Here is a 69,694-nt window from a genome sequence, read left to right as displayed (position 1 = left end):
TGACAGAGAGTGTTCAATCTGCTGGTTCATATTTCAAACGTGTGCAATGGCCAGGGCTGAACCAGCTCCTGTGTGGTATGCTGGCATCACAGGTGACAACTTTAGCCACTACACCACAACGCCAGCCCCTCGGAACCTTAAATATTTCAGGCTGTCAAAATTCCTAAGCTCTCGGGGGATCTTAGTAGCCTGAAACTTAACATCAGGCGCACAGTACAGGACTAGACACATCAGATATGAATTTGAATGAGAGCTCGTGAGTTTTGTCCTTTTCCCCCTAGTTTCCTCAAGAGGAAGCACTGGAAGGAACAGTTTCAGTGAGTTTGATGCTGTGGTTTCCACCTGGGATAAAAGCTGGGCACACCCGTTGTGCTGCTCCCTCTTCCCTAGACACACCCCTCGCTGGGCCAGTCATGGCCCCAGGCAGGGAACCCAGGACCTTTCAGGCCCCCAGGCTTGCTGGGATCTGGGGTCTACACTGTTTAATCCTCATGGCAGCCCATTTCACAGATGACATTGCTCAGGCACACTGTGACCTACTGAGGTCACTTCGTGGATTAGCACCAGAAGGCGACCACGGGATCAAAGCAAACCCAGCAGGGGCCGAGGTGCGAAGGACTGATGTGCAGTCCACTGGGATCGCAGCTGTGCTTCCAGTCCCAACCCAGGCACTCCAGTGGGCAGACAGACATGCCCGAAGCTCATGTCCACGGGGTTCGAGTTTGTCCCATTTGGAAGCTCTGCAAGTGAGCACGAGATTGCCACAAGGCTGGGGGAGACAGCTTCCTAACTCTGCAGGCAAGGCCAGAACTGCAGCCAAGCCAGCAGGGCCTCTCCCAGGGCCGCACAAAGATGGGAGCAATGGGGAAGAGTGCCTCTCCTGATCCTCTCTGCCCTTACCCCAACTACAGAGGGTCAAGGCACAAGCTCAAGTCATGACAAGGGCCACGTGGGTTTCTGCACTGCGTCAGGGTGAAGCACAGCCCTCTAGAGTGCTGGACTCAGTTGCTGGGAGAGGTCCAGCCAGAGAGATGGGGCCTCTGGAGGACCAGCCCTTAAACACCGTGGCCAAGCAGAGACACACGTGATGGGACAACCGGCTCCCGTGACGGTCACACTCTCCAGGGACAGGGGGAAGGTGAATTTGCAGTTCAAGGAGCAAGGCTCTTGAAGCAGGAGCCCAAGGCTGCCTGACCCCAGGAGAGTGACCCCAGCAGCCCCAAGTCCCTCCAGGCACAGACAGGGCTAAGGATCCCCCTGTAGGAGCCTTCCTACATGGTCTGATAGGAAAAATGTGGCAGAGGCCAGAGGTCACCTGGCACCCTGGGCATTCCCCATTCTGAACTCATCTTGAATTTCCCACGATTTAGGACTAACTCTTTCTTGCAAATTCCTGCTGCACAAGCCGGCTGCCCAGCCCCTGTGTTGGACACGCAGACCAACTGCTCTCTCTCCTCCATCTGGTGTCCTCTCACCGAATGGGCATCACTCATTGGCTAGCACCCAGAAACCTGACCCCAGCTTGCTTCACCGTGAACTTCAAAATGTCTATCAAATAGCTATTTATAAACTCTATGTCTGCCCCGGGGTCAAATCAGGGGAAGTCTCTTTTCTTTATTTTGAGTTGCTTTGAATTTCAAAATATCTTCTCTTATATGAAGATAGTTCAAGAGGTTTAGCAAAGCTCTCTTCTTGTCAGCTCAAAATGTTTTTATGTATTAAATCACTTTCCACGTGCCACCCCCACCGACACGCACACACCCCAGTGTGCCCCATCCTGGCTCTCACACCCCCGGAGAGCATTTCTGAGCCAGGATGCCAGGGCCCCAGTGACGGGCCCCAATGACAGCCCTCAGATGACCCCTGCATGTTATTCGGGAAGGAGCTGCACCTGTGCCTAAAGAGGCTACCAGGGTTTCCGGGCTATACTGAGAGGGGCCTGGGGCTTCCGGTGGAAAGGGGGGTGGCTGGGAGAGGCCAAGGTAGCAGCGGAAGATGCAGAGGACCAATGGGGCTGGAGGAGGGGGCTCCTGGCTCTCCCGCCCCATTTCTGCACCATCTCTAGAGAGGGCCTGCAGACTCGTCAACAAGCAGCCTCGTGCTGGGGTGTACAGGAAAGGCCCCACTGCCTGGCCACTTGCTGCTGGCCAGAGGACACACAAACCCAACAGGGAGCCCTGTGCTGCCTGGCTAGCCTCTGTCTTCGGTCGGCAGGCCGGATGAGCCCAGCACAGGTCCAGGTTCAGCCCCCAACCACACTCACTCTGAGAACCTTAGTCCGCATGGCCCTGCTTTATCCAGGTGCCCACCTGACACAGCTGGCATCCAGTACTACCTCCCTCGCTAAGCAGTCACCTGGCTCATGCCATCCCCTGTGCACAGGCTTGTGGGGAAGGTGCCATGAGTCATGGCTGCTGCTCAGATCTGCCCACTTCACCTGCTCAGCCTTCTCCGCCGCCTCCCCTGGTCTGAACAGTCTCCCTGTCTTCATCCTGACAACTGGAATCTCTCCCAAAGTTCAGCGAGCAAGCCAGGGCTGCACCTGCCACGGGGGAGTCCCGCCCTGCCCCTCTCCCTGAGCCCTGGCCACGGCTTTGACCCTGAGCGGGTCTCAGCCAGCAGGGCGGCACCTGTCATTGGAGGAGTTACATCTTCCACCTCCCGGAGCTCTGGCCACAGCCCAGCCACTGAGGGGTCCCAGCAGGTACACCCCAAAAGCATGCCCTGCTTCCTCCACAGAACTGAATTGACAAAGATGCCAGGTGCTTTTATTCACCCTTGACTTGTAACACCTCATCAATCCAGAAAAAGATTGCAAGCAGCTCCGAAGACCAAAACAAACAAGTGCTTGCTTTTCAGAGATCCGGGTGCTCCCAGGCAGAGTCCTTCTGAATCAGCACCCTGTGACCCTCCCAGCAGCCTGCCGTAGACCCACCCACCCATCTTCCGCTCCAGCCTCCCATGGAGGGCCAGTCTGGACCCATGGAGGGTCCAACTCTCCAGCAAAGACCGAGGTTGGATAGTGCCAACCGCAGCAGGTGCCTCTGAGGGGTGGCAGTGCAGCCAGCTGCCCTGTCCCAGCCCTGTGGCAGCTTTAACCCCTCATCCCCACCCCTCAGAAGCCCACCATGGGCTGCGCCTGGGCTCCCTGCCAAGGCAGCCGTGGCTCTTGCCCCTCTCGGCCTACAGTCGGCCCGTCTGGGCTTCTGCCTTGGTTTCTGGGCTTGCCTCCTGAATCATCAGCCTTGCTGGAGCCTGCGGCCCTGCTCTCCAGCGGAGTCAAGAAGACGTCTTCTCTCACTTAGATGACAACCAGGCTCCAGAGTGCCCTGCTCTGCTCCTCGCTCCGGGTGATGCTCAGCACCTGTTTTGTCCTGGAGGCCCAGCTGCCTGGGGGGCAAAGGGTTGCAGGCCCCACCCGGAGGTGGCCAGCAGGCACCCTACATACCACAGGGGAGGGTCTTCACCCAGGCTCTCAGAATCTCCCCAGGACCATGAGGAGTATGTCTGAGAGGCGACAGGAAGAGTTGGGGGCACAGAGGGCAAACGGTGCAACTGAAATGCTTCTGTGGCCCAGTCCTCTGTGGCCTCTATTGACCACGTTCACAGGCCTCCTGAGCAAGGGGGCCACAGTTTACTGTCTGAGCCCACTTCCCACAGTGTTTTGCAAACAACAAATATGCTTTGTAATGAGGAAGAGAACCAAAGCAGCTCCTTGGAGCTGAGGGGGTCACGGGGAGGCCATGGAGGGCAGGCAGGACTGTCCTGGACACCCCCATCCCCTGCCTCCCCAGCCACCCCAAGTGCACAGCTTCTGCCTCTTCAACTGTCAGCAGGAATCGCAGGGCTGGCATCACCCACCAGCCACGCTGTGTAGGGAGACCCCGAGCTGCGGAGCGCATCCGTCACTGTAACTGTGAGGCTGTGGGTGGTCTACCAGAGCCCCAGCCAGGCCAAAGCAGTGGAAACAGACAAAGCCTGCTGAATCCCCAGCTGACCTCCAAAGTCTTCTGGCTCACTCCTCAAATTAACCAAGTGTGACCAGCATTCCTCTGCAGGACACCTGTCCTTCCTGTCCCAGTGCAGTGAAGGGCCAGGGGTCAGCTACGGTGGGGCAGCCGAGTCTGCAGTCTGTCCGTCCTCTTCCTGTATCTCCCTAGAACTTGCCAGCTGGAGCACCCACAGCTACCCCTGCAGGGCCTCTGGCCTGAGGCCTGAACCGAGTGAAGTGACAGCGACAGGTGCACTGGGGCTGGCAGCCACATTCTGTTTCACCCAGGTAGACACAGCTCCCCCCAGGCTCTCTGCTCCCCGGTTGGCTGTGGCTCATTGCCAGGTGCCAGCCTCCTGCAGGGGCGCCCGGAGCACAGCATCATGGGACCCCCCCGCCACAGCCTGCACACACTGCCCTCCCACAGTAGGGCCCCCCACTCAGACTTGCCACTGAGGGTTCTCAGGCTGTGAGGTTTCCATTGAAAATAACTACTTCTGAACAACTTCACCCACTCCACCTTCCAGGGCGAGACAACAGCAGGCCACAGGAGTGCCCAGGAAGCCCATGTCACACCCAGCATGGCTCTGGCTAAAGAGCTGAGCAAGCCAAGCCTCTGCAGCTCTCTGTGCCACTCCTAAACGCTCAAGGCACCGCGGATGCCAGCACAGCCCGCCGGGAGCAAGGCAGCCACCACATGCTTTTCCCAGGAGGTGCAGCAAGGGGCTTCAGCTAGCACCCTGAAAGCTGCCACCAGCATGCAGAGCCCATCACTCAACCAGGGAACCAGAGTGAGGCACCCCTTAAACAGGCACACTTGACCCCACAATCCCATCAAAGCTGGGCATCTGCAGGTGAAAGCGAGCGGCCACCTGGCTGGCCCTTACCCATGACCACGCCGAATCCTGGGGGTTCTTGCCCCGCAGAGACTCCCAGCTGGAGCTGCAGACTTGGTCTTGCTTCGCCATGGCTGGGCCTGAGGCTACTGCCTGCCCCAGAGGAATGTTGGTCCCTAGGGTGGCCCAGCTCAGAAGCTGAGAGGCTGGCCTGCCACTCGGACACCGGAGCCCCCGGCAGGCTGCACTGGCCCCTGGACCCGCCCGGAGCACAGCCAAGTCACAGGGCTCAGAGTGTTGAATTGCAAATCCTTTCCCACCTGCGAACTAGCTGACACACAACCCCAACAGGCAGAGGTTCCAGAAAATGCCCTTTGCAGGCTTACCTAGGGGAGCGGTGCCACCCCTGCTGGCAGGCAGTGGGCATGATGTGTCCATGCCCTGGGAGGAACCGCAGTGTCCACAGGGCATGTGGCTCTAGAGCAAAACGGGGCTGGATATGTGTCATTTCCAAAGGCGGTTTGGTGGAGGGAGGTGCGGAACGCAGGCAGCTGAGCAGTTCTTTCTAGACCACAGTCCTTACGCTTTGTACTCCACCTGCCTCCCACAAAAGCCTCAGGAACTTTCCCTCGGGCCCCCTGTGTGGTCTCAGGAGGCCTGGGCTGCATTCTCCCTAAGCTGTTCCCCATAGAGCCACACCCTGCCCCAGGCTCTCCCTGCCCCCCAGCAGGGCTCACTTGGCCTACTCTGCCCGTCGACCACGGCAAAACCTGTTTCCTGTGTGAGTGGAGCTGCACTCCAACAGTGCCTGGCCGCATGTCATTCTCACGGCACGCCCTCCAGGGGACAGGGCCTGCGCAGCTAGTCCTGGCACTACCACATTGCTGCGCCAACGTGGCTTCCCATCTTATTCTAATCCTTCCAGGAGTCTGTCCAGAGTGGTGAAGACAAGGAGCCGGGCTCGGGCGATCTGCAAGGGGATGCTGGGGGAGTACCCAAGCAGGCTGGTTTTCGAGGAGCCTGGTGCAAGGCCTGGAGCATGGACACAGGACTGCAGCGGCAGCAGCGTGGCAGGCACCCCACAGCACAGCAGGGCTGGGGGAGGGACTTAGTGCTGGCCACCCAGTGTGTTCCCACTCTGCCTGGTGAGGAGGAGGCTGGGGGAGGAAGAGAGGCCAAAGAGAGAAGCTGTGGCCATACTACATCCAGGGCCCGCTTCACCCCAGGGTCTCCACCTCACCCAGGGTCTCTGTCTCATCCCAGCGACTCCCTCACCCAAGGATACGTGCCTCACCCTGGGCCCCAAACTTCAGCTCCCCTGGCTGGCCTGCAAGTTCCTATAGCTCATGAGATGGCCACTGGTGTCTTTAAAACATAAGGTTTATTTTGTTCATTTGAAAGATAGAGTTACAAAGTGAAAGAGGGAAGAAGAGACAGACAGAACTTTCATCTGCTGGTTCACTCCCCAGATAGCTGCAAGGGCTGGAGTTGAGCTGAAGCCAGGAGTCTGGAGCTTCTTGCAGGTTGCCCAAGTGGGCGCAGGGGCTCAGGCATTCTGTCAGTCCTCCACTGTTTCCCCAAGCACATGAGCAGGGAGCTGGATGGGAGGCAGAGCAGCTGGATAGAAAACTGGTACTCATAGGATGCTGACACTTCACGCCATGGCTTTTCCCGCTAAGCCACTGGTCCTACTGACATCTTTACGCTACAAGCGCCATGCATCCCCATATCTGGCTCTACCCAGCCCCAGTGGGACCTTACCTGTTTTGGAGGTCCTACCCTCACACGCCCCCAGAGGGGTCCTGCTAAGATCTGCCTGGAATAGTTTCAAGGATGAAATGAGAACATTGAAGAAAGGAGGCAGGCTCCATGCCAGGCAGGAGCTGTGGCACAGTGGGCTGAGCTGCCCCTGCAATTCAGCATCCCATTGCAAAGGACCGGTTCGAGTCCGGGTTGCTCCACTCCTGATCCAGCTTCCTGCTAATGTACCTGGGAAGGCAGTAGAGGATGGCCCACATGCTTCCAACCACATGTAGACCCGGGTGGAGTTCTAGGCTGCACCTGCAGCCTGGTCCAGCCCTGGTTGTTGCAACCTTTTGAGGAAATGCGCAGCAGATGAGGGCTCTTCCTCTCCTTTCACATACACAGATCTTGCAAAGAACACAGAAAGGAGTCATCTCATGCCACGGGGTGTAATTGCTCTCCCACCACAGGCTTCTCTCCAAGCTGTACTGGGGCCTCACGACACTGCACCACATTCCCAGCACTCTAATACTGATGTCTCTGGCCCTGGCTACTATGGGCAGGACCACCTCACACAGCCTCAGAGCGTCCCGAGATGAAGTGTAGGTGATAACGCCGGCACAGTGAGACACGCCTGAGCTGGCTCCCCAGGATATTTTTTACTTCTAAGAGCCCTGTGAGCACCTCACCAAGTGATAAGATGGTGAGGGAGTGTACCTGACCAGTCAGCACTGGGCCAGAAAGCTGCCAGAGGCACCACATGAGCAGGCATGAACCCAGCTGCTGCAAGGGTCAGTGGGGCACCAGCCGGGAGGCACAGGGGAGGTGCCAGCTCTTGGCCATGGACCTTACAGTCTGAGTTCAGGACAGGGTCACTCCCACCTCTGTGGCCAGCACATGTTGGAGGAGACAGAGTGGACAGGATGACCAGGTCAGCTGGGAGACTGCAGTGGTGCGCTGAAGCAGGGAAGCGCCCTCTGCTGGGGCTCCTGGTCCACAACCCAGCTCCCACTGGGCGTGCTGCTGGCATTCCTCCAGCTGCTCAGTGACCCCCACTGGCCTCTGCCCTTTAGAAGCCACTGTGACTTGGGGCAACTCATACCACCGCCCAGAATCCTTATTCCCCTCTCGCGGAGAAGCCGAATCTGCTGACTCAAGAAGTTGTGTTGTATCCAGCCCTCTTGAGTCCCAGATGAGTACTCAAAACAAGCAAATTTGGATGATGAGGTACCTGTGTACAGACAGAGGTCAGTGTAAATCCTGCGATCCAGGAAGCCAGGACTGGCAGCTGGGGCCGTGTAAATCATCACGGTGGCCTCCCCAGATGACCAAGCCAGGCTCCAGAACACAGGATGGCTACTACCCTCTGACTGAGGCCTCCAAAATGTTTCAAAATGCACGACAGATCATGTCAGATACATTTAGGATTTACTAAGGTGTCTTTATAAACCAAGCTTGGTGATAGCAGTACCTATTAAAAAATTAGTAAGCAAAAAGTCAACAATGATAACTCAGTCTGAACTGAAACCCTGAGAGAAAAATTTGGTCATTACTGAAGACCCTGATTTTAGTTATCTTAGCAATATAAATTAACCCGAGAGATATACAGTCAGCAGCCTGGACACATTTACAAAACTGTAAACATTTATCCTTTTCTGGCTTTTTTGTTGTTAAACATTACCTGTCCTAGCACTTTCTGAAATACAGACATTTGAAATAGACTTCTGTAAAAAAAATTTTTTTGTAGTATATATTGATGACAAAATTTTACCCCACTTGGCATCTGACAGTATCTTTAATACAACCCAAATGCCTACTCAGTTGTATCTACTAAATAAAACTTTCAAATTTTTAAAATGCATATCAAGGATGTCAAGATTTATAACATCTAATTGAAATAGAATCTTTACATAACATAATATAGATTAGATATAATTATTGGCATTAAGTGATCACTTTAAATACCTATAAATAAGCACATAACTTTTATCAATCTGAAGCAATGTGAACATACTGAAAGGCAGAAAACACAAAGATCACTTCAACATAGAATCTTATATGCTGAGACACTTCAACAAAGTCAGGTCTGGAGTTCACTGGAGCTCCAGTGAAAGATTTAATCATTAATTAGATAAAAAACAAGATTTAATCATTAATTAGATAAAAAACAATTAACAGGAGATGTTATAATAATATGTGCTTTCAAAACTTTGTTGTGATAACAGAGGATCAGATTTTAATTCCATGAAGCAATGATGAACATTTGAGAAAACGCTGCAAACAATATTTTAAAGATATATTTAAATATAAAGACTAGCAGATAAAAGTACACGGGCGCATCCCATACCTGGAAAAAATTTAACAGTGGATTAGATGTTACTTTGATTCCAATTTATGTTTGGTGTAAATGTTACACTTTTAAAGGAATGTCTTAAACAATACCTTAAGAGTTATATTCATAAAATTCAAAAATTCAATATAAAGATTTAATAGAGTTAAAAGAGTGATGTTAATTATGAAAAAACATTATTTATAAAGTACAGATGCTAGATATTTTTCTGTGGACCCAGGTTAGTTTATCTCCTACCCTGCCGCTTTTGGCTAAAAAAGGTTGGAGGTGGGAGGCTTGACAAAGGAAAAAAAAGTGAAAGGTCCTGGAGAAACTGCAGCTGTGGGCTGAGTATCCTAACAGAGCGGAGGGGGAGGAGGTCAGGGAGTGATTGTACCTGCTGGAGAGAAGAGAGTTTAACCCTGAAGTTGCTGGGCAGGAGGAGGAACTTCTGTAGAGGTGCTTGCCGCTGCAAAATGGCAAGTGAGTGGAAATGTAAACTGGACAAGGATGTCTAATCAGTCGATCAGGAATCCACATCAGCAAGTCCATGACCTGTGGAAAAATGAAAGCATTCCCTCCTCCAAGTTTTAAGAGGAAATTGGAGTGTTTCCATTGGTCAGTAAGGCTATTTTCAAAATCTATGATTAGAGAAACTATTTTGTTAGATGACCCATCTGTAAAGACTAAAGAAGCAGGTTAAGGAAACAAAAAGGGTTAAAAACAAAGGAGTTAAGGAACAAATCTTTTGAAATATAACCGGATGACTTTTAACAAGAAGGAGATTTTTAGTTAAATGGTATGAAATTGTACCGACAAGGGTTAAGAATGCTATTTGTCATGTCTCATCCTTGGATATTAGATAACTAAGCTGTTAAGAGCTATAAGGAATAATTATTTAATTTACATATTTGCAAAAAGGCTCCTATTCCTATGATATCTCTTAAGAATTAAGGTGGGGACCAAAGCACAATAAGGAGTAATAACCTTTTTATACATGGAAAGGAGATGCAGCCACTCTAAAGGCCCTTGTTGCCACAAGCATCTAGTTGGGGTATGAACAGCAGGTAGCATAATTAATTGCCAAGGAAGATACCAACTTTTAATTAGCATTTCCATAATCAATATCAGATTTTAAGTCTGTTACTCTTCTATAGGCACAGCATGGGTAAAATATTGCTGTCTCTTAAACCTCTGATTATCCAAGGCCTGAGACTGGCCCCACCAGGAGTTTCCTGACCACAGCTGCTGGCCATCATGATCAATTTTAGATTACATTTACATACTTTTGCCCAATGTACACTTCTGTGACATTTAGAACTTATCTTAGGGTATTGATCCTTAGCAGTATTAGTGCCACATTTCTGAGCTAAAAGAGATGCTGCTCGGCATTGCAAGGTGAGTAAGATGTTTGAAAGTCCCCATGTTACCAGAGGCCTTTAGATAACCCATAACTTGTTGACCAGATTTTTGGGTATTTGATTTCCTACAATCTTTCCACGTATGTCCCAATTTGCCATAATTATGACACTTCGATCTATTTTGCTTTAAACCATTGCTTAATGCAGCACTCATCATTTTAGTTTTGTACCCTTCAGAGACAATATCCATACATGCCCTCATTACTTGGGGGGCCCAGGACAGGGCCCACCTCCCGTTTCCCTGCATCTCATCCTGTACAGACTGTTTACTCAATTTAGATAGACTGTAAGGCAATAGAACTGTCCCATTCCTGTGGAATTTAGACTGACAAGCCTTTTGCCAATGAAATCCCTTCTCACACCGTGGACAGACAGTGCAAGGAATATTTAAATCGGGTTTAGGAGTGTCCATATCAGTCTTTTCCTGTTTGAAATTTTGGGATGAGTTTCTGGCAGGACAGCTGTGGCTGAAATGCCCTACTCCACCACAAGAATAGCAAGTGTTTCTTTTTCTATTTCTTTGATTGCCTCTTATGTTCTTTAAAATCTGAATGGCAGTTTGACTTTGAAGAGCTGCAGCAATAGTTAACCCTTGCATGTAAGATGGAGTTACCTCAGCACAAGCTCGAACATAGTCTGACAAGTCCCTGTCCTTCTCACTGACTGAATTAAGGTCTGGCAAGTTGGAGTAGCATTCTCAAAAGCTAGCTGTTTAACTATGAGATCTGTAGCTGTATTGTTAATTACTGTCCGGCTCACTGCCTCGGTGAGTCTAGCTACAAAATCTTCAAAAGGCTCCTCAGGCTTCTGCTTAACATTTACAAAACCTGGAGACTTTTGATCTGGAGATGGCAGGCGTTTCCACGCTCCTATTGCCAGGGAGGAGATAAGCTGTAATGTCTCCTTAGGCAGAGTGAGTTGTTCTGCAACACCAAGATGAGTGCCTTGACCTAAAAGCATGTCTAAGGTAAAAGAAAGTTTGCCACGCCTCACAGATCTCTGAGACTTTACTTCTGCTTTAGCTAATTCCTCATATTCCATTTTCCACAAAAGGAAGTTTCCTCCCGTGAGGCAAGCCTTAGCAACCTGAAACCAATCATAAGGAGTCATCCACTTTGCTGCTAGGCTCTCCACTATTGCCATAGTGTACGGGGAGTTTGGCCCGTAGTCAGAGACAGCATGCTTTAGTTCTTTAATAAGCTTATGAGGCAACGGTTCCCATTCAGGTTCATCGCATTCATAGACAACAGGAAAACAGAAAAAATCACCTTCCTTATGTGCCTGCTGCATTGCTCCACTAAAGCCAATCTTTGCTGGATCTGGTCTTGCTGGAAGGGGCTCACAAGGCTTAGCAGAATACCTTGAAGGCTTATCATGTAACTCAGCCATTTGCCCCTTTTCACAATCTCTAACTCCTGACCTAAATATTTCTGGTTTTAAAAAATCTTCTTCCTCATCTGTTAAACCTCCATGATCAGTTTTACAATATTTTACATTATCTTCAGGACAGACACTTTCCATTAGCTATAGCTAAGGCCTAAGCCTCCCTTCTGAGGACCAAGAAGGGGAGTATGTTCTCCCTGCTGAGCTGAAGGCGCGGGATAAGGCTCAGGTCCCACATCTAGTGCCTGCCGTAAAACGTTCCAAATGGCATATGCAGAGGATGGCATGCCCACTCGTCCATTACCCCTATACCACCTTTTCATATCATTCCCTACCTGGTCCCATGTGTTTAATTCTAAATAAACCACGGGCTAACTTTTCATACAAATTGTAAAAATTCTAATAATTGCTTCTTGCTAACTTTTCACTAGAATTGCTCTGGCCCATTTTTACAGCACAGAGGGTACACAACTTCTCAATATAAGTTCTGACTATTCACCTCTCCTAACCTGACCTTCTGTCAGGGGGCCTGCAGCATCCTGGGTGAAGTCCTATCCACGCCGCAAAGAGAAAGAAAAGACCTACCTTCGTCGAGCCCCTGTTCAGGCGCCACTTGCCGGAGTCCAGCCCCAGCTGAGTTCGGAACTCGCTAAGGGTGCGTGGATGAGGCACAAAGAAAGAGACGGACCACTAGGACTTCATCATCATAATGGATGACGCACAAAAGCTGTCCGCTTTATTTATACAAAATCAGTCAAACTCTGGCTCAGACTTTTTACGTCATGGTCAAGTGGGTGTTTCTACAGATAACTACCATTTGTTTCACCTAAGGCTAGGATGTTATTCACCTGGTGCCTGGCTCCTGGCTAGAAAAAGTTCTCAATGGATGGTGCATATCAATCACTAACACATTCCTACCACAATTACTCTACAGCTTGGTCTTGAGACAGTCAAGGAAGGAAGGGCCCTAAAAGATCAAAGAAAGAGGGAAAGAATAGATTCCCACTACACCTGAAGACAGAACACCCTTGATTAGCACAGGAAAATCAGCAAAATCAGCTTCTAAGCTCCTATTGATATTTAACAGTAACTCCTCAGAGGCAGACAATGCCTAAATAGATTACAGAATACTCAGCGGGGTTGTCCAGTGTCCATGCAAAGGGCGGTGGAGCTGCATTCAGGTGTTGTAGAGACATCCGCCGGGCCTTGCCACACAGCTGGACATTCCTTGCAGCCTTGCCTGCAAAGGAACGATACTCTTCACACCTTCCTGTCTTCCACATCCATCACTCGGACCCCAGCAGCCACCCACGTGCGCCCCATGCCTGGCCATCAGGCAGATTCACTCATTTAATCCTCAGAGTAATTCTGCAGTGTGAACACCACGTTTAAGTGTTAAAACTAGGTTCAGAGAGGATCTAAAGCCAGCCCGAGTCGGCCAGCTAAAGAGGCTTGATAGAACAGCCCCCACCCACTCCCACAACCACCAAGGAGCCCCTTTGCTTCAGTGCGCGAGTCCCTGGGTCGAACAGCACTGCCTTGGGGACACCCCTCAGGGACAGGTCCTCCCACTTCTGGAGATGCCCAAGAGGAGGAGGCGCCCGCTCGCTCCCTGGGCAGCTCGCCCAGGCTCTGGGCAGCGAGAGGGAGGGAGCCTGCAGGCGGCGGTCACCGATGGAGACCAGCAGCCAGTGGCCCCCGAGGCCCAGCCCCGGCCCTGGGCTCGGCCTGGACGCCCGGTTGGCCGTGGAGGCGCGCTTCTGGGCTAAGGTGCTGCTCACGGCGCTCTACTCGCTCATCTTCGCGCTGGGCACGGCGGGCAACGCGCTGTCCGTGCACGTGGTGCTGAAGGCGCGCGCTGGCCGCCCAGGCCGCCTGCGCTCCCACGTGCTCAGCTTGGCGCTCGCAGCGCTGCTGCTTTTGCTGGTCAGCGCGCCGGTGGAACTCTATAGCGTGGTGTGGGTGCGCTCCCCCTGGGTCTTGGGCGACCTGGGCTGCCGCGCGTACCACCTGGTGCACGAGCTGTGCGCCTACGCCTCGGTGTTGAGCGTGGCCAGCCTGAGCGCCGAGCGCTGCCTGGCCGTGTGCCAGCCCCTGCGCGCCCGCCGCATGCTCACGCCGCGCCGCACCCGTCGCCTGTTGGCGCTCGTCTGGGCCGCCGCGCTCGGCCTCGCCCTGCCCGTGGCGCTCGTCGTGGGTCAGAAGCACGAGCTGCGGACAGCGGGTGGAGAGCCGGAGCCTGCTTCGTGCGTGTGCACCGTGCTGGTGAGCCGCGCCACGCTGCGGGTCTTCATCCAGGTAGGGACGAGCGAGGGTTCGGGGAGGGAGCGGCCCTGCGAGGGACCGGGTTGGAGCCGGTAATGAGTTCTCCCCGTTCTGATGACGTCTGGGTAGGTGTAAAAATGGAGACGTAGCTGGAATGACAAGGTGGCCTGATTCAGCGGGGCACCTGCCCGGCAGGGACTTCCCAGGGAGCCGGTCGGAAAGGGGAGGGACAGGGCTCCTCCCTCTCTCCTGCCACTCTGCCTCCTTTCCCCTTGCTGACCGCTGGCTTTTTACTAAAACCTCTCCTCTGTTCCATTCCTCTCACCCCTTGGATCTGCTGCCCCACAGTGCCTTGCCGCTGCCAAGGGGCACTGTCCTCCTCCCGCTATTGACCCAGCTCTTCCGCTGCCGCTACCAAGAAGTAAACTGAGTGGGTATCCAGGACTGCGGCAGCACCAAGTGCCTTCCTGCCTCACCGGCTCTGCCCCACCCGAGTCTTGGGGACTGTGATAATAGACTGTGGCTTGAGAAAGAAACAGCACCGACAGCAATGGAGGACCTGTTGGCACAGGAGGCTGCAAAGGAGGCCAGGGACCCTGAAGTGATTCCTGGAGGGCCCAGAGGACACACAGATGCCTGGCAAGGTCGCAGGGCACCTGTGTCTCATGCTGGGAGGGAAGGGTGATGTTGGTGTAACTCATAGTCGGTGCCATGGAGCCACTAACCCACAAGAAGCCAGCTCGCCAGGGGACAGTGCAGTCCTTGTCACAACGCCACCGTCCCTGGACTGCACCGTGAGGGGTGTGGTGTGGGGACTAGGACTCAGCAGTGTTTCCATGAGGGGTAGAGGTCCCCAGCAGAGAGGCTGAGGGGCTCTGCCTGTGTTTTGGAAGCCTTGGGCAGATGTGAATGCAGTGTCTGGCATTCTGAGACATGGTTCTGTCTCAGAGCCATGTACTGGAGCAAGCCCTCAGCCCACAACCGATGCAGGGTCTGGGGGTGGGGGAGTGTATGTCTGCAGAGCCCACAACAAAACCCACGGTGGCCAGCCCCATGCTGAGCCACACAGAGCGTCCAGGCTCCCGGGGACGTGGGCAGAGTCAGCGCCTGGAAACTCACTCACTGGTGAAGGGTTTCAGAGGAAGCCAACTCAGCCCTGACCAAAGTGGGAAACACTGAGACCCAGAGAATAATCTGGGTCTCCACGATCAATCTCAGGGCCCTACACCGTGTCAGGCAGGCTGGTCCTGATCACCACAGAGGGCTGCCTGGCTCAGTACTGGCCACAGAGCAGCAGGGACCCTTGCCCATCTGCAGCAGTTCAGCCAATACACAGATGCTCAAGCCTGCAGGACCCTGCTGTGACTGTGGCGATGAACCAGACAAGCACCTGTGCCCAGACAGGTGGGAGCCACATTCTACCACTGTCACAGACTAGGTACCTGCTTAGCAAGGCTTGCTGTGAAAGTGTGGCCTGCACTTTGCATGGTGCTCCTTGTGGTGAAACTGCCCAGGGCACTGGGGTGAGCTCCTGAGGGCACAGATGGTGAATCCTCTCGTGGTAACTGCAGCAGTCCATATACAGCATGGGCAAGGATGTTGAGCTTAAAAGATGCAACTTATTTTCATCTCACTTTTTGAAAGACAGAAACACACACACGGAGAGAGAGATGGGCAGCCACTGGTTCACTTGCCAAATGCCTGTAGCAGCCGGGGCTGGGCAAGGCTGGGAGCCAGAAATTCAGCCTAGGTCTCCCACAGAGGTGGCAGGGCCCCTAGTGCTGGAAGAGGCACCTGTTGCCTCGCAGGCACACGTGAGTGGGAAGCTAGCGTTGAGAGTGGAGTTGGGAGTGGACCCCAGGCACTGCACTGTGGGACTGTGTTCCTCCCAGGCAGCAGATTCCCAACTGCCAGTGCCCACCCCCCACTTCAATTGCTTTTTTTAAACTTACTTATTTACTTGTTTTTATTTGAAAGGCAGAGTGACAGAGAGAAAAATAAGACAGAAAGATTGTCCATTCACGGCTTCACTCTTCAAATGGCCACATTGGATCAGCTCAATCCAAAGCCAAGAGCCAGGAGCTCCATCTGGGTCTCCCATGTGGGTGCAGGGGTCCAAGGACTCGAACCATTAAACTGCTGCTTTCCAAGGAGCATTAGCAGAGAGCTGGATTGGAAGAGGAGTCACTGGGACTTGGACGAGTATCTATATGGGATACTGGCATTGCATGTGCTGGCTTAACCCACTGTGCCACAACACCGGCACCCTCAGCCTTGCTACTAACCTCTCTCCCCTCCCCCTTTCTGCTGATCTGGGACCTGGGCCAGGGGCACAGCCTGGTGAGCAGAGCCCCGGGCCCTGGGTGCCACCACCACAGCCACCTTGGACTTCCTCCACAGGTGAACGTGCTGGTGTCCTTCGTGCTGCCCTTGGCACTGACAGCTTTCCTGAACGGGGTCACCGTGAACCACCTGGTGGCCCTCTACTCCCAGGTGCCCTCGGCGTCTGTCGCGGGCAGCTTCGCCCCCAGCCGACTGGAGCTGCTCAGTGAGGAGGGTCTGCTGGGCTTCCTGGCCTGGAGGAAGACGCTGTCCCTGGGCGGCCACCATGGCCTGCTGCGGCACAGGGACACAGGCCGGATCCACAGCCTGCAGCACAGCGTCAGGGTTCTCAGTTAAGTGCTTCGGGTCACTGCCCAGGGTGCCCATCCCTGCCAGGTGACCACAGCAACTTACTACGTCCCCAGACCTCCTGTGCCTCTGTCCAGTGGAGCTGTGTATTCACTCAGCAGCAGGCTTCCTGGAAGACTCAGTGGGAAAGAAGAGAGAGAAATCTACACAGCCCTCTGGTTGATTGTGCGCACGCGCGCGCGCACACACACACACACACACACACACACACACACACACACAGTGCCTGATCGCTTTTCAGAAAGTCTGGCTGTGTCGTGGCTGCATCCCTATAAGCAGCTGTGGCTAAGGACTATGGACTCCATGGGTCCCCAATTCCAGGTCCCTTCTGACTCCCCACTTTCCCTGCTACAGCGAGGTTCTGTCTGCTTGTTTAAGTGCCTGGAGGACAGGGTATCCTTGTAAGGATGCAGGAAAGCAGCAGTCTGTCCAAGCACCTTCTCAGATGTGGGAGTGTGGAGTGACAGTGGCCCCACGGGAGGCATACAGACACAGATACGTAGTGGGGTGATGAGTCGGGGACACAATGAGGTGTTTCAGGTCCTGCCCAGTGATGGAGAGACTTGCTTTGGAGATTGACTTATTTTGATCTCTATCAATTACACTTATACATATTCATGGGTCTATGTTGATGACTTAATTCAAGATTTGTTTTCAAGACCCCTTGCTTGGGCAGCCCTCTTGCAGGATGGAGCAAACACTGCTTCTGAGACTCTCATGTGTGTAAGAAAGACCCAGACTGCTGGGCCCCAGTCCAGAAAGGCAGCCTCAGTAGTCCCACGTGGGCCCGAATCCTGGGTTTCTATCAGGATCAGCACTGATGGTAACGGGGCTGGTGTGGGGGCCGCCTGGGCCCAGGGCCTGGGTTTTCCGGTCAAGGCAGGATGTTAGGGGATGGTGGTTTCAGTTCCCTGGAAAGGCAGATGGAGCCTGCTGGGGTGGGATGAGAAAGGGGGAGCAGAGACTTGTCTGTGAAGAAACTACGGTGAGGGAGAGAGAACAGGATCCTCTGGCTGGCAGGTTGGGCACAGAATGGATAGCCAGGCTGGAGGGTAGAGAGCCAGGTGGGCATGTCCGGCCTTCATGGGGCTTGGGTCAGGCAACCTCAGGGTTCCCTTCTGGCCCTCTGCCTGCAGGAACCAATTGCAGGGAGTGCCAAAGGCCCGTGGGATCTCTTGCCTGCTTGAAGTTGGCACAACTGAGAACGTGTTGCTTTCTCTCTGTCCTGATTGCTCCCTCTCTCTGACCTGTTCTACAGGAGCCATCGTGGCCGTGTATGTCGTCTGCTGGCTGCCTTACCACGCCCGCAGGCTCATGTACTGCTACATCCCTGATGACCAGTGGACCGAGTAAGTGAGCAGAGCAGGAGGGACCCATGGGCTGGGCCTGGGGCATCCCTTGCTCGCCACAGGAAGCCCAGGCTGCTGAATTCCCTAGGACTCTGCCTGCCTTACAGTTGGCCAAGTCTGTACCCTCAGCATACTTCACCTGCAGGAGGGGAGCAGAGAATTTTCTAGAAAGCTCTGTGACCTGGGCAGGCCAAGGGAGTGAGAGGCTCTGAGCTCCTGACCGCAGGCTCGGAAGATGTCTGCAGGGCCAGGCAAGGGGCAGAGGCTGAGACAGGGTTGGGAGGGGGCAGTGCTCAGGACCTGGGGAAGTGCAGTGGGAGGAGCAGCCGGTGTCTTAGAGTTTCTGATAGTAAAACATTGTCCCCCCCACCAAGTCCAACCCGAAGGGGATGGGGGCAGTTTCCCTAACCAGGCCAGGGTTCCTCTTCCAGCACACTCTACAGTTTCTATCACTACTTCCACGTGGTGACCAACGCATTGTTCTACGTGAGCTCAGCAGTGACCCCCGTCCTGTACAACATCATGTCCTCCTCCTTCAGAAGGCTCTTTCTGGAGGCACTCGGTTCCCTCTGCCGGAAGCACCGCCCCATGCAGCCAGCTTCTCCTGAGGCCTCAGAGAGCCCTGCTACTGCATACAGCTCTGGGGTTTGGGGATCTCCCAAGACCCCTGAGCTGGACGAGATGCAAGAATGAATACAGCCGAATGACGGCTCAGTCGTTACTCACTTCTCAAGTTGTGCCATTTACCAGTCATGTGACAGGTGACCCCGCTTGGCCTGCCCTCCACCTAGCTAATAGCAGTGTCTCTTAGTACCATCTGACACTGATGTGCTTAGCACAGCACTGGTGCATAATCAATGCTCAATAAATCTTGGCTATTGTTATATATGTTGTTATGCTGTTGTTTTCTGCTATCCTAGAAGTATGCCATGATCTTCTGTAATTTTTTCTTAAGATTTACTTATTTTTATTTGAAAGGCAGAGTTACAATAGAGAAGGAGAGATAGAAAGATCTTTTATCCATGGGTTCACTTCCCAAATGATTACAACAGCTGGGGGTTGCACCAAGTTGAAGCTAGAGACCAAGAAATTCCTCCGAGTCTCCTGCTTGGGTGCAGGGGCCCAAGTACTTGGGCGATCCCTTGCTGTCTTCTTAGGTCATCAGAGAGAGCTGGATGGGAAATGGAGCAGCTAAGACCCAAACTGGCTTACACATGGGATGCTGCACTGCCTGGAAGGTTTCTGTTTTTCATCCTTTTCCAGATGCCCACAACATCCAGGGTTTGGTCTAGTCTTGAAACCAGGAACCTCACCCCAGGTTTCCCGTGAGGCCAGCAGCCAAGACCCCAGGCCCAAGAGATACACAGGAAGACAGAGCTTAAGCCTCAACAGTTTCCAAAGAAGTAGCAACCCACACAATAATGATGTGACATCTTGTGGCTGACATATTAACCAAACCAGCAGCCATGAGAGCACACTGTCGGGTGACATCCACCTGCTGAGCCTCAGAGAGGGGATAGCCAGTAATGTGCCTGGAGATCCAAAACAAAATTGCAAATCACAGAATGTTCAGAAACTGCCAGAGCACTGGTCAAGCCCTGGATTTGCATTTTGAGGCCATTTTCCAAGGGACAAAAGACTTCTGCCTGCCTGTGTGTGGGTTTCTTGCAGAATTGGTGATCAGGGAGCAGACCAGGGAGCCATGGTTTACTATGTCTGATCCTGACAGCAGCCCCATCCACAAATGCTAGTACAGGCTGAATGCTCGGGGCTGGAACTGTGACGGAGTTTGGATTTCTGTGACGTCAGCTTGTTCTGCTGCTGTTGTTCACTCCGGGGCCACGTCCCAGGCTGGGGTCCGTGAGCTGTCAGGTGTTCAATGTCTGAACCCCATTGCTGGAGGCGAGGTTGGGGTATCGCAAAGGGGTGAGGGCTGGCAACTGTTCCCCTCATTCCATTCGTGGGTGCACAGCCATGCCTGCTGTATGAGGGTGAGTGCACACCATAGTGAGGGCTGGTCATTTCCTCCTGTTGATGGGATGTTCTGCGGGACCACAAGTCAGAAGCAGATCCAGGGGGGTTCCAAGCGAGGATCAGAACCAGGAGCCTGGAGTCACACAGGCCTGGGGACAAATCCTACCCCTCCTTGCTTGGTAGCTCTGAGACCTCAGCCGCTTCCCTCTCCTGCCTGGGCTTCATTTCCATAGCTGCAAAATGGATACTTTTTGTCACAACCACAATCCGCGGGGTTTCAGAACCAGGTGACATCATAAATGCACCACACTTCTTCGCACAATACCTAACATCCCCCCGACACCACAGTCCGCAGATCACCATAAAGAGCAGCTGTCAGAACTATGAAGAGGCAGATGGTCTTAGTACTGGACATCCTGGACTCCGGCACGTGTGGACTTTGTGTGGATGGATAAGGATGCACATGGCCATGAAGTCGCTCTATCTCCACAAGCCATCAGCATAAAGGCTTACAAGAGGGACCTGACTCCTCATGCTCTCTGAACCCCACTTGCAAATCTACACTGATCTCCAAAGACAGAAAGGGAGAGAGAAGAGAGGGGGCAAGGAAAACATTCACCCAGCCTTGCCATGCAGAGAGCTGCTACCAAACTTGGGGTACATTTTTTGAAAGAAAAATGTATATATGGTAGCTGTCATTGTTATTAACTGGCTGGCCAATCTCTCTTGCTGGATATTGACACTATCATTTGCACAGAGAATTATTGACATAGAAATTAGTCTGCTATGGATATACTGAATTTCAAGTCCCACCTACAGTGGCTTTGGCAGGGCCAGCCAAATGACTTCCTAAGGCTCACACAGCCATGGACGGGGCGCTGCTCACCCACACAGCCCCATGTGGACGGGACACTGCTTACCCACACAGCCGTGGACGGGACGCTGCTCACCCACACAGCCGTGGACGGGACACTACTCACCCACACAGCTGTGGACAGGACGCTGCTCACCCTCACAGCCATGGACGGAACACTGTTCACCTCTGTAAAGTTTGAACAAGCAACCCAGATTCATTGTGATTCTTTCTGGGACTACCAGGTATCTATGTGGCTGGGTGCTTTGTCTGCCCCCCTGGCCTGCGCAGATGGAAAGGCGAGGTCCAGCTTGGCCCCAGAGCTCTGATGTCAGCTGTGTCAGGATCCTGTTCTGGGTTACATCATAAGCCTGGCCCACCAGGGTCTGTTTCTGCAGCAGCTGCCAGAACACAGCAGCACAACTATACAACTGCACCAACACACAGGTCCCGGGACCACACCGCAGGCTGCAGATCTGACACTGCGGTGCCAGCTGGCTCGTGCTTCCCCAGGTGCTCCCAAAGGACCCTTCCACTCCCTGACACCCAGCCAGACTTGGCCGTCCTTGGCCGTGGAGTCAGCCTCGCACTGTCTGCTCCATTGCCCCCTGGAAGTGAGCCTGTGGTGTGTCTCTCCTCTCTTCTGAGGTATAGGGCACACAGGACTAGGGTTGGGACCCTCTCTCAACCTAATTAATGATATATAAGTAATGGTCCCCCCTCCTCTTTTCCAAATGTGGTATGTGGTCGCCCACATACCAAGAGGCTGGGACTTGGGACCTCAACATTGTTTTGGGGGGATCCATTCCAGCCCCTAATAGTCCCCAAGCCACCCCTTCCTGGCCGACTGAAGCAGCCTAAGAGCCTTTTTACAGAACAAGCAACTAGCCTTGGAGAAACACAAGTGCTTTCAAGAGTTTGAGAATGAAAGAGAAAGGGAAACTGGGACAGTGTGTTTGGTGAATGACAAATGGAGGCATAGAATGTGTTCCCCCTCTGCCGCTTACGAGTGTGCACAGGACTTTCCCACTGTTTTTGTTCATTAAAATGCTAATCCCTTCTGAGCAGGGATGGCTGCTGGAGCAAACAAACTGAAAACCACAGTCCAACTTGTCGACCCTGAAGATAACCTTGGACCACAGCCTCTCTTTCAGGCTGCACAATCGGAAGCCGGATCTCCACGGTGTCCAGCAGAAGTACATGATGGAAGCCATGCCAGCATAGACCTGGATCTTGGGCTGTCATGACAGTTGTACAATCTTACTTCAGCCATTTCATCTGTCTGAGCCCCTAGTAACAAGCCATGAAGTGACATGAGGAGTGATTAGTCACCTAACAGATTTCCCAGGCAGCTAGCACACCCCTCACGGGAATCAGCCAGGTAGGACAAGCTGGGACATTAAAGCATGTACAGAATTTCTTTGGATTTTTTACCGCAACTGGCTTCATATTGATTCTTCAACATTTTAATGTCTCTGAACTTAAACAATGAAGGATTTTGATTTTATCCCCAAGATTTAGAAGAGGATGAATCTTCAAATACCATCTCTTTAAGGCCATCAAGTTGCATACAGAACACGGTTCACATTTCATATTAACCACGCCAGGATGGGCTGTGCCCAGGTCACCAATGAACCCTGAAACTGCAGTAAAACCCAGCACAGAACTGTCACTCTTCATGTCCTAGAACACCGTTATCAGGAGATGGAAGTTGGTTCTGTTTAGGGCTCCGTCCCCGTTTTAGCCCAGGCCGCTTCCCTCACAAGCATACGGCCACTTTCTGGGGTCAGCAGCGACTCATGGGCCTTGGGAGCACTTTCCAAAAGGTAACACTGGTTCTCTGGGAAGCCATGTCAAAAAGTAGCAGAGCTCCCGTCAAGGACTGCTCAGCCCTAGGCTCAGCTCAGCCACACTGTCCACCATCTGCTTGATGCCAAGCCCAAGGGGCAAGAGATTCAAACCACACACAAAGGAACAAGGAACTTTCGTGTGCAGCTTCCCATGCTTCCTTCCATTTGAAGGGAACACCATTAATGAAACACTTGTAGTGTCTCTGGGCCTCCTTACCCATCATCCACATGGGCAACGAGGCAAGCTATGGCTAAGAATGTTCTGGACAGGAACTGACCAGCCTGAGTCAGCAACATCCTTGCCAGTTCCCTCCCTGGAGCACTCCTGCCTGCAGAGCCCTGCCTGCTCTTCCAGGCTGTCCTACTGGGTGTGCCCACTGGACTCTAGTCACTTTATGTTTAACAGATAGCTTTGAGTTCATTGCCTTTCTCCTACAAGTTTCCTTTCTTGAGTTTGAAGCCTTATCTTCCAGAGACCACTGCCACATGTCTTCCCATCAAAACATTGCAATTAATCAAGAGACAGTAAATGCATCACAAGCTTTATTTATAAGGCTGGGACACACCAAGAATATTAGTTCAAGTTTAAATTAACTAATACGGTGGGGATGATACAGAAACCACTATTTACAAAACACAAATAGAACTAAAGGTCAGTTTTTATTCCAATACAGGAATAATGACAAAGTGACTGCCTTATAAACACTGACCTGAAACATCTCCGTGGAAAAAGGTGAATGTGAACTCTTTGGCATCATCCATTAAAATCGTGTCTTCCTGCCCATGACCCACCAGAGTGCTTCTAAGTGTCTGAGCTGGACAGAGAAGCGTGTTATACTATCTTTAGGCTTTCCCTGCAGTTAGGGGCCACTTCAAAGGCAGCGAGGGAAGGTGGGCAGACCAGGCTGGGAAGGCAGGCATGTGGGTTATGCCTCCACTGCTTCCTAGCCCTGTGTCTCTGTGCATCCCTCGGTCTCCCCAGCGCGGAGGAGGACTGCACACGCAGGGTTCAACCAAGCCTCACTGCGCACCTGGCCGCACATCTGCCTGCAGGGGGCGCTGTGAGGTGCCTGTTGGAAGCCCACCCGCTGGGAGCTGGAAGGGCAGGTGTTGTATGGAACAATCCAGCTTCTCTCCCCACAAAGCAACCAGGAAATGAGCAACTAAAGGGACAGAGTGAGCTTCGATTCCCACAGGCCTCAGCCTAGTTCTCCCCAACTCATCATCCAGCCCGTTGGTTGTTTTGTTTGACTCTCCTTCCTTTGTAAGGCAGATTTAGGGCAACTCCCTTAACCCCCACTTTCTCCCCCAAGCCCATTTTTTTTTTGGAAAAGCTTCTTTGTGTCTCCCTCTCCCGCCGTGGGGCATTTATCCTACACTGTTTTAACGGACTCGCTGAGGAGGGAGTTTCCTTTCTCGAGTTTGAAGCCTTAGGGCTGGTTTGACAGAGCTAAGTTACAGGGAACCACACGTCATGGAAGGATCTATTTCTTTTCTTTGGCTTCAGCCTTTAAAGCCAGAACAGTTCTTTGGAATATCGTTTGACAGGAGGCCACAAGGCTGGAGCTGACGGCACCGCCTCAGCCTGCAATTCCACACGCCTGAGAGGCCAGGCCGAAAGCAGGTGGACAGCTGGCGGGGAGGCGAAGCTGGTCCTTCCTAAACCCGACCCCAGAGCCAGCCCGGGCCGAGGGTCTCGGGCTCCATTGCTGGTCAGCTCGGGGCCTGCCACCTGCTACGAGGGCGCACCTGCACAGATGTCCCTGGTGGTCCAGCTGCAGCCCTCCACGGGCCTCCTGAGGGCTCTGACCGCGCCAGTGCCGCAGCTGTTCCCCTCAGATGTGCCGTCCTGTGAGAAAGAAGAGTGGCCGGTCCTCGGCGGCGTTGGCTGTCTGGAATTCGTCCCGCAGGCGGAACTGCCACTCCTCCTCCAGCTCCAGGCGCACCACTGTCTGGCGCAGCGAGTTCCGGTCCTGGCAGATGACGCACAAGGTGGCGCCTGGGGGACCCAAGGCATGGGCGGAAGAACACAGGTGAGGGCTCCTGCCCGGACCCCACGGGGTGCTGCTTGGGAGGGAGGCCAAAGGCGGGTCTCCTTCAGGAGGCACAGACACCGCCCCCAGGACTGGGCAGGGGGAGACAGGTCAAAGACCTGACCAGAGGCAGCGCGCAGGAGAGAGGCTGGCCTCTCAGCGCCAGCCCTGGGTTCACATCCCACCTCGCTGCTAAAGCCCCCTGCTCCACCTACCCAGGCCAGGGCGGCCCCGCTTTTCCCCACCTAGCCAGCCATGGGTGTTCTCTTCCCCTCTCAACTCTTAGGCTACTGCTGCCCATCAATTATGGCTTTTTTTTTTTTTTAATTTTCAGATTTGTTTTCATTTCATGTGTTGATGGGCAGAGAGATAATAAGCCAATTTTTTCCCCATCAACTGGCTCATGCACCCAAATGCCAGCGACAGCCATGGCTGGGCCAGGCTGGAAGGCCGTGTGGTCTCCCACGTGGGTGGCAGCGTTGAGCCATCAGCAGCAGCTTCCTCCCAGGAGCACACCAGCAGGAAGCTGGACCTGAAGCCAAGGTGCCAGGATCCACACCAGGCACGCAGAGATGGAAAGCTGGCATCCCAGGCAACACTTCAGCCACTGCGCAAACCTACACGTACCAGCTCAGCCCTTCCAGGAAGGCTTCCCCAGGAGCAGGGGCTGACGGGAAACCTCTCCACCATCCCCAAGGTCAGAGAGAAGAGCAAGGGAGGGATGGTGCAGGTCAGCTCCAAGTAGGACGGGCACGCAGACAGGTGCTCAGCACGGTCATCCTCTCCCGAGGACAGGGAGGGGTCAGGCCAGCCAGTGGAGCAAACAACTTGGCAGCAAGGAGGGACCGCTGGGTTACCCAAGTGCTGAAGGGAAGGCTTTGGATGCGAAGGAAAGCCTCAGTGGAAGCCACCTACCTTTTGTCCAACAGACAAGGGATGTGTCATCTCTACCGGGACAGGCCCCTGGGGCCCACGCCTTCCCTCCCTGTAGGGACCAGGGTGCATGCCACAGGGGACCCCCAGGGAACCCAAGTCAAGCACAGTCTCGCCCACCGCAGCACGTTACCTTTCAGAAAGTGGAACTTTTTCAGAAAGCCAGCACCCACAAAAGAGTCACAGAGGTAGAGCAGCAGCCCGCTGAACACCAGGTCGCGGCAGCTGACATTCAGAGAGTGGGGCCTGGAGCTCACGTAGCAGACGGAGACCTGAAATGGCCATGGGAGACAGTGGCCAGTCAAGCGCAGGGCCTGGGGGCCCAACACAACACGCCACGCTCTTCCCACAGCCTGGAGGCGGTCCCTGATCCGGAGAAAAGCTTTAGTCTCCCCACCAGCCTGGATGCCTAATTTCTTAAATTTGGGAAAACTGTCTCCACTCTTTCAGCCTGAACTTTGTCATCTGTCAAGCAGGATAAACATTTGAGACAAAACCAGTAAGTACAGCTGGCCCTCAGTGTCTCCGGGTTCCAACAACCACACAAAAAAATGTAGAGAGGCCACTGCTGTGGCACAGTGGGGCAAGCTGCAGCCTGCCGTGGTGGCACCCCCAAACAAGCATCAGTTCAAGACCCAGCTGGCTCCACTTCTGGACCAGCTCCCTGCTACTGTGCCTGGGAAAACAGTCAAGGCCTGTCCAAACCATTGGGCCCTTGCCAGCACTGAGAGAGATCTGGAGGAAGCCTCTGGCTCCTGGGTTTGGTTTGGTTCAGCCACTGCCACAGTGGCAACTTACGGAGTGAAACAGTAAGATCTCTGTGTGTCTCCCTCTAATTCTGTCTTTAGAATAGATAAATAAATGTTAGAGAAAAAGAGAAAAGAAAAGAAAAAGGTACAGGGAAACTGCATTTGTGGTACACACGCAGAGACTTCCTGGCATCGTGATTCACTGAGCGTGGTAGGCTGGCTGTGTTCCCCGCGTCTGCCCCAAGTTTGGTGTTGTACCAAGGCTATCTCAGCACGTGGGACATTAGATGCCAGCTCGATGCCCTGTAGTGAGCGCCTGCCGATGTGGGGACCCATGGGGATCCTCGGACTCCCCCAAACTAAGGATGACTGCAACTGACTTCTCAGACCCGACTCCCACCCCACGCACAGGCATCCCGGCACCTTCTGGGTGGGCGAGGCCCCCTCGGCCTTACCTGAGGGCCCAGGTTAAGGTAGCAGTCCACGGACAGCACGGGGTGGCCCAGGTTCTTGAGGGAGAGCGGGAAGAAGCGGTGGCTGTGGTGCTGCAGGAACTTCTCGAGCAGGAGCTGGGCGGGCGCAGCCAGGAACGCGTGCTTGCTGTCGGGCGCACAGATGTACTGCGCCGGCACCACGGCCGTGGCGTTCTCGGGCACCTACACGGGGAGCAACATGTCGGGGCCCCTTCCCTGCACCCTGGGGCCAGGAGGGAGCTCAGGCAAAGGGGAGGGGTCCCGACACGGCTGCTGGGTAGCTCTGGAATGTAATGGAAATGCAGAGAACATCCTCGGTTGGGGAAGCAACGGGTGTGAGGCTCAGCAAGGCTAACCAGTGCGTTCAGTCTACACGAGGATGGGCTGCCATTCTGCAGGGCACCAGAGAGCCCCCTAGGCCTTAGGGCCTCCAGCGAGATGCCAGCTGCTCCTGAACCCCAAGATCCTGGCCTCCCCACCATTTGGCCACAGACAGCAGAACTATTCACAGATCCTCCACAGAAACACTTACCAGGTCCTTTGCCCTCCTGGAGCAGTCTAGAACTTTCCCCCAGCTAGTAAGCCCAGACAACTTCTGCAGAGTACCCCGCCTCTCCATATGACCTCTTGTCCTGCCCCTTGGCACTGTCGCCCATGTGCCTCCAGGACTCTCAGGGACAGTGCCAGGCCCCTCCTGCCCATAGGGTCAGGCTCCCCGTGAGGCACACTGTACTGCCATGATGCCCACACCATGGACCTCCTAAGGCTTGATCTAGCACCATCTCAGCCACTGGGCACCCAGGGACTGGTGCGCTCAGCCAATACGGAACAACTGACTGAAAAGAAATCAAGGGACTCAGGAAATACTATGAAACATCGCTGGATTTCCTGCAAGTCACCACTGTGCAATAAACACTAATGGGAAAACAAGGCGTGTTAAAAATGCGAAAAAAGACACCACACACACAAAAGACAACATACCCTTTAAAAAATGACAGCAAGGAACATAAAAGAACAGATTTTAAACATGTATCCAAGAGCCTGGCACAGCCCAGTGTGTTAACACCAGCATCCAATATTCAGTGTCAGCATGTCAATTCAAGTGCTGGCAGCTCCGCTTCCAATCCAGCTCTCTGCCAACGCACCTGGGAAGTGGCAGAGGACGACCCAAGGCCCACCTGGAAACCCAGACGAGCTCCTGGCTTTGGCCTGGCCCAGCTGTTTGGAGTAACTAGCAAATGGAAAATGGCTGTGATGACGATGATGATGATGATGGTGGTAGAGAGAGAGTGTGTGTGTGTGTGTGTACCTCTACTTTTCAAGTAAATAAATCCTTTAAAATAATAACAAATAAAGGCACATCAAGGTTTTTGCTGTGGGGATTTGATAAAGATTTCAATCCTCCATAAATACAACATAATTTCAATTTAAAAATCTCAACGGTGAAGTGAGGCTAGGGGACTCGAGAGAGTGATGCCCAGGGTCTTTCAGCAAGGCAGGCCCCTTAGCGACATCTTGCTCCTGGGCAAGAGCATCAAGAACGAGGGAGGCTGAAGGGTGGAGCAGGTGCAGCTCAGCAGAGGCAAGGCCTGTAGAGTTTGTGGAAAAGGGGGCTGGCACTGGAACTGGCTGAAGTCATCAGGGCAAGACGCAAGAGGGAGCAGGATGGAGGAACGGGCTCCAGTCCACCAGGCAGGAGGAAGGTGAGATGGAGACCCAACAGCCCATCCAGCTGCCTGGAGGACCCCGGCCTCTGCGGGCTGGCTGCCCAGGCCTCTCTGCAAGAAAGGGTAGATCTCAGACCACGGCTCTCCCTGCCAGTGCTGGCTTCAAGGTGGGCACCTGCATGTTCAAGTCTGTCATGCCACCCACATTTATCCAAGTAGACACTCCCAACCTCAGTGGGACAGAGAAGAGCCTGGTGGGGGTCACGGGCAAGCAGGAACCTGCAGGACATGCACGAGAGTCCAAGGGTAACAAAGAAACCTGAGGGAGTGTCTCACTTCCTATATCCATGGCCAATGGACAGCTGGAGTGGCCGTGCCCAGTGTCTAATCCTCCCCTGACAGCTCTCGGCTCAGCATCCACACCAGGCAGCTCGGGAAGAGGGTGTGACCACCCGGCATGCTCACCTTGGACGTGATATGGAAGGACCTGTGCCCACCTACGGCAATCTGCTTCTTCATCACGCTGAAGCGGTTGAATCGGCACAGCAGCAGGCCGGCACTGTGCACCCGCAGGTTGAAGTCTACGTCATCACATGTGAACCTGCCGGGTCATAGGAGGAGTGGATGGGACCCCGGTCAAGCCCTAAATACCAAGGGGAGCCAGGGCAGAGTTCCTGGACCGTGAGGCAAAACTGGCCATGTGAAGACATGGGATGCACTGTGAGATCTCTGCGCGAGAGGCACAGGTGCCTTCTCCACCCCTGCCCTATGAACTTGCGGGCCCAGGGCTGCTTCGCTGTTAGACAAGAACCAACCAACACCAAGTCCCAGGGAGCAAAATCTCAGCCACACTTGACAGCCATGGGAAGCAAAGCCACAGGTCCCAATTGCCGAGCTGATCTGTGGCCGAGCCCAGCCTCCTGCAGGGCTGCAGAGAGCCTGTGGGCACGAGCGTCATCCCACTGGCAGGGAGAGCCCTTGGCCAACACGGAGTGGCAAATTACTCGTGTCCCATGAGATCCTTCTGCAGCTGGGCAAGCGGGGAAGTCACGCCATGGTTGGAATTAGGAGCTATGACTTGAAGCCAGGCTCTCTGATTTGGGTTATAGCATCACAGAAGTGACAGGTGCCATACCAGTGCCCACCTCTGGTTGAATGATGGTAAACACACAGACTCACCCAGCTCTGAGAAGTCTATAGGGCCTGACAGCAGGGGCCAGGCCAGCACCTTGGACAGGGAGCCTCCCCACCCCTGCTGCTGCTGGTTCCCCAGGGCCTGGGTCTCAGGGTGCCCCTTGCTCTGGGTGCTGGGCCCAGGAAGTGTGGCCAGCTGCCTCCCCACCCAGGGCAGGAGCTCACCGGTTTTGGTTGTACTGCACGTTCTGGGTGAGGTCCACATTCAGGATGACGAAGTCATGCACATGGCAGCGGGAGAAGGGCTCCCGCACCTGGCTGGCCCTGGTCTTGCTGGACCACTTACGCATGCCAATCAGGGCATAGTGTGTGATGTTGGGCGCCGCCTCAATGTGCTGCATGATGTGCTTCAGGGACACATTCCTCTCCGACCAGGAAAATTCCCTGCTCAGGGGAGAAAGACAGATGTCCTGAGGTCAGCCTGTGAGCACAGCAAGGCTGCCAGGCCCTGGGACACCAGGGCCCTCTGCTTCCTGACAGGACAGGTGCAGACAAAGCCTACCAGGTGCTGTACCTTTACTGCTTAGTCACCATCCAAGCAGGCTTCCACGCCACATGCAGAACACACCTGGGGCCCATGATGCAGCCAAACCCTCAGTACATGTGTTACCATGCTTTGCAAAGACAAGAAATGTGCTACTGGAAAAATTATTTTTGCTTAGACCCACAGTGATGGTGGTGGTCAAGACAGGAGTTAGAGGACAGGTTGGTGGAGAGGGCCAGGGACTGCCAGGGGCAAGAGGGGCATCTAGGAGCTGCTAAAGCTCATTCCCAGAGGAAGGCGTTGGTTAGAGGGTGCGCTCACTCTGAGCCAACCTCTGCCCATGCCTTGGCCATCCCCTTAGGGACCCTGGTGGATACTACCACTAGGACCCCTTTGGGGTCCTGTGGCATCGCACCTGCTCCTCTCCCCAGCACAGTCCACATCCACGGCATTCCACATGACACAGGAGTCGTCAGAGATGACAATGAAAGGCCAGATGTCCTGCGGCTTGATCCCAAGTTCCTCCTGCCGACTCCGCTCCAGCTCCAGGTTGTGATAGGACAGCTCCTTGATCAGGAAGTGGGCGGCTCCTGCAACAGGCAGCTACCCCACTCAGATCCACTCCACACCCACCTTCACCCAACTCGGAGTCCTGTGCACCTGCTCAACAGGGCTGCAGCCCAGGCCAAACCAGGCCCGAGTGTCCTCCCACTGGCCAGCAACCAGGAGGAAACACATGTTCCACATTTTGCCTCTGTCCTCTTTTCTAACAGCAGGTATTTCTAACACATGAATTAAGTCAGGAACTACACATGAAAAAGGAATATATCAGAGTCAAATAAAATAGCTTTTGAAGCAGGAGCAGGCATTTCGCTCAGCAGTGAAGATGCTAATTAAGATACCCACATCAGAGTGCTGAATTGGGGTTCTGCCTCTAATTTGCGGCCGGTGCAGACCCCAGGAGGCAGCAGGGATCGGAGCCCCCTCGTGGCCTCAGCTCAGCCTAGCCCTGAATGCTGTGGGCATCTGGGGAATGAACCAGTGGGTGGGAGCCCACTTACTCTCTCAAATCAGTAAGTAGGCAAATAAATAAATACATCTTCTAAAGTACAAAGAATTTGATGTGAAAAGTGCAGCTCTTTCATCCCTAGACTGTGGTCCTGTCTTCACTCAGGGACATGGCCCTGCGCAGGGGGTCCGTACCTACGCCGGCACTGTTGAAGATGCTGGGCAGCACCAGCATGATGTGGTTGGGCCAGTACTTCTTGTAGATGGCCATCTCATACTCCTTGACCACCAGCACGTGCAAGTGGCTGGCGCCATCCATCGCGTGGTACAGGTTGAAGAGCCCGTGCTCGTGCCGGCCAGTTGTTGGGGTGAACGTTGGGCTCTTTATGTACTCCTGGCTCTGCAAAAGAACAGGCGTGATGTGTGGGCTTCTTTGTAAGTAGTTATCTCACTCTGCAGTGTGGATTTGCAGCTTGGTGCATAGGATGGTCTATTTCCACATCTCATAAGTCACTATTGGCTGATGATATGCATCTACCCATCACACACAGGAAGCGTGCCTGTGTGCTGTCTCCAAACAGCCAGTCTCCGTCGGCTCAAGCTCCTCTATCCTGCTGAGGGGGAACAGACCTAGGCAGCAGGGCCACTGTGGGCCACCCAGCCCACCATGAAACTGGACACCTCACCATGCCAAGAGCAGCCATCCAGCAGAGCCCTGTACACACCGCTGGCCCCAAAATCACAAGTCATAAGCTTGTTTGGCCACGCAGCAAAAACCAACTGGCACTGAGTCAGCCAGATTCAATGCCCTCTGGTATTAGATATGCTCTCTGTTCTTGCAGTTGCCCATGGCGAACACTGAGACTTGAAGATACTTAAGCAACATGATGAGGAAATGGTAGAGCGAGGTCCAAACCTAAAGCTGAGCGATTCCCTAGCCCATGGGCTGCACCTGCCTCCTGCACCTGCCTCTTGGGTTCTGCCCCATTCCACCTGCACTGGTTCCAGGTTCAGGCACCTGCCCACATGCAGGCAGGGAGGAGGTCCCCAAGCCCATACCTTGTCTGTGACCAGGGGCAGGCGCATGCTCTCCAGCTGGCCTCCAGGTTGGCTGAAGACAAAGTGATGCTCCTTGGACTTGGGGATGATGAAGTGGAGCTGGATCTCCTCTCCTAGCATGGAGTAAGAGAAGGCAAAGGCGTGCAGGGTGGACTCATAGAGCTGGGGTACGAGGGGAGAGGACAGAGCCTGTCATCAGAGTCTGTCTGGCTTCCCAGAAGAAGCCAGACCACCGGGAACCCCCAGGGTACCTTCAGTACCAAGCGTGGGCACCCAGGTCTGGCTACAGGGAGAGCACTCCCAAGGCGAGGCCCTACCCAGACAGCCAGAGCATGCTCGTCCCCAGTGCCAATCACACTTTACCAGACCCCTCACTCCAGCCACCCTGCCCTCTGGATCCTGCTTCCGACCCACAGCCCCTTTCTGTACGCACAGCATGCAGACTCTTGAGCTCACTTTTTTTTTTTTTCGGTTACTATGTCTAAACACAATGACACCCTAGGCTGAGAAGTTTATGTACTAGGTTTCCATCTGCCTAGGAAGTAGGAACTGTAACTACACCAAGTTCAAAGACAGAAACCTAGCTTCAGAGTCCTGGGGCTCTCCCCTGCCCCTCATCACCTCCCTGATCCTTCACTTCCTGGGAAATGTGTGCCTGTCACTTTGTGCACGGCCTCCAGCAAAGCTTTATCCTCAGCTCCTTGTACCCAGGAGGCAGGCACACACAACAGTTCCTGCTCTCACCAGGGACCTACTGGGGACACACAGAACTTTGGGGAGCAGGGAGGAGGGACTAAGAGGCTGGAATGTGGGGAGAAAGCAAATGGGGACACAGCTGAGGAAGTCTCCTAGGAAAGTCTGGGACTTTGGGAGGACAGAACAGGCAGAAGCATGGAGGGGCAGCGGGAGGCAGCCTGGCCTGGGTGTTGCTCACCAGTCTGATGTGGTATCCCTCTCAATCCTGAACCCGGGCACCTTAAGCCAGCCAGGACACAGAAGGCTCCTCACAGCCATCACCCACACTTCCTGAAGCCATCAGCCTCTCACCCCTGAGCCCCTTCCAGCTCCTAACGGCCCCCTGGCCAGAAAACCTTTCCACACACATTTTGAAACTTGGAAAGAAATCTGTCAACTCCAAGAAAAACATAAATTAGGCAAGCATTATATGCAGCAAAGATGAGTCCTCATTTCACAGCCTCTCTAGGCCTCTGAGGGGAGTTGGCTCTGGTCCTGCTCACAGACCCCAAAGTCTACAGCTGGGCAGATAATGAGCAGCTGGTCGAGCCCAGGGACGTGGAAGCCCCTGACAGAGAAGCCCAGTGAACCCTGAGCTCTTGAAATATGCTAATCAGGCCCAGCACAATAGCCTAGTGGCTAAAGTCCTTGCCTTGAATGTGCTGGGCTCCCATATGGGCGCCGGTTCTAATCCTGGTGGTCCAGCTTCCCATCCAGCTCCCTGCTTGTGGCCTGGGAAAGCAGCAGAGGATGGCCCAAAGCCTTGGGACCTTGCACCTGCATGGGAGACCCAGAAGAAGCTCTAGGCTCCTAGCTTCAGATTAGCTCAGCTCCAGCCATTGCAGCCGCTTGGCGAGTGAACCATCGGACAAAAGATCTTCCTTTCTGTCTCCCTTCCTCTTTGTATATCTGCCTTTCCAATAAAAATAAATAAATCTTTAAAAAAAATGTGCTAGTTCTTTCCAATTCCTCTTCAGGAAAGCTGCATTGTTTTAGTGATACGCTCTAAGAGGATGGCTACTACAACACAGGTGGAAAGCTCAAAGCTGCTGCCCGTTGTATCCCTTTGTAAGAGGGACAGGCAGTACGTGGCCCCCAGCAACATCCCATGAGGTCACTTTTCAGCCCACAGAGACCTGGCCTCGCTGTCACACACCAGGGCCCGAGGCAGCCAGAGCCAGGTATATGTGACCCACAGCAGATCTCTATTACAGAAAAACACTGGGATGAAAAGACTGACAAAGTGTGTCTCGCCCACTGCCTGGCATGCAGTGGACACCCACTGCATGGCGATTTCTCCTCTCAGCAGGAACAGTGTCCGTGGCTCTCCCACACCACCCTTCTCACCATTGCACAGGGTCAGCAAGACTTGCACGGACACTGAAGGGCACCAAGCAAGCATGGCTTCCAACACTGTGTCTCCAGAAGGGTGAGCAGGGTGAGACGGCAGTGGAGTTGCCGGCTGGACCCGTGCCCAGGGCCTACCTGGTAGCGGGAGTGGAGGCCCATGTACTGCTGGCACTGTTCACAGTGGTGGTATGTGTTGTAGGCTGCGTACTTGGGCAGCCTTATTCGCGCCGTCTGACGCCGCACATACAGGTCCTCAGGCTTCCGGGACGCCCCTCCATCTGCACAAAGTGCCCGGGCATTAAGGAGTGGCAGGAGGCAGCATGTGTGTTTTCTGCCTGGCTTCCACAACCTCCCACATGCTGCAGTGCTCAGAGGAACCAGTTGGGCAGGGGGACCCTCGGGACGGGTGAGGTCTACGTCTCACGTCTGCTCCCAGCGGTGGCTCGGCCGCTGAAGATGACAGTCTGTTGGGGCACACTCAGGGAGTCGCTGCAGGTGCGGCTTCCCAGCCATGGCCCTGGCCTGTGCCATGAACCTAGCTGCAAGGCGCCCTTCTCACTCCCACCCGCACCCCCAGGACAACTGGGATCGGTGCCAACTACACAGGCAACTCCCACCAAGCAGATAAACTTCAGGATTGAGACCAGACACTACAACTCCATCATAGCCGGTCAGAAAGGGATCTGAGAGCAATGAGAACAAAACCAGGGGTCTACATGGAGATGGGAGAGTGCTTCTCACACAGAACGCCCCAGATTTTCCTAGTATGTGCTTACACTCCCACTGGCTGCTGGCAGCCAATGTTGGAAGATGGTGAGCGCCAAGATAGGAGGCACAGTGTATGACAATGCTACTAAACTCCAGGCTCCCGTGGCCAGAGCCCTGGCACACTGACCAGAGCCCTGGCACACTGACCAGTGCCCATGAGCAAGCAGGGGCCATCACCTCCGGGCACTTGCTAAGCTGCCAGGCTCCCCTCATGGGACTGGTGTCAGTCTGCCCCGCCAGCGGGGTCGTGATCGAGGCTCAGGCATGGCTCAGGTACCCACCACCGCCAGCCTTCATGGCTGATAGCACAGAGCCCACCCCAACCCAGGCTGCGCCCAAGGAGGTGGGAAACAGAGGAGTGGAGAGGCACGCCTGACCTTCATTTGGGACGCTCGCTGTGTGTGTACAAATCAGACTAGCGTCTTCGTACTTGGGGTCGTGAATGATGTAATCAAAGGGCAGCTTCCGGAACAGCTCCAGGTCCGGCCAGGCGTCGCTGAACTGCAGATAATGCCAGTCTGACTCTTCTCTGAGGCCTGCAAGGTGGGCAGCAGTGCGGGTATGTGGCGACACAGGAAACGAGGGTGTTGGATTGTCACTGCGTGCAGAGGGGCTGCCCGCAGCTTTCCAAGAGGCAAAAAGTCATACCTACATCTCCTTGGTTGAGATGGTATGCTTGCTGTGCTTCTCATGAGACCAGATCTGCCCTGGGCCCCTCGTGCTGCCCTCCACAGCTCCCAGGAGGGTCCTATAACTCTACTCTGCCCAGCACCAGCCCTCCGCTGGCCTTACTAGGGGTCCAAACATCCAAACGCACCCAGCCAATGTGGCTCCGCCACGCTGTGCCACCTCCAGGAGGTGCACCCAGCACCCTGGCACATGGCCTTCCCCTTCTCAAAGCCAGCACCACTTGGAGCCCAAACCACACTCTTACATTTGCCTTCCATCACAATGGGGACAGCTCATGGCACTCACTGTTTACTGGCTCATGGGCATAATAATGTACTTGGTCCATTTCACAGTCCATAACCTACTAATATCACAGATTACAAAAATAGAAACATTCAAGCACACACGTGTGTCCTTCTACACGGGGCAGTGTGCTTGCCCGTGAGAGGGAAGCAGTATTCTCTGGGAAATTAACAGGGGCTCAGGGCTGCAGGTACGTAACCTCATGTGTGACAACAGCTGCCCAGCAGGAGCAGCCTCCTGTTGCAGAAGAAGAAACGGAGGTGAGAAGACAGCATGCAAGATATGGGTTGCGACCAAGTGGCCCAAGTCATGACTGTATCTGCTATGTGAACCAGAAGGCAAGGAACACAGCAAACCCACAGTCTGGCTAAAAGTTCCCTTCCACACCAGGGAAGACCAAGGGCTGGCTGGCTTCCTTGGTCCACACCTCCACGGCCCAGCAGCAGCGGACAGCAGCCCACAGTCAGCTGGCAGCTCTCATTCTGCTACAGAGGCATCCACACACGCTCTCATGCCCAGAGCTGCAGCTCACGCCCAGACCAAGCTGATACGCCCTGGCAGGGGCCACTCACAGAGCCCGTGCCGTGACCATGGCTGGTTCTGTTCCCGCAGCGAGAACAGACTGTGCCCCAGCTGCAAGCGCTTCGCAGCCCGCAGCGACTCTGCTCTCCACAGGTGACAGTCACGGCGGGTTAACCCCAGCTTAGCGGGGCCCTGAGCCCATCACGTCCATGTCACGGCATCATACAGAACGTGGTGCTTTCTGGGAAGTACCGAGCACAGCACCCTACACACAGCAGGTACTCCACTCACAGCAAAGGCTCTAGGCTCAGTCCCATCACCCCTACCCAGGCCTGCAAGTGACAACTCTGCTACTGGGAGACAAGACCACAAATCAAAAGACAAAAGGGTCCTGCAAGTCCCCGCGAGTCCCTCCCGGATGGTCAGCCGAGACAGCACGTGAGCGAACGCGGGGCCCAACGGTCAGCGAACAGAGAACTCACCGATATGGGCCTCCTCCTCATCATAGACATCGACCTCCGTCAGCCGGATGAGCATCCGGGACAAGATACCGAGGAACTGCAGGTAAGCCCCTGTCTTCCCGGTCTGCAAACACAGGAATGGCAACTCAGGGCTGAGCCAGCAAAGTGGCAGAGAGGGGAGAGCGCCGAGCTGGGGAAGAGCTGAGACAGGCGGGGATGGAAGGCGGTGGGAAGCTGGACGTGTCGTCTGAAAGCCAGGGTCCCCTGGCCAAGACAGCAGGCAAGTCCCAGTTCCCACCCATAAGAAAAACCCCACAGTGAGACTGAATGAGCAGACGTGCTCAGGCCCAGGACCGCCTGCGTCTGGCCGCACCGGGGACAGCAGGTGCAGTACCCACCTTGGGGGGCCCACTGAGCAGCAGCCGGCGGGGGTGGAAGCTGTCCCCACGGCCCTCAGCCCGGTTGCCGTAGTCCATGTGGCTGGGCCGGGGCACTGTCCACTGCCGGTAGTAGAGGGACTGCTCCGTGGACGTCATGGTCTTGCTGAGCATAGGGCGGAAGGAGCTGGCCCACATGACCGAGGGCGAGGGCAGGAGCGAGGCAGCCTTGGGCAGGCCGCTGCTGTCGGTGGACATGACCATGTCATAGACAAGCTTGGGCAGGAAGACGATGGGCGGCTGTCGGCAGGCCTTGGTCAGGGAGCACTGTGAAGTCTGCAGGACGAATGGGTCAGCGGTGGGCGCTGTGGATGAGGACGAACTCCAGGATGACAGCTGGGAGGATGAAGTGACCGCCACCTGCAGGCTACTGTGTCTGCTGGTAGCTACCGCTGGGCCTTGACCCGGCCGGTTTCTCGGCTTCTCTCCAGGGACCCTGCCCTCCTGGCAAGGGGGAGACCTGCCCTGCTCTCCCTGGGGAGGCCCCGTTGGTGGAGCCATGGCCTCACCAGCCAGTGCAGAGCCTGAGGAGAGAGAGAAGCTGGTCAGCCCCCCAAAGCCGTCAGCCGTTTCCTGAGCTGTTTGGGGTGACAGAAGGCTGGTAGCAGTGGACCTGGGCTTTTCCGAACGGACCCTTGGCCTGTGGGTCACAGGCTGCTGGCCACAGCACCAGGCCACTATGCAGGAGGCTGGGCTCCACCCAGGAGCTGCTGGGGCTGAGAAGGCAGCCAAAGCCTGCGTGGGCCAAGCTCCTGGCAGACCAGGCTGCAACCCCTAGAGCCTGCCCGCTCACCCAGCAAGTTCCTCCCACGCAGGACACCTTCTCCCCAGGGCCCTGCCAGGGTTGGCTGCTTCCAGAAAGTCACACCCCTAATGCTGCCTCTACCTGGAACACCTTCAACTGCTCTCCCACACAGGCAAACCTCGCACCTCTTCACCCATGTGCGTGTATGTGCACACACATGTGCATATAGAAACAGCATTAAAGCATCGTGACACAATCGCTGTCATGGTCTTCACGCACAAGGATGAGCCCGCCACCAACACACCCTTCCGTGAGCAGGGACCCTCCCGAGCTCCCTGATTCGACGAGTGCTGTTGGCAGGGAGACAAGCACCCCTGCTCTGTGCCCTCCTGAGGCTGGAGGCCCTCGGGGCAGGGACCGCGTGGGGCATCTTGTCACCTTCCCTCTTCCCCCAGCATGGTCCCGAGCCCAGCCAGGGCCATGAGTCCTTGCAGCAGTGTCCCGTGTCCACTCATCTGGGCAAGGACATCTCACCCCGGGCTGCTCTCCTCCCTGGAAACACACATCTCATGGCAACGCCTGCACTGAGGACAAGGCTGCCACCCCAAGATGGCCCCAGGATGCTGTGGCCCAGACCCACAATCCCAGACTAGGAACAGGAGCAGCCAGGCCCCAAGCTTCCGAGCATGATCCAGCTGAGTCCCCAAGCCTCCAAGCATTTCACCCAGGCCCCACAGCCTCTGAGCATCCCAGCCTGGTCCCCAGCCCCTTATAACCCCAACCTGGTCCCCCAGCCCCCGAGCACCCCAACCTGATCCCCCAGCCTATGAGTACCCCAGCCTGGTCCCCTAGCCTCCGAGCACCCCAACATCTGCTCTCCCAAGGGTCCAGCTCTTCAACGACACCTTCCTCTTTCCAGGGAGGCACATGCCAGCAGATATCCTCCACCCCTCCCTGTTGCTCCCCAGCCCCAGTCCCCGTCCAGCTCCCATCTCTCCACGGAGACTCACCGGATGCCCTGGAGGAGAGCGGGGAGGATGCCGAGTCCTGGGAACAAGGCCTCTCCCTCTTCACCGGGCTCCTCCTGTCCGAGGTGGAACCTGCTTCAAACACACACACGCTGGACACGCACAGCCCCCCTGCCCACGCCATGTGTCCAGCTCTCTGTGGTCTGTGACATGTGTGCACACATGGCCCTCTCTCTACCCACCCGCAGTCCTCCAGGGACCTCAAACCTGAGCACCGAGAGGGCAGGAAGAGGGAGACACACAGAGCGGGAAGGCCTAGCTCCAAGGTGCTGCATCAGTACAGATGGCCAGGGGCCCACGCCTGGAGACAGGAGCTGGGAAAGGCCAGCAGGAGGCTGCGGGGCTCCAAGAGGCTGGGAGAACATGCAGCTCAGGGTGCGGCTGGGGCACAGCAGGGACAGGAGAGCGGGCAGGAAATGCCAGGGGCGTGGCCAGGCACAGACAAGGACCTGGGGTTGGAAGACATTGCTCCGTGTGTCCCCATGTCAGAGTCCCCAGAGCAGGAGGACCAAGGGGCAGGCCAGTGGTCTCTCCACTCCACCAATGTGTGTCTCACCTGACCAGCCTTGGTTCCGATCACCCCAGGACCACAGCCACACGCCTTAGGCCACTCTCCCCTAGAGGGTCTACACGGCATGGGACCTGGGAGCCTGCAGATGAGGGTGTGGGGGGCAGGCGGCAGCTGTGCTCTGCGCAGGCAGAGGCGCAGGACGACTCCCAGACCCCAAGCCGAGGTATCAGGGTCAGGACCCCTGGGGGGGGGAGCTGGGGTGCAGCTGGGCTTCACCTTCAGTCCCCAGCTCTTCCTCCTCATTGTCCGTGCTGCTCAGCTTCTCGGCGTCGCTCTCTAAGGCCTCACTCGTGGCCACCTTCTCCGGCGGGGCCTCGCTGCTCACGAAGTAGGCGGCCAGGCCCAGCTCCTGCTCCAAGGCCGTTCTCACCAAGCATGAGGAGTTGATGAGGCGCAGGTCACAGTACCTCAGCGACCTAGCGGCAGCAGGAGCTGGAGCTCAGGGGGCGCCCTCTGCCAGGCAGGTGCTGCTCTTGGTACCCAGAATGGCAGGGATCAGGGGCCCCCTACCCTGCTTGTTATGACCCCAGTACCCATGCCCATGGGAAGCCACCCACCCGTCCACAAGCCTTCATGCCACCATCGGCTCCATGGCAAGCCTGAGCAGCACCTGCCGTGTGTCTTGGTTTGTGCTGCACATAACGGAGGCAGCAATGACTTTTGGGCCAATGTGGGGCTTGGACCCGGCTCCGCCACACCCATGTGACACAGCCTCCAATAACTCCAACTTCCTTTGAAGATTCCTTTACTTGAAAGGCAGAGTTACAGAGAGACAGAGAAACACAGACATCCCATCTGCACGATGAGGGCCCGGGATGCCATTCAAGTCTCCCACGTGGTGCAGGAACCCATGCACTTGCTGTTTCATCCATGCGCATTGGCAAGGAGTGGGATCAGAAGCTGGGGCCAGGACCAGCGCTCATTTGGGGATGCTGGCATTGCAGGCAGTGGATTAATACGCTGCACCTTGATGCTACACCCCTACACACACTAGTAATTCAAGCCACTGCCTCACAGAAGGCCCACTGACCGTCTGTCCCAAGCACCTGTCTGTGTGGCACAGATCCCCCAAAAAACATCCAACAGACCAAGTGGCCGAGGTTCCAGCAGCAGCCTCCCCCAACTTCCTAGCAACCCATAAACCCAGTCAGAAAAATGTGGCCTGTCCTCAGTGCTTTCTGCTGGAAGCACCTGAGAATTAGCGCACATGCCATGACCATGGGTGGGAAGGGTGCCCCCTGGTGTCAGGCGGTGGTAGCCCAGCTGACACACACAGAGTAGACTCCCAGCCTCACCTGGGCAAGGACTCCCCGAGTGGGTCAGCCCCACTGAGGATGAGGATGCAAGACAGGCCCTCCAACTCCAGGTAGGTCTGAGGTCTCCACGTTGCATCCTCAATGTTCTGCCACATCTGCAGATAATCAGAAAGAGCTGGGGTCCACAGACTCCTCACCCCGGGTCAGCCCAGCGCCAGGGACCCTCCTGTTGTGTCCTGCGATAGAGCTCCTGGTATGGCAGGCAATCATGTTCTCTCAGAATGTCAGAGTCTTTCCTACACTGTACGTATTCTTCTGAGAGACAAGATACGGAAGAGCGAGACAGAGCCAGGGGAGGGTCGGCAGAGCCCCACTAGCTCACTCCCCATAAGCCTGGCTGATGCTGGGCGCCAGGAACACAAGCCAGGCTTCCTGCTGAGCTGTCACCACCGCCTCCCAGGTCTGCACTAGCAGGAAGCGGGGGTCAGGAGCCAAATCTACCGACCCAGGCTACACCAGGCTATGGCAACCAGGAATGTCCACCACGAGGCTAATCAGCCACCGTGCCCTCATCTTGAACGCACCAACTGGGTGGTACTAAGTGCTGGAGAGCACGTGTGTGGGCGGGAGCATCCTCTGTCCCAGGACGCCCGGCTCCGTGTGCCACATTTTCTGTTGCTGTCACTCACTTGTTCCACCTCCCTGTGTTCCCTAACGCTTTGCAATCTCCCCAGGTTTAGTGAAAACCTACGCTGGGCTAGACTCTGGGATGAGCTCTGGGAACCAGCGCTTGTCGCCAGCGCCTGGAGGAGAAGCCCCAGCGGCAGGCTGGAGGGCCGGCGGGGACCCAAGAGCCCACTGGCCCTCGCTGGCCTCCAAGGCGCCCTCCCACACTTTGCCTGGGTGCCCACCTGGAGCTGCCTCACGAAGTGCTTGCCCACCGTGACGCCCGTGCTGGGGTTGCCCAGGATGATCTCGAAGCGCTCCTCCAGCGCCAGGCGTGCCCGCACATGGGCCAGACGCTGGTAGGCCATGGCGGCCAGCGGCGCACAGGGCACCCGCAGCAGCACCATGAGCCCGTGGCCGCGGGGGCAGCGGGCGGGGGCGTGCAGCAGGTTCTGTGCCATCTCCAGCGTCTCCACGGAGGTGTGGTTCTTCATCTGCGGCAGGCCGCTCACGGCCATCAGCGCGGCGGCGTAGTGCTGCACGAGAACAAAGGTCCGGATCACCGCGCTGTGCAGGCGGGGGAATCTGCGGGGACAGAGAGCGGCCATGACGGGGCTGTGCCGCGGGAAGCCTGCCCAGGGGACCGGCAGAACTCTCCTGGCCCTGGCACTCCGCAGTTCCCACCAGGCATCAGACACAGACCCCACCAGAAAAAGCCCAGGGTCGCTGTGTACCTCCCAGGAGCACACTGGCAACCGCCTTCCTTTTAAGATTTTATTTATTTGAAAAAGAGAAAGGCCTTCTACCTGCTAATTCACTCCCCAAACAGCCACAGGTGCCAGTGCTACACCAGGCCACGGGCAGGAGCCAGGAACTTCCTCCAGGTCTCCCACGTGAGCGCAGGGATCCAAGCACTTAGCCCATCTTCTCTGAGCCTTTCCCATGTACATCAGGAACTGCATGGGAAATGGAGAGCCTAGGACTTGAACTGGCGTTGCAGGCGGCTGCTGTATGAGCTATGCCATAGCACCAGACCCTGACATCCACTTTCCAAAGGGTGCAGTGCTCCTCTCAGTCTCTGCAGCTGTAATGAGTCCCCTGAACCTGCGCAGCAGGGACCACCCCAGGACCGTGCACCCGTGTGGGCACCCCAGGAAGCCAGTGACTCCTGGATGACATCATCTGCTCCCTCCTCTGCTTCTCCCTTCTTCCCTTAGCACATCAGCGTCTGTGGGTCACAGAAACTGGAGGGCTGGCCTAGCACTCTTGCCATTACTCTGTGCTGTCTTGTAAGTGGGCCGGGCACTGTGGCATGGTGGGATAAGCTGCTGCTGTGACACCAGCATCCCATAGGAGGCCGACTCAAGCCCTGCTGCTCCGTTTCCAATCCAGTTCCCTGCTAACGGTCCAAGTGCCTGCCTGGGTCCCTGCCACTCACATGAGAGACCCAGATGGAGTTCCTGGCTTCTGAGTGTCCGATTTTCAGCCACTGTGACCGTTTGGGGCGTGAACCAGTGGATGAACATGGTCTCTCTCTAAACTGTGCTTTTCAAATAAATAAAAAAACTTAAATACCAGTGATATATATAAACTGTAAAATGACAGATTAAAACCCAGCCATATTGATACCATATTAAACATAAGTGGCCTAAATGCCTCAATTAAAAGGCAGATACCAAGCTATGTAATCAAATGTAACCAACTTAAAACAGAAACATACGATGGACTGAAAATACAAGGACAATTATCACATATGTGCTTATGAATCAAAATAAACTAGAGTAACTCAATGAACATCAGTCGATTTTAAAGCAAAGAACAATAGTCTTGGAACCATGAACAGCCCAGAATAACTAGTCAACAGGTCTGCACATTAAAAATAAAAAGGCAGCCCACTGTGACCATCTCGCTGCCTGCTGGGATCTTCCCTCCCATTTCCCAACACTCCAGCACATTTCTGCCCATTCTTATCTCTAAATGTTTCTGGAGCAAAACGAGACAAAAACGTCACTGGCCCAAAGCAAAGCAAACGCAGGAAGAGAAATAAATACACTAGGGTGTGTGGGTGCCCACGCTGCAACCCACACAAAAGCTACCACGCACTCCTAGTCACTTGGAAGAGAGGTACCCACTTTTTCCCTAATGCCGTGACCATGGCCTCGAAGGAGCTGTCATATCTGAGCAAGGGCAGGCTGTGACCAGACAGGGTGGACTCGATGAACTGGGACAGCCCGAAGTACTTCTTATTCTCATGATACATAGCTGCACCCTGGAACACAGGATAGACGCATCAGCCAGTCCGCAGGGCATCAGTGCAGGTTAACATCGGAGCTTCCCAAAGGTGCGGGTCCCAAGTTGGTGCCTGGCTCACATCCAGGCTTCCACCCATCACAGCATGACCCAAGGCTGTCAGATGATCCCCCAGCACCTGCCTCTCACACACTCACACAGGTAAGGCACCCAGACCGGAGCAGTGCCTCCGAGACCATCGCTAACCAAAGTGCCCAGGACAGAGGCCATGTACCCTCTTTTTCCACAGAGTTCCCCAGATGGCCACTTAACTCCCTTGTGGAAAGATCTAGACTCTAGTTCCACAGAATTCTCAAATGATCAGAACTGTCTGGGCCTTCCTGTTTGATGAGAGAGCAGAAGTTGATCAGCTGCGCCACAGCAGGGCTCGGGCTGCATGCTGGGTCTCAGGGAGGAGAATCTGAGCCTCACTCCCCAGCACCACGAGCACAAACGTGCAAGGCTGCTCCAACAGCGGCCGTGGAGGGACAGCAGGCAGGTTCCCAGCAGGCTGGGAGGGGTTTCCATCCAGTCCTGCCTGGGCGGAATCACACAGCCAAGGAACGGCCGCTGGCCTTGGCAACCAAGCTAGCGCCCAAGCAACAGCGCGTCTCCGAACTCACGCTGCTGTAGGAGGCAGGCCAGTGGATCTCGTTGTAAGGGCTGATGAGCGTGTGCTGGGTCTGCAGCGCGTAGGGGAAAGAGGTCACGTGCAGGGTCACGATGTTGGGGGCCTCCTTCACCTCCCTGCAGTTGAGCAGTCTGTCCACCAACCCCACGCCGGGGTCGCCCTGGGAGTAGAGGTTATGGACGGCACTGCTGGGGGCAACAGGAAGAAAAGAACCAGCAAGTGAATCACCCAAGCACTGCTTCGTAGCTCACCAGGGATGAAACCTGTTCCCAGTGTCCTGGCTCCTGATGCATGACAGGCCTTGGTACTGCCTGTCGCCAACCCAGGAGTAAGACCAGATGTGGAACCCCCAGGCACAGGGTGCCAGCTGAATCCGTGGATGTGGAACCCCAGGACACAGGGTGCGGGTGCCAGCTGTTTATCATTTCAAAATACCAGCTCCCCATGTCTGAGCACCAATTCAAATCCCAGCTGCTCCGCTTCTGATCCAGCTCCCTGCTCATATGCCTGGGAAGAACAGAGATGGTCTAAGGTGCACGTGGGCCCATGTCACCGGCCTGGGATATCAGGAAGGAGCTCTTGGTTCCTCGCCCTGGCCTGGCTCAAAGCTGGCTGTTGTGGCCATTTAGCAAGTGACCCAGAAGACTGCAGATTCCTCTGTAAACCTGTCTCTGCCTTTTAAATAAACTGATCTACAAAGCACGGACCATATGTCACCCTTCACCCTGCGGTTGTTCTAACCTCACGAGATCCCAGTGGGCGTGGTCGTGGATGAGCACATACAGCGTGTGTGGGTTCTGGAGAGAGTTCTGCAGGAAGGCCTTAAACCTGCCCTGCGCCCCCGCGTCTAGCTTCAGGACGTACTGTTCCACTCTCTGCTTGGTCAGCTGCTCCTTCTCCAGCCCCAACTCCAGCAGCACACCTGCAAAAGGCAGAAACACACAGGCGACTACAAGCAAGGCCCCGGGCCCCGTCAGCTCAGCAGGCACCTGATGGTCAGGGCTGGGAGCTGCGGCTGCAGGGCTGCCGTGCACAGGAGCTGGGGCAGAGGCATGGCCACGTGCACGGTAGCCTGCCGGGGACACCAGCAAAGGTGGGCGTGGAGACAGACAGGAAGGGTTCACTCCCGCCGCCCGGCAGAGCCAGCTCCTGGCCTGAATGCTCAGGGCTCCTCCATCATACTCTTCACTAGTGAATCTTCAGAGAGAAGACTTGGTATTTCATTTTTAAACTTCTTCGAAAACCCAGGGAAAGTACAAAGCAGAAACCAGCTTGCTGCTCCGAGTGGGACACAGCATAAAGTTGAAGTCTCGGTTCTACCCTTAACAGATTCTAAATTCTCGGGCAAGTCACTATCCCTGGATGTCAGTATCACCATTTTTGAAACGGAAATAACTGACACCTGCTCCAGCTGCTCTACCCCGAGGAAGCGTGAATGCCCAGAGATGCGGGGGGCAGACGGGGCCAGCCGCTGGCCCTCCCCCGAGGGTCCCGTACCTGAGTGCCGCACGTGGCACAGCGTCTGCTGGTAGGTCACTTCCGAGGGGGGAATGCAGATCAGAAAGTCCACCTTCTCGAAGGATCCCAGGTCTAGGTTCTGGGTGCTGGAGTCAGCAATGGAACACACGTGGGAGAGCAGCTTCTGGGCCACGGCCAGCTGGAAGGGCCGGACGCTGCACGGCTCTAGGTAGTAGCCTGAAACCAGAGCCGAGGCTGGGTGAGCCCCAACAGGGCAGAGGGCCGCAGCTGGGGGACAGAGCGGCAAGCCCATTGTGGGGGACCTCACATCTAAGCGCCTGCTCTAGCTCAGCCCTGACCCCTCTCCCTTCCATTGCTAGTAAAGCCTAAGGTCAAGTGATCAGTGGCACAGAGGACATGGTGCCCGCAGGGACCAGCACGACAGCAGCTGGTGAGGCCACACAGAGCCTGGCCCTGGGAAAGCGCTTGGACGCTGTATGGAAAGGAAGGAAGAAGCCACCATTTTTGAGGCAATGGATGAGAAACTAACCTCCATGACATATTTTCACATCCTGCAGTGTGAGCAGAAAATCGCCATAGGGAACTAGGTCCAGGCCCAGGGTACAAGTTCACATACAATGACAACATTGCCACTGAATGTGTTCCATGGGGCCTGAGGCTGGCTCTTGGCGAGCAGGCATGCTGCCTCCCCAAAGTCCAGCAGGCCCTGGCTTGTGGCTTCACCAGTCCAGATGCACGCCCCCAGCCCTCAGGCAGCATCCTCTCCTCGCTCCCAGCGCACACTGGGCCCTTCCCCCCACACTCACTTGTGCACACAGGTGCCCCGCTCCCATCCACAGGTGCTGCTTGAGAGCCAGAGGAGGCAGCAGTCGAGGACGACATGGGGCCTTGATTTTCCTGATGAAATTTGTCCAGCAAAATGTCAATGTCTCCCTCTGCCCGAAACAGAACAAACAGCAATAGGTCCTCTGCACAGCTGTGTGCCCGTCACCTCCCAAGGCCAAGGGAAAGGGTGTGGCCTGGTCTGCCAAGGACAGCACAGGCTGGTAAGGACTCAGGAGTGTGAACCAGGGGAGCAGTTGGTGCGGTGCAGTGCAGGGCAGGGGAAGGACAGAGAGGAGGAGTCCACAGAGCTTTCCAGAAAGACAGGAACTGAATTCCAAACAATGGGAGCCAGGAGAGCAAGGAGGGCTCAGAGAACATGGGGGGCGGGAAGGGACTTGTTCAGGTCATTCAGAATGGGGGAGTACTGGGGGCTAGGGAGGCTGGAGAGTAGAGAGGAGCAGGCTGGAGCAACCTAGGGGAACCCGCAGCCAGAGCCAGCAGAGACAGCGGCCAGGAGCCACCTCTGGCCAGCATCAGAAGGCAGGGATGGAGGACAGACACAGAGCAAGCAGCCCCGGGTTGTCACGGGCAGGTCGGGGACCTGGCTGCCCGTCTGCAGCTGCCTCACTGCTCACACGCACACCCACCTCCCGAGCGGCCCACCTGGACAGAGAGTGCTGACAAAGGCTCCCAGTGAGTCCACTCTCCCGGTGACCAGCTCCGTGCTGACTTCCTGCTGGTACTCGGCAGGGCTGAGCAGGCTCTCGGAGAGAATCCGAGCTTGGTATTTTCCTGGAAAAGACACCATGCGTGTCTTGGGCCAGTCTCCCTGCTGACAGGGTCTGCGGCTTGCTCTCTCCACGCCCAGGCCTGGCAGCATGCTGGCTGAGGGCAGGGGCTTGTTAAACAGATTGATGGCACGCACCTTCCCAGCCCAGCTTGCCTGCTCGGGGTGTGAAGATGGTCATGATTTCTGAGTAAAGTCCCAGAGCGCTGGCCCTGGACCTGACAGCACCCCCTTGTGATACAACCCTGGGCAAGGATCCAAGCCCTCAGACCTGGAGCAGGAGCCAGCAGCAGCATTCGCTCACAGATGCAAGCAGTGGCTGCAGGATTACTACGGGGCGGCCTGCAAGAGGCCAGGGCCAGAGGAGAAGGCTGCAGGCTGCCAGCGCTCACTTTTAAGTAACACCCAAGGATCGCACAGCCCGAGGCTGAACACATGCACCTGCCAAAAGCCAAACAGGCCAAAGACGCTGGCATCTAGTGCCTGCCTGGCCCTCTGGCCAGACTGTTCACTCCAGGAAAGTGCCCTGGACTCCAAACCCTGCAACACTGGCTGTACACAGATGGGCCACTGTGAGTGCCTTGACTGTCGCTGAGCTGGCTCAATGTGATAAGGTCACTGTTCTTATCTGCACCAGGTCATGGGCAAAACTGGGGCCAGAGTCTTGGTCTGAGCGACAACCACAGCCCCGGTGGCAAGGCAGGCCAGCTTTGTAACCAGGTCTACGCAGGCTGCAAAGGGCACTGCTCCCTTAGTCACTCCCAGCAGGGATGAGGCCACAGCTCAGCATGTCACCGGGTGCTTGAGCCTCCGGCACCGGCAGCAGGCAAAGGAAGCCGCGACGGACTCACCGGTGACGGCGATGCAGGAGTCAATGGCAGCGTTGCGGCAGGCACAGATGATGACCACGTAGTTGGTCTTGGCCAGCTTGCCCTCCACTAGCAGCCTGAACATCTCTGAGAGGCCCTCGGCCAGGGAGTAGGCACACTGGATGACGTGCACGCTGTCATTGCAGGAGCTGGCGGCCAGGCCAGCCAGCCAGGGCAGCTGAGCCGAGGTCACGGGTGCCGCGGCGCTGGGCATGGGAGGGAAGAGCTGCGGCTGCGCCTGCTGGTACTGCCGGATCTCGGTCAGGTGCGACTCACGCCAGGAGCGCAGGAAGATCTGCTCCAGGTCCTCCATCAGGGGCACCTGGTCAGCGGCTGCAGCAGGTTGGGGTGGGCAGTGAAGTGTCAGTTTCAAGGCCCCCAGGAGTGCTGGCTTAGAACCCACGCCACACCCAACTGATGGGTTCTACAACTGCTGCTTGTGACATATGCACAGCCAGCCTCTGAGTCAGTGCTGGCTCGGGTCCCGGCTGCTGCACTCCTGATCCAGCTCCCTGCCCATGTGCCTGGGAAGGCAGTGAAAGATGGCCGGATGTGTGGGCCCCTACACCCACGTGGGAGACCCGGAGGAAGTTTCTGGCTCCTGGCTTTGCCCCGGCCCACCCCTGGCTGCTGCAGCCACTTGGGGTGTGAACCAGGAGACAGAATCTGCCTGTCCCCCTGTGTTTCGGATAAACACATCTTCTCAGGACAGATCTGGGTTGCCCCCGTCCTCTGACTGCTGGTCCCACCATCTGGGTGGGTTGGAGAAATGACTATTTTTATTGGGCTCGCTGATTTACACCTCTTCAACGACTGGTGAGAGGTTATACTTATCAGTATTTGCGTCTCGTAGTGATTTTTTCCAATGACCTTGGTCTGTATTGGGCGAGCTCAGAAGGTTGCGGTGTCGACCTGGCACCTTTTCCAGGCTCTCCGCTGCCTCCCTGCCTTTGTGTAAATCACACCGCTTCCACCACAAAGGTCCATCACTGCTACGGCCTCCCTCTTTCCTGGGGCTTAAGGTCTGCCCGCTCCAACAAGCATCTATTGCTCAGGCCCCATCCGCTCCACCCTGCCCCTCCCAGATGTGGATTTCTCACTGGCTCTCCCTCCTGGGACCCCAAGAGGCCCAAGCCACCACTGAGGTCCCTGTAACAGCTCCTGCACCTCCCAGCTCACATGGCACAGGTGCCCTTTAAAGTACACACGAGGCCACATCCATCTCCCCTACAACCAGCTCCAGAGGTTGCTCAATCTACTGAGACACAGGCACACGCCTGACCCCAACCGGAGGCCCCGCCCCTCTCCCACAGCACCTTCACCCGCTCTGCTGTAGCCACACAGTCTCCCTAGCTGGCTGGGCAGAGTGCGCACGCTGCCACCCCAGGGTCTGACCCCACAGTCCTCACCTGTTCTTCCTCCCACTCCAGGGCCCTCACCTGCCCCCTCCTCATGCCGCAGCCTCACCTGGCCCCCTCCCCACCCCACAGCCCTCACCTGGCCCCCTCCCCACCCCACAGCCCCACCTGGCCCCCTCCCCACCCCACAGCCCTCACCTGCCCTCCTGCCCATGGCTCTCGTGTGTCCTCCGTTCCACCATAGCCCCACCTGTCACACCCCTCAGTTCCCATGGCTCAGCTCTGCAGTCCCACTGCCTTCCCTGACTACCCTAAGTGGACCCCAACACACCCACCCTGCTCATCTTTCCCTAGACCAGAATATCCCCATGCTGCTGCTTCTGTTTGCTCTCCACCGTCACCCCATGCTAGGTGGGCACGAGGGTGGCATGGGAGTCGGCTCCCCGGACCCCTGGGTGCCCTCCTGATGTGTTCCCAGAGCTCACCGAGCTGCACCAGGTAGTAGACAGTCAGCAGGAGCTGCATCTCCTCGGAGATGGGCTGGACAGTGGTGGCGCCGCACTGCTCATACGCCCGGGACACAGACTGGGAGTTCTGGTAGCATGTATACAGCAGAGGGCTGACCACGACATCGCTCAGGTTCCCGCACAGGTAGGGGAAGTTCCCGTGGCCTGCACGAGAGGAAACGGCAGCAGCTGGGCCACCGGCCACACATGGCTTCCCCAAAACCACAGGACCTACAACGGACAGGTGGTTCACATCCAAGCCACTCTAGTGTCTCTGTCCTGGACACCACAGATTTCAACCAGAACTGCTCTCTTGCACCTGCCCCGCCCTTCTGGCCCCTGCAAGGACAGAGCCCCCATGCGGAACAGTGCACTGGCTGGCTCATTTGCTCAGTCCACACCCCATCACAGACGAAGGCAAAACCCAGACAGGTCAGAGGGTGCTCGCTCAGAGCCGCAAGGCTATATGCCCTGGCACTGTGGCTTGGGCCTCTGAAGACAGTCCCTCACTGGAACCTTGCTGAGTGGCAGGGAGGATGCAGCCCTGCTGGGGTAGGGACCTAAACCCTGGGACTGCCTGCGAGATTCAGAAATAGACCGGGTGGGAGCTTTGTGACTCTCTCTTGGAACTCCACATCCATCACATGGAGCACAGATGTCAAGGCTCGGGAAGTCGCCGAGATGACAAACCTGGCTCGCTTCACCGTCTCCATGGGTTGTGCTGAGACACAGGCACACTGTCCACCTGCTGAGTGCTAGCCAGCCCTGCCCCAGCCACTGATCAGAACTGGCAAACTCCCAGGTGAAGCTGGCTCATGGGCACAGCGGGACAGAAGTGCTTCTGTCCCAGGGAGGGCACTTGTGCAAGGAAGCCACACTGGGAGCTGGAGACAACAGCACAGAGCAGGTGCTGGCTGGGGGTCTGGCAGCCTGGTGGGAAGTGGGCACCGGAGACAAGCACCCTGCAGTTTTTGGCCTCCGCTGAAAGGAGGCGGGCAGGAAACCTGCCAGTGTGGAGCTGAGAAGATGGGCTATGCTACAGGATGGGAATTGGCTGAGGAAGGTCTGTAGCGCCCACCCCACCAGGCTTTCTCTGGGGCTGCTGGCTCCCAGTGGGTGCAGGCGATACCCAGCCTCCTGCCCAGATTTGGCTCAGGGCTGTGTTTTCAGCACCCCAAGCTCCAGGAGCACCCCAAGCCCCAGGAGCACCCCAGGCAGATCATAGCTACAAGAGAACACGCAGTGCCTGGCTGCCCATGGTCTCACGAGATCCCAGCTGGCCTCCAATGGAGCCACCTCATCAGGGGCTTGGCCTCGTGTGCAGCTCAGGACCCACCCTCCCTCCTGTATACCCCAGCTGGTTTATAGTTTGTAGGAGAGAGAAGGTGGCATGTCCCTTTCTGGGCCTCCTCTCTTCCTGTAAGCAGGATGCCCAGTGCAATATGAACTTACTCAAAGAGGACCTGTGTGACTGTACACACCAGCACACTGTACTGCGACTACCATCTCGACCCAGTCCCACTGGGGCCTCACGGGTTTCCCCACTGTAAGGGAAAACTCCAGCCTCATTAGACAAGAATGTCTGTAGGTAGAGCCCAAGCCCACATGACCCAGCTTAGCTCGCTGTGCAGACCAAGCCCAACTCTGCTGGAGGAGTCCACAGTAGTACCAACAGCCACCTTGGCCCAACCAAAGGTGGATTTCACATTTGGACATCCTGGCGGCCTAGGGTGGACCACAGGATAAGGCCCCAGACTGGGTTCCTTGGTGCAAAAATCAGACTTCACCGTCTCTGGGCCCATTACCATGGCAGGACTCAGGACTGCTCAGGCAGTGGAGAGGGAGACAAACAGGGGACAAGCAGATGCCAGACATGTGACTGCGGGCAGCAGGCAGCCCCTCTCTGAGCCTTGGCACTGGGTCATGGCTAAGCCAGTGGCTGGCTCTGCCCACTCTCTCATCACCCTGGCAGGAGTCCAGTAGAAGACCCCACCAAGGCGAGGCCTCAGCTGTGCGTGGTTGGGGTACAGGTGTACTTGCCTTTAAATATCACCGGCCTGGCCTTGCAGATCTTCAGCAGGTTGTCGGGGACAGACACTGGCTCCCCAGAGGCCGCAACAGGAAAGGTGACCGATGTGGGTCCCAGGAAGCCAGCCGGGGGCAGGCAGGAGACACCTGCACTTTCTAGACAATGCAAAGATGATCAGTGAAGGATAGCAGACAGGGGTCCCAGTGTCACCGAACCACCAGCCTCCCCTGGCCCCACAACAACGGGGATCCAAGTCTTCCAGCCACGGACTCCAAGTCAACACCCACCCACCCCCAACCTGAGTTCACCCGGCCTGGGTACCTCAGGCCTTTCCCTTGAATATCCTTACAAGTGACATACACACACACCCTTCACACTTCTTACGGTCAGGGAACACACACTCCCCAAGGGTCTGGGCCTTAGAAAGCAACTCTGCCACCCCAGGGTGCCAGGAAAACTCATGGAAAGTACAACTGAAAGGCAAGTTTGGGGTGGGCCTTCTCGCACCCTAAACCAACAGCGCCTGGGCTCCAGCCCCGTCCTCCTCCCAGCCTAGCTCCCTGCTGATGGCACCTGCAGGCAGCAGGTGATGGCTCCCCAATACGTCCACATTCCCACATGAGACACAGATTGAGCTCCTGGCTTGTGGCTTTGGCCTGGCCCAGCCCCAGCTATAGCAAGCCCTTGGGGAATGAACCAGCGAACTGGAGATCTCAAATGAGTAAAATAAATAGCTGCTTTATTTGCTACACAAAGTTTTTTAAATTCTCACAAAGCTGTGCCACCATAAACATCTTCCACAGCTACAGTCCCCCCACTGAGGCTGCACTCCCCCATCGTCCCCCGCTCCCATCCCTGCTCCCCAGCAGCACCAGGGCCCAGGGCTGCCTGGACAAGAGCTCACTCACCGCCCTTGGCTCTGACCCCAGCACCCGTCGGGCAGCCAGTATCCACAGCTGATGGAGATTCAGGAGACCACCCCTTGTGACGTTTCTTCGGGGGTCCCGAGTTGGACAGGACACCTAGACAGCATTCAGAGCAGGGACCGTGAAGCTGAACCACCAAGGACCCCCGGGATGACGTGTTCCCAGCGCCCCGGTTTGGACAACATGTATGTGTCATCTAATGGGTTTGAGGCATCCGAGGAAGCACACTCCAAGGAAGAACACTCAGTTTCATAAATATCCCATTCTAAAGGCGTGCAAGTGCTCGAACTTTCCTGACTAAATGAGATAATAAAACCTGCTTTGAAAGGTTTGGAAAGCCCTGACATCACTTTCACCATCATCATCCTCTGTGCATTGCATGTCTCCTCCTAGAGTCAGAAGTGAGATCTGATGTATTTCAGGAGAGGCATTGCAGCCACATTCGCTTCACCATCCATTCTCACCACTTGGGGGCAGTAGAGATCCATCTGTGGCTCTGTGTCCACCCCAGCCTGACCAGCTAGTCAGGCTGGAGACCCCAAGGCATGCAGCAGCTGGCAGCCCACGGGCCTCCTGGTCTGCCCCAGAGAACAGCACGTCCTGGCTGCAGCTCTTCCTTCTGGATGACTCAAGGTATCAAGTGGTCGCCATGGCTTCTTGGCCAGGCTGACAGGAGGCTCCCCTGATGTGTCCCCACACTAGCTACACGTGAATGTCACCTGCAGACTCCATCTGAACTCGAGCCCCTCGCAGGAAGTCTGGAGGCTAGCCTGCAGGTGCAGCAGTATGTCTGCTTCCGGGAGCTCCTGCTGATTCCGACACTATGGAGGGTGAAACCTCCTGCCAGCCACACAGGGGACCTGGACCAAGTGCCCGGCCCCAAGCTTCAGGCCCAAGCCCAGCCCTGGTGATCAGACACTTGGAGACAAAGCAGTGGACAGGAGCTGTGTCTGTACCTATGTTTCTCAAACAATGAGGTTTTTTTTTTTTAATGTTAAAAATGGGGCCCAGTATAATGGCTCAGTGGCTAAATCCTCCCCTAACACATGCCAAGATTCCATGTGGGCACCAGTTTGTGTCCTGGCTGCTCCGCTTCCCTTCCAGCTCCCTGCTTGTGTATTGGGAAAGCAGCAGAGGACGACCCAAGGCCTTGGGAGCCTGCAGCCACGTGGGGGACACAGAAGCCCTTGTCTCCTGGCTTCGGATGGGCTCAGCTCCGGCTACTACAGCCACTTTGGGAGTGAACCAGCAGACAGAAGATCTCTCTGTCGCTCCTTCTCTCTGTAATCTGCCTTCCCATTAAAAATCAATCTTTAAGAAATGTTAAAACGCAAAGCACCGAGAGTTTACAATGAGCTTGCAAACTAGCAGGCTTCTTCTGCCCTCCTGGCAGCTACTGTCCCCACTGTGTCACACCAAGTCCCTGATTTCCAAGCAGCCAGGTGCAGGAGCTTGGACCCACGGTGTCCTGGAGAGCCACACACACTGTGGGCAGAGCCTGGCAGGTAGGAAGTCAGAGACGAGTGCACACATGTGTGTGTGTGTATTTATGTATATGTGTGTGTATATATGTGTGTGTGTGTGCACGTGCATGTGTGCGTGTGTGCATGTGCGTGTGTGAGGCAGGGAACCGCGTAAGCAATGTCCGTGCACTATGTCTCACCACGAGGTCCTCCCCAGACCTGCCTGCTTTACGAGTGATCTCGGCTGTTCCCCGGCACCCCAAGGGGGTCCTCTGTGCCCTGCGCCAGGGGAGCCCCCAGCCTGACAACACAAGGGTCCTGAGGCCATGGCAGAAGTCCACCTGCCTCACACCCACAAACCCTTTGTCCAAAAGTAGAGGGCGGGAAGAGAGGCCAGGAAGGGGCGAGCGTATCCCCTCCTGAGCCGGGTGTGGACACAGACCATGCTCTCGGGCCTTTCCCGAGAGGCCCGCCTGGCCGGCCAGGTGCAGCTTCTCCATTAAGCCCTGATCTCCAAGGCTAGTGCTTTCTTTCAGATCCTGTCTGGAGAGGTACCGGTCTTTTCTGATGAACACCTACCCCCGTAACACCTCGCTGCCTCCTGCCTCCCTCCCCACCAGGCCCAGGTCCTGCCTCTGTGGACCTCAAGCTCCCCTCTATGCCACCATGCTAGGCTCCAGCACTCCCCAGGCACCCCTGAGAAACTGTGAGCACAGGGACAAGGCGTGGGGACTGGCTCAGGAGAGCCCAGGAACAGGTCCCCAGGTCCCAGCATCCCGTCTCCCTCTCAAACCTCTCCTCACCCAGCATCTCCCATATGGAACTCCTTCCCTGCACACCTACGGCTGACCGAGCACCTGCTGACCCTCACTGATACGAAAGCAGACTCCAAGAGCTGCTGTCCCCTTGCTGGCCTTGGCCAAGAGTGGGAACCCCCAGGGGGCCAGCACCTGGGATGCAAGCTAGGGCTGGAGGCCGTGGCGCTGCAGGCGGGTTCTTCTTCATCAGCTGCTGGTGCTTCGGGGAGTCTCTGCCATTGAAGATGGGGGGGCCAGGCACTGCACTGAGTGAGGGGTGATCAGAAGGCGGTCCTGGAGGCAGAGGAGGGGAGCATCAGTTCCCAGGAGGCTCTGCCAGCCGGGTGAGCAGGAAGTGGCCTCTCTTCTGTTCTAACAAGGTCACTTTGTCATGGCACCTGCCCTGGCATGTCTCATCAGGAGGTCTGAACTCCCGAGAGGGCAGTTGTGCCCCTATGAGACACATGCATACACACACACACCCAAGCAAACATCTGCTTAAGCACACACGTGAACAAGCACATTTACATAGATACATATACACACGCCCTGCTGGTGCATAGACAGACACACTCATTAACACACACACATATGCATATGTTCCTACTGGAGCACACACATGAGCAAGCACACTTACACAAACACGCGTGCACACACTCGCACCAAGGTGTAAGGACAGGAGACCCCACGGCTTCCTGCTCCCACTCACTACTCCTGCAACCTCCAGAGTGGAGCTCTGTATCCAAACACAGCCTACAACACCAGTGAGGTTTAAAGCCAGCCAGGTCTGGGCTGCTCGCAGCGCCCAGGGCTCCCCACACCTGAGGATATTCTGGGGACAATCATTGGTTCTAACAGCCAGGATATTCTAGAAAACACTCAAGTCAGAAATGGCACCAAGCACTCACTTTCTGGGGGAGCAGTAGCCCCTGCCGAACCCCAGCTCACCAGGTAGGACCGTTCCACATTCTCGTCCATAAAACAGGGGTGATGATAGTGGGTGTGGCTAAAGCCCTTGTGAGAAGGAACTGAGCAGGCAGGAGCCAAGTGCCCAGAACGGGGCCTGGCCAGGAGCCCACGCCAAGGGGGACCAACCCCCACCATCACCTGACTAGGGCTTATGGTCACCAGCAAATAAGAGATTCTCCTACCTTCACAGGCAAACAGGGGAGCTGCTGCCCTATCACTGGGCAGAGGTGGCACCAGCAGCTCCCAGTCCAGTGAGGCAGATATGCTGGTCCTGGACACTGGGTGACAGGCCCACAGCTGACTCCACAGAGGCGTGGAGCCACCTTAGGTCATCATGTCCCAGACCAGGCCACTAGAGGACAATACAAGGACTCTGGACAAGGGAAGAGGAACCAGCAGGGACCTTCCAGGGTCCCCAGAAGACTGGCATCTCATGCGTCACAGGGCAGCTTAGCCTGGCAAGGTGCCTGGCTTACGCCACCTGCTGCCCGTGGAGTCCCGGCCAAGCCTCTGATCTTTTGAACTTCGGCTATCCAGTTAGTACAGAGCAAACCAAAGGCTGCTCACAGGTAGTGGTCGGGATTCAGGAGATCCCGACATGGGTGGGGGCCTGCTGGAGCCCACACATGCGTGGGCACACCGCGGCCAGCACGTGGACACACACCTGCTGTGTCCACTCATGACTGGGCCCTCGGGCTGACCACAGCAGCTGCATCAGCAGGCCCCGGTGACTTCCAGGGCCGACCCCAATCTAGTCTGTCTGGCACAGAGCTGCAGACTGTGGCCTGGGGGACACAGGGACCCCCGGCACATGATCCTCGCTGCCCACATCACGCGTCCAGTGGGAGGAGAGTGGAAACGCTTTCCAAGTGAAATGCACAGCCTTTGCTGAAAACCACTTCAGGTTCAAGACGCAGATAAAGTACAAAGCAGGACAGTCGGCTGGGCTTGCTGGACACACTGGGCCTAAGGGCCTGGCACCCTGGGTCTCACCTGCCTGCTGAGCGCCCACCAGGACGCCGGGGTTGGTTCCAGGAGCAGGCTCGCTGGGGAAGGCAGTCGGAGCCCCCGAGCTGTCCAGTGGCGGGAAGACAGAAATGGAACCGGTCCTGGCGGAAGTCTGCCGGCTTCGGAACTCTGAGGACAGACGCATGGGAGAAAACCCCTGAGCCTCTCCCACTGTCGCCCAGCCACTTCCCAGGCAGCTCCCATGGGAGTAGCCCCAGCAGGTGCCACCATCATGCCAGCCTCAGCTGCAGCGTGGAGCTGTACAGGAGGGCACGGCTCTGCCTTGGCTCCATGCCCAGTGGCAACTCTGTCTGCCAGGTGTGGGGGCTACAGCGAGCAGGGAAGGGATGAGAGGCAGACACAAGGGGGCACTAGCTGACGCCCACCTGGAAGGTACAGGGAGCACAAGGACTGTCACAGGAAGATGCCATGCCTCAGCCCACCTGCCCTCCTCCATCCACAAGGCTTGATGCCAGCGGCAGGTCTGCCCTGCAAGAGGGCCTGCTGTGCCAAGCGACCACAGATGGTAAGCCAAGGTTCAGGAGAGCCACTCCATTTCCAGGGCCTGGGCAGGGACTGGCACATGGGAAGCACTGCATAAAGAGGGCGGAAAGCAAGCAGCCTGCCTGGGAGACCAGCCCGCTCCCCCTGGCCATCATAGGGACAGTCCCTCCAGGGCAGGCCCTTCCCCTCCGCCCTCAGTGCCTACTGAGGCTGGGGAGACAGACAGGCCAGAGTGCAGCCCACAGCCCTCTCCTGCAACAGCCTACGGCGGGCCTCACCCCTTGCCCCAGGACAAATGCCACTCCGGGCTCCAGGTGGGGGAGCTGGGGCGGGAGCTGAGGCAGACTCAGCCTCCTCTGGGCCAGGGACTGCCCCGGGCGCCGTGGGCTGGACAACACTTCCTCTAGCCCCTCGCCTGATGCCAGCTGCACCTCTCAGCAATGTCAGAAAAGCCCCCAGACTTTGCCAAAAATCCTCTAGCGGACAGGACTGTCCCCCAGTGCTCCCCACAGGGAGGCCCAGCACAGTACAGCCTCTGTCAGTTTGAGAATGTCCCCTACATGTAGCCCGCCACTAAGGACACCAAGTTGCAGATGACCGGTCCTCCCTGCACACGGTCTCTGGCCAGCACTGCCCTGACGGGCACCCTGCCCGGCTGCAGGGACAGGCCCCACCCGCAGGCCCTTCCTGGAGTCCAGCTTCTCACCTGAGCCTTTCCAACAAATGAGGGGCCCCTTGGTGAGAGCCCCCTGGGCGTTCCGCACCAGGTAGTATTTGAGGTGCTTCTGCTTCTTGGGCTGGCTGGCCAGCTTCAGGTTGATGTGATGGGAGAACTCGGTGAAGTAACAGAAGCCCTTCTTGCCACAGCCAACGCAGTTCCCGGAGAAGCCTGCAGGAGGAAGCGGACGGGAACGCTCCAGCTCAGCTCCAAGGTAGGTTTCAAATAGCACAGAGCACAGGGAAACTGCACGTCCAGGTTCCAGCCCACCAGCCAGTGCGCAGGGCAAAGGGCCTGGCACAGCCCAAGGTCCGGGGACCAGGACAGCCTCGGGGGCCGCCACAGTGGCCCTGTTGGTAAAGCCATCCCCTGTGACACCAGCATCCCCTTTGGGCACAGTTCAGGTCCCAGATGCTCCACTTTTGCTCCAACTCCCTGCTAATGTGCCTAGGAATGCAATGGAGCATGGCCCAAGAGCTTTTTAAATAAATTGAATTAAATTAAACTAAAAGCAGCCTCAGCTGTAACACAGGATGGCCCTTGAAGCTCTGAGGCCGGGCCTGGCAGACTCAGAACATCTCATGAGCTTGGGGGCGCACTTCCAACCCCACAGAGGGAACGAACAGGCTTCTCCGGGTAAGAACTGCCTCACTCAAGGACCACACAGCTCAGGGACCCTGCTTCTTGGACACTAGCCAGAGCCAGAGTTCCAGAGAAGTCAGATCAGTGAAACGGGTACATTGCAAGACCTCCAAGACCAAGGCTCCATGATGCAGCCCAGTGGGCACCCCAAGCACTGGATCCCACAAGGTTCCACAGGGCACGGCCAGGGCACGCTGGAGTAGATGCCGGGAGCTTGGCCATCAGTGGCTGGAATGCGCCATCTCAGGGCACCCACGGTGCAGCGGCAGTGACAAAGCCACTTGAAATGCACCCTGACAAATGGCCAATACAAGCCCATGTGGCTTCTTGCTGCTCATGTGACAGGGACACTGCTTTGTCCACCATAAGGTCCAGCGCCCACGGATGGAAGGGAAGACCCTTCCCATGCTCAGGCCAGCAGATATCCACAATGCTGCCTCAATTTCTCCCACCCGCATGTGTAACTGACCAGAGGTCTTCCTAAAACACCAAGCAAAAAATGGTGACCACCGCGTTTAACATCCTTAGTGCTTTTTAAAAATGGAATGTCGGAGGAAAAAAATATGGAGAAAGGATCCACCAGTTAAGAAAAAATTAAGGGTCCAGCATGGTAGCCTAGTGCATAAATCTTCACCTTGCACATGCCAGGAACCCATATGGGCGCCAGTTCAAGTCCTAGCTGCTCCATGTCCCATCTAGCTCTCTGCTGATGGCCTGGGAAAAGCAGTAAAAGATGGCCCAAGTGCTTGGGTTCCAGTGGAAGCTCCTGGCTCGGGCCTGGCCCACCCCTGGTCACCAGAGCCATTTGAAAATGAACCAGCAGATAGAAGAGCTTTCTCTCTTCCTCCTTCCCTCCCTCTCCCTCTCTCTCTCTAACTATTCTTCAAACAAATCCTTAATAAAACAAAAGAGAAGTCTGAACACACTGGCTATTTGGTGTTCTTGCAGGACTATTACTTTTCTTAGATATGTATAGGACTTACCACGTAAAGCACTTGTCCTTCAGATAAACCTCCTGAACCAAAACAGGTGCATACATGTCCTGCTGGGATTCATGTGTGACATTCCAGGAGTGGAGCAAGAGGAAGGAGTCGCAAAAAAGGCCAGGCTGGCCATGAGCTGGAGCCCCGCTGAGGCGGAGGGCAGGCGCACCCTCATCACACTCTCCCTTCCCCCTCTGCAGTGAGAACTGGGACATTCTGTCATTTTCCCAGCCTCCTCCAAGCAGAACCCAACTGAGCTCTGCCCACTTCTCCCTGTGAGCCAAGCTGCAGCCAAGGGCAATGCTAACCCAGTTCTTCTATATGCATGGCTCCCTCGGCCTGAGATACCCAGGTCCATTCCTGCATGGGAACACCAGGGCTCGACCACCAAGTTCCAGCTCAGGACCTGCCAGTCCCAGCTGGATGACCCTGAGCCAGCCCCTCTGTACAGGTGACAAGCGAACCGCCTCGCTGGTGGCTGCAGCTGATCTGGAACTGCTTCTGGCTCATGATTGGCCATGCTGGCTAGCACCTGGTGAGTCTGTACCCACTTCCCTGGCCCTGTCTCAAGCCCCTCCTCCCATGGGCACCTCTCCCAGCATAGAGAGTCAGCGCACCCTCTGGCATTTCCCCTGCCCCAAGATCTAGGGGGACGTTACTGAGCGGCAGCCCTTGTGGACCCGGCAACTGATCTTTCTCCCACGTGGGTATCCCACCGTGGGCCCAGACTGAGTGTCTGGCCTGCAGGCCGGGGTTACACATTCCACAAATGCTTGCCTAACCCTCTACCCGCAAATGGAGCTAAGAAACAAACTTTCCAGAGAGACACACTTTCTTCTCCAGCATCTTCGTAAGCAGCCGATTTAGACAGATTAAGGGCAAAAACAAACCCTGAACACACGCCTGGAGTTTAATCTTTCAGCTTTCTTAGACAAAATCCCTGGTGGATTCAAACTCACTGAAACAGGATTCCTAAAGCCCCTGCTCCCCCAGGACATCTCCCAGGCTCTGCTTTATAGGTCATTAAAAGGCGCCCAGCCCTGCAGGACAGCCCTGCAGGACAGTGAGGCCACAGACCCTGGGCAGCCACCTGGGGTTAATTGCAGGAAACCTAAACAGTGCTAAGTGTGCAAGCCTGGGGCATAAACCTATTATCAAAGAAGAAAAGTCCTGTTATTCCCAAGAGGCCCTTGTTGCCTGGCTCCGTTGGCTTTTTGGCGAGCACTTAACAAGGCTGCTACTTCCTGCACACTTACGGCCACCCCAGGAGCTGGCGCTGCGAGGCTGGCAGGCAGCTTAGGAGATTCTGGCTCCATGGGCGGGAAGAGGGGGCAGAGGATCTTTGATTTATGCCCCTGGCCAGATCAAAGACTAGCACAGCCACCCCCAGTCCCCTAACCAACCCCCTCCCTGAGCCTTGGGAAAACAAATTCAGTTTGAGATTCAGAACCAGATTCCGCCAGCTCCTAGGCAGACTGTACCTTCTGGGATTTCCTTATTTTAAAGAACTGGCCAGAGTCCAGAGACCTCAGGAGAAAGGGGCCAGCACCTTGTCCCACCCTCACCTTCGTCCCAGAGCAGTCTGAAGCTTGAAAGCAGGCATGCTCCCCTCTCCTCTGTCCCTCCCCCGGCTCCCTCACACAGCACCTCACAAAAATGGGCCCCATCTCTATCTAATGACACGAGTGTACTTCCCACCTCCAGGGACAGAGCTAGTAATTAACCTACAAGTTTTGATAGAGAAATTTCTAATCTAGAAGCCTCTCCTCTACAGTTAAACTTACTTCTACCACACACTGGGTGAGCAGGGGGGTAAGCACACAGTAGGAGCATAATAATGTTGCCTGAATGCACCTGGAAGCCAGGCTTGGCCTCAACTCTGTGTTGAAGTCCAGGCCACAGGGTGCCGGAAGCCAAGGCCCCCACCCTCCTGACTCTGACCCCTCATACAGCCTTTGGGGTACACAGCCATTGGAGGGCAGAACCTAGAGCCAGGAAGGCATGGCTTGGGTCCTGACTTGGCTACCGCTGGGCAAGTTCCTTAAAAGCTGCAAGCCCACAGTAGGCCAAGTGTAGGAGGACATTGTGAGCCTGGAAGGTCAGCGAGCACAGGTTTGCAGTTCATTGGACAGTATTTGCATGACAACAACCAAATGGCTACCTTTGGTATAAACAGCATGTAAATGAGAACACCTGGTGGGATATACAAAACAAAAGGAATGCCAATCAAGAGAGGGAAACAGCACGGACTCTCAGTGTATAAAGTCTGATGCCCCTAATAAACTTCAGCTTTGACCATCAGTCAGGGTACACGCGTGTTATTATCGGCTCCGTGCACCAAGTCCGTCGCTGCGGGACAGCGACAGCCAAGGATGACTGTGGCCACCTGTCAGGAGGGGAGCACTGGCAGAGAAGGGCGGGGGAGGCCGGCAGACACTGGGACTGGACAGGGACACACGCATGACCTCGCTCGCCTCTGCTCTGTTACTTGGTTTCTGATCCAGTCCAGCAAGACACTCGGGAAGTTTTGAAGAATCAAAGAGCAAAATGAAATGAAATGAAATGAAAATGGCCATGAAAGGATGAAATCCATGAGGGGGCAGGAATCTTGCTGGGATGCCATTCCTCCAAGACATCGGCCACCAGGTGTGTGACAGGGGATCCCAAAGGCAGTCACCAGCTCTACGCCCTCCCCCACCCCTGCAGGTGCCAATGCAGCAAGGACTCACCAAGAAGGGCGTTGTGACCATTGTCGTCCGGCAAGAACCTCTTGTCCACGGCACACACCAGGAGATGGTCGGGCAAGCTCGGGGACTTGGCCCCCACGAGCAGGAAGCCCGCAGGGACATCAATAGGGTCACTGGAAATGGAGGTGAGGCGCAGGTCCTTCCCAGCCTGGCAGAAGCCTAGGAGGGGGAGACAGGGTTCAGCCACTGTGAGGGCCAACCCGGTGGGCTTCAAAACCAGCTCTGAGACGTGAAATTACTACCAAGGCAACTCCTGGCTGACAGCACCCACTTACACAGAATAGGCGAGAAGGGCCAGGAGGTCCAGGGGGAACCATGTGCGTGAAAGCTGGCAGGTGACAGCATGCAGCTCACAGACAGAGAGACCTGGGTGCACCTGCCACCAGCTGCCTGCCGTGCCTGGCACAGTCATGGCACAAGCAGACCAAGGACCCGGGAACCCAGGGCTCAGAGAAACCTCCTGAGTGCAGAGGCCTTCCTGTACGCTGCTGAGCCTTTTGCTATCTTACAGCTTTGAGATGTATTTCCTCTTAAGAAAGTCCATTTCCAGAAGCAGGAAATAGCCGAGGGACTGGAAGTGACCTTGCTAGGGATTTGGTCTGGATGCGGGCTGTCTGTGGTTCCCCCTCTCTTGGTGACCATGGGCATAGCCACCACCCTGAGAGACCTTCACAGCGGCGTGCTGTGGGGCCATGGGAAGTCTTGGGTGCCTGCATTTCACCATTTACTGCCCACTTCCAGAGAAACATTGAAGGGCCCTGTGCCTGACTGGGCATCCTGGGGTGTGCTAGGGGCCTTTGGGGAACTGGCATGGCCCAGCCCCAGGGTGCAGGGCGCTCAGGGGCTCCAGCACACTGTGGGGTGGGCAGGACCTCACCATCCATGGTACAGCAGCCGTCAGGCACAGGGTGCAGCTGGCAGGGATTTGGGGCACTGCTGGAATCCAGGCCCCCTTCCGCCTCTTCCTCCTCATCCTCATTGTCCATTCGGCTGCCACCTGGATGTGAAAAGCAGAGTGAGCACTTGTGAGACAGCTGCTGTGAGCCCTCAGCACTCCCCTTGCCACAGCCCCTGGTCAACACAGGCCCAGGGCCCTGGAGCGTTGCCCACTATCTACTCAATGCCAACTGGATGCCGCCCAGTGAAGCAGGGCTCGCAGGCAAGCAGGCGGTGCTGTCACTCCTCCCCACTGCGGCGGGGAAGAGCTGATGTCACATCTCACAGCCCACAGGCTTCAAGTGTGTTTACTTCTTTACCATCCACTTTGTCTGCACATGTAATTAGTTTATGAGAGCCAAGCACAAGGGCCAGAGTTGTGGTGCAGCAGGTAAAGTCACTGCCTACTGTTCCTACAACCTATATGAGTGCCAGTTCAAGTCCCAGCTGCTCCACTTCTGCTCCAGCTCCCTGCTGGTTGCCCAGCAACGACAGCAAAAGGCAGTCCAAGTGTGTGCACTCCTGCCACCCATGTGGGAGACCTGGGTGACACTCAGGGTTCCTGGCTTCAGCCTGGGCCAGTCCTTGCTATTGCAGCCATCTGGAGAGCGAACCAGTGAATGGAAGATTTGCTTTCTCTCTGTCTCTCCTCAACTCTGACCTTCAAATAAGTAAATACACTTTCAACAAAAAACAACCAAGCACAAAGCCAGTAGGTAGATATAGGCATTTGTGTTCCAAGAATATTTGTATGCTGGACATCAGTCACCTGAGTAACACATGAGTGTTTTTATTCAACAGGAGACTGGCCTACAGCTCTTACACAGCCCGCACATTCTCAGTCATGTCTGACAGCCAAGACGAATGGGAGGAAACCAGAGTACTTTCCAACGTCCTGCACGAGGGGGGTCGGCCCAGGCAGCCCCTGTGGTGGCCCTGAACCGTGAGCTCCACAGAGCTCGTGCAGGGAGATACGGCCCTCAGAGCTTCCCTGAGCACTGCAGACGTGACCCGAGCAGGCCACCAGCCACCATCACTGAGCTGCCTGGGGGGCAGAAGGCACAGAATGTGCTGAGGATGGAGCCCTTGGGAAGGTCATGGCTGAAAGAGAAGCAGGAGCCCCTGATGTCCTTCGGGGCCCTGGACACAGAGGTGGAGGGAAGATCAGAAAGACAACCCAGGCAATACAGAGTCAGAGGCCATAGCCGGCACTGCCTTCCACCGGCAACGCAGGCAGGGGCGGCTGTGGCAGAGGGCAGAAGAGGCTCCACAGAGCAGCAAGTCCCCGTGAGGCATGGAAGGCCCAGAGCTCTGAAACACGAACCTCCTTTTCGAGCCCACACAGAGGAGGCCACAAAGAAAGACACCCAAGATTTGAGAGCATTGGGGAGACATCTCAGGAAGAATCAAAGAGGCAGTCCCCAAAGCCAAAGCCACAGGCGTCCCCAGAGCAGAACCTCGGGAGCCATGCACACTGGGATACCCTCATGTTGTCACCACACTGAGCTGAAAGGAAGGAACCCAGGCTCCCAGCAGACATGGGGTGAGGGGAGTCTGAAGCCCCAAAGTCAAGCAGAGCTCTAAAGGCAGGACAGTTAGAGTAGAAGCATGGTTAAAGGCCAAGGTTTGCAATCAGGCTAGGGGCCCAGAGCTGGCTAGACCAGTAGGCTGCAGCAGCTGCAGGACGCACCAGGTGCAAGCTGACAGCTTCCAGGACGGGGAGGGCACCCAAGGTGGTCCTAATGAAACCGGGAGGCTCAGTGGCTCCTATTGACCTGCCTGCACGGAGCGAGATGAGGCTGTTCATTGCAGTGCTTGCATTCAATCATCTTCTTTCCAAGTTGGTGATTTACAGGGACTTATCTGTATTGTTTAATAGTTACTCATTCCCCATGTTGGGCTTGTTTTTATCAGGAAAGAGCGACAGTTTCTCCAGGAGGCAGTAGCAAGTAAGAGCCCTGATTCACAGAACAGAGAGATGGGGGGCCTGCCTCACGCCCCATGCACGTGCACAACCTCCAGCCACGCTGTATGGCGAGTACAGGCACCCTGGGCACATATACTCTCTGCACTCTAGCTGCCTGTGAGCAAAGACAAAACAAGGCGCCTCCCCACTGGCTGGCTGGCTCTGTGTGCTTTACAACACTGTAGGCAGCCAACAGCTGGGGTTATGGTGACATTCAGCCAACTGTCCAGGCTCTCCCCTCCCGCCATGCCTGTACCTCAAGGCTGAAACCACAGGGGACTTGTGCACACTGGACAAACGGGACAGTCACAGAGAGGCCAGCTCCTATGCCCAAGCCAGCAGAGAAGAAGCTAAAACGTTAGAGACCCGATGAGGGGGTGGGGAGAGGCAGGCCACTGATGGACAGCAGTAAAAGCTGCGGTCACCCCAGTCTGTTCCGAGCCAAGCATGCAGCTCTGCCACCCCAGAGGCCCCACACCTGCAGGGTCGCGATGACTTCAGCTTAGGGGTGGGGTGGGGGCACTCCAGGCTTTAAGGCATGCTTCAAACATGGAAGATGGCCATCAGTATCACATCTCATTTCTCCAGGCCACGAGAAGCCAAGGTCGACCTGCGGGAGTCCTCAAACACCATGCACGCCAGCAAAACTGAAAGCCTGGCTCCCATTAGGGCGGATGTTACGCTGAGCGTGTAAGATGCCCTGTCCCTCGCTGGGTGCCTGGGTTCAACACTGGGCTCCTGCCTCTGGCTTCCTGCTAACACAGACCCTGGGAGGAGACACCTGCCCAGCTCCTGCATTCAACTCCGGCCCCGCCCTGGCCGTTGTGGGGAGATGAGCAACAGCTGAGCATGTTTCTCCTCTGTCTTGAATGAATGAATCAGTAACTAAATATATATATATATATTAAAAACTGAAATCCTTGCTGTTTCTCCATAATCCTTCTTCACGGCTTAAATAACCCATTATACACACACTCACATACTCAGAAACACAAACACAGAAACATGCTCACCAGAGCTCCCAGCTCCAGACCTGGCACACTGCATGCTTCCCTGGTTAATTGACCACATGTACTTCAGCTAACATCCTTTAATCCCCTTCAGTGGGGTTGCTTCTGGTGTGAAAATACACAGCTCTCTCTCTCTCTCACCCACACACACACACACACAGCTCTTACTCCCCAAATAATTAAATAAACTTTACAGCCATCCCCAAGCAAAAGCTCACTTAGCCATTTAATTCTTAGTATCTATGAAGTTCCTGAGGGTTTGCTCGGGGAGGTTTTAAGTTCCAGGAGGGGTTCTGGTCTCCACCGCCCCAGAGAGAAATGACCTGGGCTACCTTGCAAAGACGTGGCCATGCGACTGAAGGGCACAGCAAAAGGTGCAAAACAAGTTGATCACTAACTCCCCAAGCTAACATGCCTGGTGTCTAAGAAGCCCTTATCAATCAGCTCCCAACAGCCAGTCGCAACTCTTCCAGTCCCCCATCAATCCCACCCATAGTTTCATCCTGACTGAAACGTGGGTTCGTTTTCATCAAGACACTTTCTTTTCCCAATGACCCGGGTCTGCTGCATCCTGGTCCCCACATCAACCTACTCAGACCAATGCTAGTGTCACCTACCTTCGAGGGACGAGAGCTGCTGCTCAGCTTCCAGGTACAGCTGGGAGAAGATGGGCCTGGGCACCAGCTGGCTGGAGCGCAGGGAGGCCTCGATCGAGCTGTGCAGGACCTCCTCGAACCGCGTTGTCTTCAGCTGCCCCGCGTACGAGTTCCCCATCTTCAGGCGCGAGGCTGCAGTCCTCGGTTCACAATGGCATCACAGAGGCAATGCAAGAGAGCAGGACTCCCAAGCATACAGGAGGCAGGCGGCTGCTCTGGGCCTCTGCCCAGCAGGGGCTGAGGGCGGTCCGCTCAGCTGCAGGGTAATTACAGGAAGTTGTAGAAGTAGCAGCTCACCCCCAGCCAGTGCCCGCCCAGCCCGACACCTCGGCGCACATTCCACTGAGGACTGTCTGCCATCCTCTGCCCTCCTCCACACCACACCACACACACACACACACACACACACACACACACACACACACACGACACTGCACTGTCAGCACCTGCCATGCCTCCAGCTGTGGGCTCAGCAACCCAGCACAACCAGCTCCCAGACTGTAGGATTCTAGTCCCCCCAGCTCCTTTTCTAAACAGAGATGATTTCTTACTGTGCCCTGTTCTGCCTCCCCTGACCCCCCCAAGCTGATGCTCAGTTAACACACTTTTTAACTTATAGGATGTTTCGTATAAATCACACAAAATTATAACCACGAATGCTCAGAAATGTGGGATGAGAAGAGGGAAAAATCACCACTGCTTCCACCCCATCCCCCAAGATAATCACTTGGCAAGCGATCCCCTGCAGACCTTAACTGAAATAAGCCCTCCACGCCGAGGACCATCAGGGGAGAAGGAGTTCCCCCTGCCCCACACTCGGAGGAAGGAAGGGACACAACCCAATCCAGCCTGTCCACTTAGCCAGCATGCCACACAATCCCCTCTGAAGGCTGCTTGGGACCCCACCGATTCGCCCACACTTCCTCCCCTCCAGCCGCAGGGCCACATGCCTGTTCGTCCTTCCTCCTGCCTCTGTCCGCTGCCTGCTTCACTGCAGTTAGCTTTTCTTTATGTCACTCTCTAGTCCCTCTTGCTCTCATTTGCTGCGGCTCTTTCGAGTGTTTTTAAGCGGTTCATTTACCATCATCGGCACCCTTCGATGTTTTCCTCGCATTTTCTTTTACAACAACAAGGTTTGAAGTCCCCCTCCTCTCCTGTGGCCCTGAGAGTCGGCAGCAAACATCCTCCTTTAATTTCTTTCTGTTTACAAGTGTTCTTATTTCTTCTTCGAGCCAAGACTTGGGGGCAGGGAGGGATAATGGAGTCAGCCTCCTCTTACAAATTTCTAATTTTCACTGGATTGCAGTTAAGATGATGGTCCTTAGAAAGGCCACTTTGGAAGCCTGTACAGGGTCTCTTTTTGACAGGCACCTGATGGAGCTTTAGCGTCAACAGGTAAAAGAAGGTGAGTGGGGGATCCCCTTCCTGTACCTCACTGTGTGTCACCTGTGATTGGATTTGAGCACAAAGCAGTGTGAGATGCCAGCCCTGGAGTAACCTGGGACCAGAGTGTCGCACACTGACTCGGGGAGGGGGCCGTCTTAAAGCCCAGTTCTCGTTCTGCGGCACCCTGAAGGAGCTCCGATCTCCCTCCTGAACAGGTGCAATCTCGCTGACTTTCTGCCTCTGTTGTAAGGAAAATTCTGCCTCCCCTCCTCCCGAAGTAGACGGAGGCCCTTAGCCACTTCCTGCTTCTGGCAGTCACTGCTGCCCTCCCGGAGCCCCTCTGCATCCAACCAGGGATGGTGTGGGGAGGCTGGCTTCGGGAATCAGTCCCCCAAGAAAGGGAACGGCCATGCC

The 69,694-nt window shown here is 55.7% G+C and overlaps 2 protein-coding genes across 4 annotated transcripts; one reads left to right on the top strand and one right to left on the bottom strand.

Annotated features, from left to right (window-relative positions):
• Window positions 1-13,377: 13,377 nt before the first annotated feature.
• Window positions 13,378-18,735, top strand: NTSR2 (neurotensin receptor 2). The gene is made up of 4 exons (XM_040993926.1): window positions 13,378-14,001; window positions 16,369-16,642; window positions 17,918-18,008; window positions 18,440-18,735. The coding sequence occupies exons 1-4, from the start codon at window positions 13,378-13,380 to the stop codon at window positions 18,699-18,701; spliced, it is 1,251 nt and encodes a 416-aa protein (XP_040849860.1). The 3' UTR covers window positions 18,702-18,735.
• A 5,778-nt stretch (window positions 18,736-24,513) lies between these two features.
• Window positions 24,514-68,012, bottom strand: GREB1 (growth regulating estrogen receptor binding 1). 3 transcript variants are annotated; one of them, XM_040993922.1, is made up of 32 exons: window positions 67,856-68,012; window positions 64,204-64,323; window positions 63,309-63,485; window positions 58,943-59,125; window positions 57,718-57,861; window positions 55,909-56,049; window positions 53,478-53,591; window positions 52,581-52,724; window positions 50,520-50,705; window positions 48,659-49,009; window positions 47,684-47,812; window positions 47,002-47,130; window positions 46,214-46,411; window positions 45,458-45,638; window positions 44,709-44,904; window positions 43,929-44,065; window positions 42,042-42,381; window positions 41,170-41,285; window positions 40,091-40,290; window positions 39,286-39,414; window positions 37,492-38,054; window positions 37,115-37,217; window positions 35,516-35,674; window positions 34,506-34,648; window positions 32,286-32,447; window positions 31,422-31,626; window positions 30,634-30,808; window positions 29,900-30,118; window positions 29,006-29,141; window positions 26,856-27,056; window positions 25,785-25,923; window positions 24,514-24,684 (listed from the first exon to the last, which is right to left on the bottom strand). In XM_040993922.1, exons 1-32 carry the CDS (start codon window positions 68,010-68,012, stop codon window positions 24,521-24,523), a joined length of 5,841 nt encoding a protein of 1,946 aa, XP_040849856.1. In that variant the 3' UTR covers window positions 24,514-24,520. The 3 variants fall into 3 exon arrangements, with proteins under 3 accessions (XP_040849856.1, XP_040849857.1, XP_040849859.1); XM_040993923.1 differs by having other exon boundaries at window positions 39,286-39,375; XM_040993925.1 differs by having other exon boundaries at window positions 46,214-46,327.
• Window positions 68,013-69,694: the final 1,682 nt, after the last annotated feature.

This window comes from Ochotona curzoniae, unplaced genomic scaffold (genome assembly GCF_017591425.1).
Source record: "Ochotona curzoniae isolate NIBS_2020 unplaced genomic scaffold, NIBS_Ocur_1.0 contig_883, whole genome shotgun sequence".
Taxonomy (NCBI): Eukaryota; Metazoa; Chordata; class Mammalia; order Lagomorpha; family Ochotonidae; genus Ochotona; species Ochotona curzoniae.
Note: the sequence above shows the minus strand (reverse complement) of the source record. Positions and strands in the feature narration are given on the sequence as shown.

Coding starts and splice junctions, on each gene's coding strand:
- NTSR2 (XM_040993926.1), top strand. CDS start 13,378: ATGGAGACCAGCAGCCAGTGGCCCCCGAGGCCCAGCCCCGGCCCTGGG. Junction 14,002..16,368: donor CGCTGCGGGTCTTCATCCAG/GTAGGGACGAGC, acceptor CTTCCTCCACAG/GTGAACGTGCTGGTGTCCTT. Junction 18,009..18,439: donor CCTGATGACCAGTGGACCGA/GTAAGTGAGCAG, acceptor TTCCTCTTCCAG/CACACTCTACAGTTTCTATC.
- GREB1 (XM_040993922.1), bottom strand. CDS start 68,012: ATGGGGAACTCGTACGCGGGGCAGCTGAAGACAACGCGGTTCGAGGAG. Junction 53,592..55,908: donor AGCCCTAGCTTGCATCCCAG/GTGCTGGCCCCC, acceptor AATGCTGTCTAG/GTGTCCTGTCCAACTCGGGA. Junction 47,813..48,658: donor CTCCTGCATCGCCGTCACCG/GTGAGTCCGTCG, acceptor TGTCTTTTCCAG/GAAAATACCAAGCTCGGATT.